Raw genomic sequence first — 72,089 nt, forward strand, 5'->3', positions numbered from 1 at the left:
TAACTAAGACATCCTGTCATTGTCTTCATGATGTATCTGACATAATTATAACATCTTGTTTTACCTTGACCAGGGTACCGACGATCTGTACCATCCTATGGTGATGGTAGCTACCCAAGACACTACCCGTACTACCCGACAGGATACCCGTACTACCCAAAATACCCCACACAGAAACACTATTAACCATAAGGTATTGAAAATATTAATACTATTATTATAATACATTGCACAATCCATTTAAATTGACCTTGCACTGTCGAGTGTTCTTCGGTCAATACCACATAAGTCAACATGTTCATGATGAGTTCATATATTTAGAAACCGATGTTTATTAACACTCGTTATTATTATCTAACAATTTTACAATACAATTTGCTGAATACAAATGTGGAACAGTTTGAAAGAAGTCAGTATTATTCCTACAACGGTTGCCATAAGTAGTTCATATAATCCTTTCCTAGGGGCGGGGGTTAGCCTCGTGGTTAAAGCGTTCGCTCGTCACTCCGAAGACCCGGGTTCGATTCCCCACATGGGTACAATGTGTGAAGCCCATTTCCGGTGTCCCCCGCCGTGATATTGCTGGAATATTGATAAAACCGGCGTTATACCATACTCACTCATATACTTTCCTTTGTATTACTCAATCCGTCATCTCAAGCTTACGTATCAAGAAACTGTTTGTGAATTTACAAGTCGGTAGAGTCTCCAGAGAGACAGAGGTAGTCTTATTTGGGTGAGTAGGTAAATTGTACCGCTGGTTCACGAAATGTCAGCTTAATGCTGGAAACTCAGTGACCAAGTGACCACAAAACACAAAGATGGACCAAGGAATATATTTGTTGCTAATTGGGTATTCGAAGTCACTACAGTTGATAGAGGTATGGATAGTGGATATGCAGAGTGAATCGCGAGGCCTTAGACCAATCCATTATCCTATCTCTCGTTACAATATGATAGCCGAGGACTTGAAATCTGACATATGACGTGACGACAAATAGTGTTATACTGGCATTTGGTGTGTTCATTTTGTAATAACCACGACTTGTGTATTTCAGCGATGGCGGGATACCACAGGCGGCCCAGAATCCGGCATCTGAATAATGCGATGTGCATGCATTACAAGAAATAAATGTTGTATATTTATGATGTAGTTTTGTTTTCTATAACATATTTAGCTGGCTCTGACAAATAGTTGCGCATATACGTACTTAAGTGTATGTGAGGTGAGGTTTGACGTCGTGTTCAAGATTATATAACGACGTGCATGCATTTGTGTGTGTGTGTGTGTGTGTGTGTGTGTGTGTGTGTGTGTGTGTGTGTGTGTGTGTGTGTGTGTGTGTGTGTGTGTGTATGCCTGCTTGAACTAGTCCGGACTAATGCCGATTTTATAGTGCTACCCCACTGAGATACCATGCTGCAGTTTACCATGAATACCCCACACAGTATACTGACTTCAAGCCGACCAGTCCTTGTTTTAGCATCTTAATGCCGGGCGCCAGGCAGGGTAACAACAAGTACCATCTTTTAACGTTGTTTGGTATGATGTGTCCAGGGATCGAACCCCGAACCTTCCGCTCTCCACTAGACCATGGAGGCGGTCTTAGTGAATGTCAAACACACACATCAGCTTGTAGTGCCTGTTGGAACTGTTATGATCGCGCAATGATATGCGGACCCAAAATAACAAGGATTTACAGTTTCAGAAAAGAACTTCAATTGAAAAGTTATAGAGTCAATTATATATTTTTCCAGGATAAATACAAATATGAATACATGTTTTTTCTAACATGTTACACGAAGGCACAAGTATTCCCTGCTACATATTTGTTTCTCAAATATTATTCATAATTATAATATTTCCGAAAAGTCTCGCCTCTGCTGTAAGCAAGGCGTTGTTCCTTCTCGGCGTGCACTCCGTGTGGGGTCACGTGGTGAATCTTTAAGTCTTCCAAGCCAGGTGACTAGACAAAGCTGCAAGGAAATAAATATTGCCTAAATCGCTCTTGTAATATTGCAATAATTATAGAATTTATTTACACCCAGTGGAAACTGTTCCGTCGGTAATCGAGACTGGTTAATGTTTGATATGTATGTGCACGTTTGATATTCTGTAGACATGTATCCATTATAACGTACGTAAGATAATCACATAAATCTCATGAATGCGTGGTCCTGAGTCGATGCGAGCATCCAACGTTAGTCCCGATATATATCCAGATAGTTAAAACTGACTTCATTTCACCACGCGTATGCATTTATGTTAAATCAAATTGAAAGTCGAGAAATTGGTTGGGTGCCTTCACGCTCATAGACACGCTCGATCTATTGATCGGTAGTAATACATTGCAAATGGATAAGCTCTGTTATATAATGTCTGTAGTAGCTCTGTGCATAACTAATATAGAATGCCAAGCGAAGTTTGATGCGTGTGACTATCTTGTTTGGTTTAATAAAGTGTGTGTAAATGTCTCTCATTTCTTCAATTCTGCATTGTCGTTGCAAATAGAATGACGTCTCGTGATTTTTTTATGAATGAAAAAAGTAGTTCCGGTGTGACAGAAGTCAAGGGTTATCCAATCAAAACGAATAAAACGAGGTCAACCTTGTACAATACACGTGTGAAGTACGAATTTAGTATCTTACCACCTGTATCTCAACCACGAGGGTAATAATCATTGTTATGACAATACAACACTGTGATTATTGAGCCAGACACGATTCCCCATATGGTTACAATGTAGGAAGTTTCTGGACATCAGCGTTGATTCTAAAGTATTTAAACTGAGAGGTAAAAGAAAGTATACCGATGTTGGTTTATTTTATGTAATTTGAAATTGAAGAACCGTTGTTAAATTTGATTAGTTTTGTTTAAGCATCACTCATTCCTGCAACATTTTGTAAAAAGTAATCTGTCGTTGGATAATTTTATTAAAATAGAATTGACCGGCGTAAGAAATGGATTGGCAACCACACGACCACATGTTTGAAATGTTGGAGAGAAAAAAGGGAAAATTTATTATGTTTATAAGATATTAAGGTACCCATCAGCAGTTGTGTATTTGGCGGATTTTGAATATATTTTTATAAATTTTAAATCAAATTATGTTCAAAGTACTCTTTGACAAGTACAGCACAGTTCATTTTATATAATATCGCTAACTTAAGATATGTTCAATTGAATATGAAAAGCAGATGAAAAAATCAACTGAGAGGTATAGTTCTTTTTGTCTCACAGTTTATATAACTATATTCGAAAGTAAAATTACCCTAAAACGCATTAGAATATACTTATACTATCAATTCCTAGTTAATTATATTCATTGAATGCTTTTATTCATGACTGAATCAATCACTAAGACTAATTAGCTTTACAGGCTTTGACAGAGTATCGCGTCCCAGGGCTTGAGTAGGTGTGGGCAACTTTGGTCAACCGAAGTCAATCAGTTAATATGATCCCGCATAAGTCAACCATGTTAACATAACCAAAAATTTCAACTCGCATTCACCAGGGTTGTCTAGGGTTTGGGAATCGAACGGGAGCACCTATAGCTACTAACTAATGACACACACATCGACAACGCATGGCGTTGGCTTACTATACGCCCCAGAGGCTTATCAAGGAACGTAAAAGATTAATCAGCACTATCAGGCCCCTGTTGTGATATCTACCGGGCTACTACTGTTGAAACAATATATTGTGAAAACAACATGATGGATGGATGGATGGATGGATGGATGGATGCCTGGATCCCAGATTCGCCTTGATGATGTTTCTGGTTTCATCACCACACCCGTGGTCATGGGTTTCACCAAAGATGTCAACTCCTCCTCCCAAATCAAGCTGCTACACTTTTTAATTATCAACAGGAAAGTAGGTGACAATGTTGGAATTGATTGACCAGGAAAGCTTTGTTTATCTCGTCCTTTACATGGCTTAACAGTGTAATTCATATTTACTTCACGAGTTTCTTAATTCGACAGTGATACATCAGTTTCTTAAAGAGAGAAAAACAGTTTGATAAATGTTGATGATTTTAATGTAGCGGAACTCGTCGCCATATTCGCGCGTCGAGCGTAAACTGGAAATCAGGTGCAGCATTCGGCTTGGGTGCATTTGATGCACTCATTTATCTGTGGTGGCCGAGGGAATTTACACACACAAAGTTGCACATGTGTCCCTTATTGGAAACTGTTGCAATTAATTGGAAATATCTTTCACACATATTGAATATCATCTGAAACTGAAATAATTGGGTCTGGACCAGACAATCCAGTGATTGACATCATGAGCATCGATCCACGCAATTGTGATACGATAACATGCATCAACCAAGTCAGCGAGCATGGCCACCCGATCCCGTCAGTCACCAAAACTAATAGTTAAAACAAAAGTCATAATAATTATAGCTCGAGTGAGTGAGTGAGTGCCAGCAATTAAAATAATCTAGTCTTGACCAGACAACCCAGTGATTGAAAGCATGTCAGTGACCTAAGATCCACGCAATCTGGTCATGGTGACACACACTCCGCCAATCTGTTTAATCGACAACATGCCACCTGTTAAGATCTGCAGTAGAATAGGTCTTCAGCAACCCATGCTTGCTGTAAAAGGCGACTTTGCTTGTCGTAAGAGGTGACTAACGGGATCGGGTGGTAAGGCTTGCTGACTTGGTTGATGCATGTCATCGTATCCCAATTGCGCGGATCGGTGCTCATGATGTCAGTCACTGCATTGTCTGATCCAAACTCTATTATTTCCAGACCGCCGTCATATAGCTGGCATATTGTTGAGTACGGCGTTAAACAACAAACAAACAAACAAACAAATAAACAAATCGACAGCATTGCACAGGTTCCGGGGGGCAATTCTATCAGGAATCCAACGGAAACAATACCATTGGATTAGAGTGAAGAAGTGAACAGGCTTTCTCGCAATCATATGTAGCAGCATCGATGTACAGAAAACGAAAGCTACCATCCCATGAGTGTTTTCTGTCATGTTTCACGTGAACAATTAAAAAAGAAATGACAGCTGAAAAAAATCAATGGCGGAAGACCTCACAAGTTATTACACCATCTTTTGTCCCTGTCGCTGGGCAGTCTACCGTGACATGACCAGCAAAATATTTTTTCAGCCTGTAGACGCATCATTTAGAATAATTTATGACAACATAATGCATCGAAAAAACGTCTCGTCGGTTCAACGTGTATATAAGACCCGTGTGACTTTTCAAGAACACTGACATCTTTCTCTTCAGACTGATTGCTGACTTTCTGGTGAGTCTTTTCTTCTTTCTACAACAAAGCCACCTTAAGAAGGTGTGGTTTCATTTAGATGTCTGCTTCTGAACTTCTGTATTCGGTTGCGGTCTTAACAATGAATATCATGTATTATGATCTACAATGTGTAGATGCTATCGAAGTTGTATATCGTCTTGTCAAAACATTTGAAAACAGCTAAAAATAATTCATCTCTTTCAGAATCTGAACCATGGCATCTATCTTGTCTGTTGCCCTGATATGCGCATGCGTGCTGGTGTGTTCCGGTGCTGTGTACGACCAGTATCCGTACCACGGTCAGAAACCGGGTTTGTATCCCGGAGGGAGCTACCCTGGATACCCCCACCAAAGTCAGTACTACCACGACGTACCCAGTTCAACACCATTCTGGTGAAACTGTATATATGAGAGATAGTAGAGTTTCTTTGTTTCTTTTTTTTATGCCTAACGCCGCTCTCAGCATTATTCCAGCTATATGACGGCAGCCTGGACCAGACAATCGATCATTTACAGACCGCCGTCATATAAATGGAATATTGCTGAGTGCGGTGTTAAACAAAAAACAAACAAACAGTGGCAGAACGTTTTGGGATGTCATTTGATTGTGACATCATGAAACAGATGATGTTACAAAGGTCTGCAAAGTATTGTTATGTAATGTCAGTCATGATCGAAGATATCTCCCAAGAAATATCTCCTGTGGAAGATCCTGTTTTGGATGGCAAATACAGTTATTATCAGCTATATATCGTTCGCCATGCCTTTAGACTGCCATCTTACCACTAGTGCATAGTCATGATGTTTTGATGGCTGAATGTATACGAACTAAAATATATACACCTGTCTGTATACTGTATATGATTTCTTCCAGATAAGTATGGAGGCTATTACGGAAGTGAGTAAATAATATTCCAAGTTCTCCTTCATATCATATCATAATAATATGAAGTTCGTGTGAATTCTAGTACACAAAGCCATTTAAAAAATGGTCAAATGTAACAAAAGGTATGTTTGGGATAACGTTTTCTAAGTAGAGTACAGATTCTATTACTTTCTGGGGTTGAGTCCCATCCGTGGCTTTCCTACCAGTTGTCGGACTTTCGTTTTTGTGGAAGCTACATTGTGTGCTAGTGATTAGGTGCCTCACTCTGGCAGTGTAGGTTCGAATCCTGTTTGGGACTCAACCCACAAAAGTACTAGAATCTGTACTTTACTGAAAAAGTGTTATCCCAAATATAACATTTGTTACATTATGGATTTCGGTCTTAAAAATTAATGTATCTTTTCGTAAATTTAAATACAATGTTTATTTATATTGCAATCATTTATATCACAAAAATATCTCTTGCAAACGGGATTACATTAAAGTAAGTAATCAGTGCCACATGTAACTTTTATAAAATAAACTTTCTATAATATTATATGGATTCAATTATGTCAATAGTGTCGATATAATATTTACGTCTCTTCCCAATGAATTATCTTATATCACAACACACACGTGTTTTAACTAAGACATCCTGTCATTGTCTTCATGATGTATCTGACATAATTATAACATCTTGTTTTACCTTGACCAGGGTACCGACGATCTGTACCATCCTATGGTGATGGTAGCTACCCAAGACACTACCCGTACTACCCGACAGGATACCCGTACTACCCAAAATACCCCACACAGAAACACTATTAACCATAAGGTATTGAAAATATTAATACTATTATTATAATACATTGCACAATCCATTTAAATTGACCTTGCACTGTCGAGTGTTCTTCGGTCAATACCACATAAGTCAACATGTTCATGATGAGTTCATATATTTAGAACCGATGTTTATTAACACTCATTATTATTATCTAACAATTTTACAATACAATTTGCTGAATACAAATGTGGAACAGTTTGAAAGAAGTCAGTATTATTCCTACAACGGTTGCCATAAGTAGTTCAAATAATCCTTTCCTAGGGGCGGGGGTTAGCCTAGTGGTTAAAGCGTTCGCTCGTCACTCCGAAGACCCGGGTTCGATTCCCCACATGGGTACAATGTGTGAAGCCCATTTCCGGTGTCCCCCGCCGTGATATTGCTGGAATATTGATAAAACCGGCGTTATACCATACTCACTCATATACTTTCCTTTGTATTACTCAATCCGTCATCTCAAGCTTACGTATCAAGAAACTGTTTGTGAATTTACAAGTCGGTAGAGTCTCCAGAGAGACAGAGGCAGTCTTATTTGGGTGAGTAGGTAAATTGTACCGCTGGTTCACGAAATGTCAGCTTAATGCTGGAAACTCAGTGACCAAGTGACCACAAATCACAAAGATGGACCAAGGAATATATTTGTTGCTAATTGGGTATTCGAAGTCACTACAGTTGATAGAGGTATGGATAGTGGATATGCAGAGTGAATCGCGAGGCCTTAGACCAATCCATTATCCTATCTCTCGTTACAATATGATAGCCGAGGACTTGAAATCTGACATATGACGTGACGACAAATAGTGTTATACTGGCATTTGGTGTGTTCATTTTGTAATAACCACGACTTGTGTATTTCAGCGATGGCGGGATACCACCGGCGGCCCAGAATCCGGCATCTGAATAATGCGATGTGCATGCATTACAAGAAATAAATGTTGTATATTTATGATGTAGTTTTGTTTTCTATAACATATTTAGGTGGCTCTGACAAATAGTTGCGCATATACGTACTTAAATGTATGTGAGGTGAGGTTTGACGTCGTGTTCAAGATCACTATACTTGAGGTGCATGCATTTGTGTGTGTGTGTGTGTGTGTGTGTGTGTGTGTGTGTGTGTGTGTGTGTGTGTGTGTGTGTGTGTGTATGCCTGCTTGAACTAGTCCGGACTAATGCCGATTTTATAGTGCTATCCCACTGAGATACCATGCTGCAGTTTACCATGAATACCCCACACAGTATACTGACTTCAAGCCGACCAGTCCTTGTTTTAGCGTCTTAATGCCGGGCGCCAGGCAGGGTAACAACAAGTACCATCTTTTAACGTTGTTTGGTATGATGTGTCCAGGGATCGAAACCCGAACCTTCCGCTCTCCACTAGACCATGGAGGCGGTCTTAGTGAATGTCAAACACACACATCAGCTTGTATTGCTTGTTGGAGCTGTTATAATCGTGCAATGACATGCGGACACATTATAGCAAAGATTTCCACTTTTAGAACAGAACATCAATTGAAAAGTTATAGAGTCAATTCTATATATTTTCAAGGATAAATACAGATATGAATACATGATTTTTGTAACATGTTAGACGAAGAACGCAAGTATTCCCTGCTACATATTTCTTTCTCAAATAATATCCATAATAACCATATTTGCGGACTGCAAGTGTCGCTTCTGCTGTAAGCAAGGCATTATTCCTTCTCGGCGTGCACTCCGTGTGGAGTCACCTGGTGAACATTTAAGTCTTCAAAGCCAGGCGCTAGGCATGGTAACAACAAGTACCATCTTTTAACGGGGTTTTTTATGACGCGTCCGGGGATCGAAACCCGGACCTTCCGCTCTCCGGGCGAACGCTCTTCCACTAGACCATGGAGGCGGTCTTAGTGAATGTCAAACACACACATCAGCTTGTAGTGCCTGTTGGAACTGTTATGATCGCGCAATGATACGCGGACCCAAAATAACAAGGATTTACAGTTTCAGAAAAGAACTTCAATTGAAAAGTTATAGAGTCAATTATATATTTTTCCAGGATAAATACAAATATGAATACATGTTTTTTCTAACATGTTACACGAAGGCACAAGTATTCCCTGCTACATATTTGTTTCTCAAATATTATTCATAATTATAATATTTCCGAAAAGTCTCGCCTCTGCTGTAAGCAAGGCGTTGTTCCTTCTCGGCGTGCACTCCGTGTGGGGTCACGTGGTGAATCTTTAAGTCTTCCAAGCCAGGTGACTAGACAAAGCTGCAAGGAAATAAATATTGCCAAAATCGCTCTTGTAATATTGCAATAATTATAGAATTTATTTACACCCAGTGGAAACTGTTACGTCGGATAATGGAGACTGGTTAATGTTTGATATGTATGTGCACGTTTGATATTCTGTAGACATGTATCCATTATAACGTACGTAAGATAATCACATAAATCTCATGAATACGTGGTCCTGAGTCGATGCGAACATCCAACGTTAGTCCCGATATATATCCAGATAGTTAAAACTGACTTCATTTCACCACGCGTATGCATTTATGTTAAATCAAATTGAAAGTCGAGAAATTGGTTGGGTGCCTTCACGCTCATAGACACGCTCGATCTATTGATCGGTAGTAATACATTGCAAATGGATAAGCTCTGTTATATAATGTCTGTAGTAGCTCTGTGCATAACTGGGGCGGTCGGGTAGCCTAGTGGTTAAAGCGTTCGCTCGTCACGCCGAAGACCCGGGTTCGATTCCCGACATGGGCACAATGTGTGATGCCCATTTCTGGTGTCCCCCGCCGTGATATTGCTGGAATATTGCTAAAAGCGGCGTAAAACCATACTCACTCACTCACTCACTCACTGTGCATAACTAATATAGAATGCCAAGCGAAGTTTGATGCGTGTGACTATCTTGTTTGGTTGAATAAAGTGTGTGTAAATGTCTCTCATTTCTTCAATTCTGCATTGTCGTTGCAAATAGAATGACGTCTCGTGATTTTTTTATGAATGAAAAAAGTAGTTCCGGTGTGACAGAAGTCAAGGGTTATCCAATCAAAACGAATAAAACGAGGTCAACCTTGTACAATACACGTGTGAAGTACGAATTTAGTATCTTACCACCTGTATCTCGAAGGTGATGCATGTTGATGCATGTCATCGTATCCCAATTGCGCGGATCGGTGCTCATGATGTCAGTCACTGCATTGTCTGATTCAAACTCTATTATTTCCAGACCGCCGTCATATAGCTGGCATATTGTTGAGTACGGCGTTAAACAACAAACAAACAAACAAACAAATAAACAAATCGACAGCATGGCACAGGTACCGGGGGGACAATTCTATCAGGAATCCAACGGAAACAATACCATTGGATTAGAGTTAAGAAGTGAACAGGCTTTCTCGCAATCATATGTAGCAGAACTGATGTACAGAAAACGAAAGCAACCATCCCATGAGTGTTTTCTGTAATGTTTCACGTGAGCAATTAAAAAAGAAATGACAGCTGAAAAAATTCAATGGCGGAAGACCTCACAAGTTATTACACCATCTTTTGTCCCTGTCGCTGGGCAGTCTACCGTGACATGACCAGCAAAATATTTTTTTCAGGCTGTAGACGCATGATTCCAAATAATTTATGACAACATAATGCATCCAAAAAACGTCTCGTCGATTCAACGTGTATATAACACCCGTGTGACTTTTCCAGAACACTGACATCTTTCTCTTCAGACTGATTGCTGACTTTCTGGTGAGTCTTTTCTTCTTTCCTTAGCAAACAACTTGGTGTATTGCTAGATGGTAATACTAGGAAATTTGTCAGAAAAAGCACCTTTATTTACGCTGTTCAAACTTTGAACCTTTTTATATATGTTGACATCCAAGTGCCAAAAGCAAATATAATGTTTGGGTAGGGGCTTTGTAAATGAACTTACCTATACAACAAAGCCACCTTAAGAAGGTGTGGTTTCATCTAGATGTCTGCTTCTGAACTTCTGTATTCGGTTGCGGTCTTAACAATGAATATCATGTATTATGATCTACAATGTGTAGATGCTATCGAAGTTGTATATGGTCTTGTCAAAACATTTGAAAACAGCTAAAAATAATTTATCTCTTTCAGAATCTGAACCATGGCATCTATCTTGTCTGTTGCCCTGATATGCGCATGCGTGCTGGTGTGTTCCGGTGCTGTGTACGACCAGTATCCGTACCACGGTCAGAAATCGGATGTGTATCCCGGAGGGAGCTACCCTGGATACCCCCACCAAGGTCAGTACTACCACGACGTACCCAGTTCAACACCATTCTGGTGAAACTGTATATATGAGAGATAGTAGAGTTTCTTTGTTTCTTTCTTTATGCCTAACGCCGCTCTCAGCATTATTCCAGCTATATGACGGCAGCCTGGACCAGACAATCCAGTGATTGACACCATGAGCATCGATCTACGACAATTGGATACACATATTTTCTGAATTCGACGAATTCGCACCAGTACCCGCTACTTTCTACTTTCCCACGACTCACGATTATTTACCGACCGCCGTCATATAAATGGAATATTGCTGAGTGCGGTGTTAAACAAAAAACAAACAAACAGTGGCAGAACGTTTTGGGATGTCATTTGATTGTGACATCATGAAACAGATGATGTTACAAAGGTCTGCAAAGTATTGTTATGTAATGTCAGTCATGATCGAAGATATCTCCCAAGAAATATCTCCTGTGGAAGATCCTGTTTTGGATGGCAAATACAGTTATTATCAGCTATATATCGTTCGCCATGCCTTTAGACTGCCATCTTTACACTAGTGCATAGTCAATGATGTTTTGATGGCTGAATGTATACGAACTAAAATATATACACCTGTCTCTATACTGTATATAATTTCTTCCAGATAAGTATGGAGGCTATTACGGAAGTGAGTAAATAATATTCCAAGTTCTTCTTCATATCATATCATAATATTATGAAGTTCGTGTGAATTCTAGTACACAATGCCATTTAAAAAATGGTCAAATGTAACAAAAGTTATGTTTGGGATAACGTTTTCTAAGTAGAGTACAGATTCTAGTACTTTTTGGGGTTGAGTCCCATCCGTGGCTTGCCTACCAGTTGTCGGACTTTCGTTTTTGTGGAAGCTACATTGTGTGCTAGTAATTAGGTGCCTCACTCTGGCAGTGTGGGTTCGAATCCTGTTTGGGACTCAACCCACAAAAGTACTAGAATCTGTACTTTACTGAAAAAGTGTTATCCCAAATATAACATTTGTTACATTATGGATTTCGGTCTTAAAAATCAATGTATCTTTTCGTAAATTTCAATACAATGTTTATTTATATTGCAATCATTTATATCACAAAAATATCTCTTGCAAACGGGATTACATTAAAGTAAGTAATCAGTGCCACATGTAACTTTTATAAAATAAACTTTCTATAATATTATATTGATTCAATTATGTCAATAGTGTCGATATAATATTTACGTCTCTTCCCAATGAATTATCTTTTATCACAACACACACGTGTTTTAACTAAGACATCCTGTCATTGTCTTCATGATGTATCTGACATAATTATAACATCTTGTTTTACCTTGACCAGGGTACCGACGATCTGTACCATCCTATGGTGATGGTAGCTACCCAAGCCACTACCCGTACTACCCGACAGGATACCCGTACTACCCAAAATACCCCACACAGAAACACTATTAACCATAAGGTATTGAAAATATTAATACTATTATTATAATACATTGCACAATCCATTTAAATTGACCTTGCACTGTCGAGTGTTCTTCGGTCAATACCACATAAGTCAACATGTTCATGATGAGTTCATATATTTAGAACCGATGTTTATTAACACTCGTTATTATTATCTAACAATTTTACAATACAATTTGCTGAATACAAATGTGGAACAGTTTGAAAGAAGTCAGTATTATTCCTACAACGGTTGCCATAAGTAGTTCATATAATCCTTTCTAGGGGCGGGGGTTAGCCTCGTGGTTAAAGCGTTCGCTCGTCACTCCGAAGACCCGGGTTCGATTCCCCACATGGGTACAATGTGTGAAGCCCATTTCCGGTGTCCCCCGCCGTGATATTGCTGGAATATTGATAAAACCGGCGTTATACCATACTCACTCATATACTTTCCTTTGTATTACTCAATCCGTCATCTCAAGCTTACGTATCAAGAAACTGTTTGTGAATGTACAAGTCGGTAGAGTCTCCAGAGAGACAGAGGTAGTCTTATTTGGGTGAGTAGGTAAATAGTACCGCTGGTTCACGAAATGTCAGCTTAATGCTGGAAACTCAGTGACCAAGTGACCACAAATCACAAAGATGGACCAAGGAATATATTTGTTGCTAATTGGGTATTCGAAGTCACTACAGTTGATAGAGGTATGGATAGTGGATATGCAGAGTGAATCGCGAGGCCTTAGACCAATCCATTATCCTATCTCTCGTTACAATATGATAGCCGAGGACTTGAAATCTGACATATGACGTGACGACAAATAGTGTTATACTGGCATTTGGTGTGTTCATTTTGTAATAACCTCGACTTGTGTATTTCAGCGATGGCGGGATACCACAGGCGGCCCAGAATCCGGCATCTGAATAATGCGATGTGCATGCATTACAAGAAATAAATGTTGTATATTTATGATGTAGTTTTGTTTTCTATAACATATTTAGCGGGCTCTGACAAATAGTTGCGCATATACGTACTTAAGTGTATGTGAGGTGAGGTTTGACGTCGTGTTCAAGATTACTATACTTATATAGTGTGTGTGTGTGTGTGTGTGTGTGTGTGTGTGTGTGTGTGTGTGTGTGTGTGTGTGTGTGTGTGTGTGTGTGTGTGTGTATGCCTGCTTGAACTAGTCCGGACTAATGCCGATTTTATAGTGCTACCCCACTGAGATACCATGCTGCAGTTTACCATGAATACCCCACACAGTATACTGACTTGCTTGTTGGAGCTGTTATAATCGTGCAATGACATGCGGACACATTATAGCAAAGATTTCCAGTTTCATAACAGAACATCAATTGAAAAGTTATAGAGTCAATTCTATTTTTTTTCAAGGATAAATACAGATATGAATACATGATTTTTGTAACATGTTAGACGAAGAACGCAAGTATTCCCTGCTACATATTTGTTTCTCAAATAATATCCATAATTACCATATTGTTCCTTCTCGACGTCAACTCCGTGTGGGGTCACCTGGTGAACATTTAAGCCTTCAAAGCTAGGTGACAAGACAAAGCTGCAAGGAAATAAATATTGCCAAAATCGCTCTTGTGATATTGCTTTATTTATATAATTTATTTACGCCCAGTGGAATCTGTTCCGTCGGATAATCGAGACTGGTTGATGTTTGATATGTATGTGCACGTTTGATATGCTGTAGACATGTATCCATGTCTGTTAAGATCCATGCAAAAGTCACTATGGTGTACCACAGGGTTCAGTCCTTGGACCTCTGCTATTCACAATTTACATCCTGCCAATTGGAGATATCATCCAGAAACATGCTCTTAACTTCCACCTCTATGCGGACGATAACCAGATCTACATTTCCTTTAAAACTTCGAACCTTCTCTGAACCTCGCCGCCCTTGAGCGCTGTATTGATGACATACGATCCTGGATGAGCTTCAATTATCTCAAACTCAGAGAGAAGAGAAGAGAAGACTGAGTTTTTAATCCTTGGTTCACGACGGCAAGTCAGAAAGCTTCACCCTGACTCTGTATACCTTCATATTATTCATACCACTGTGTACCCAACTGCCAGTGCCCGTAATCTGGGAATCACCTTTGATTCAACAATGGCCATGGACACTCATATTTCACTAACCAGCAGAGCATGCTACCATAGCATCTATAACATCATTTAAGTCCGCCACCTACTTGATACTCCAACAGTTAAATTGTTCTTGCAATGTCTTGTGACCTCCAAACTGGATTACTGCAATGCATTGTATGCTAATCTTCCCAAGAAAGCCATATCAAAGCTACAACGCATTCAGAACTCTGCGGTTAGATGCATCTCTAAAGTTCCAAGATCCACTCACATCAGTCCTGTCCTCAAAGAACTACACTGGCTTCCAGTCTCCTTTCGTATAAACTATAAGATCTGTATCATCACTCACGACTGCCTCAACAATAGCGACTATCAAGTCTATCTCAAAGATCTTATATCTCTGTACACTTCAGAGCGTGCTCTCCGATCCTCTGGTGGAACTCTACTGTATCAGCCCCTGTCTACTTCTGCTATGTCTGACCGTGCCTCCCCCTTTTGCAGTCCACAGTTATGGAACGCTTTGCCTTTGAATCTGAGAAAACTCTGCTTCTAAGGGAACATTTAAGTCTCTCCTCAAAACCCACTTCTTCACCTCAGCTTTTCAATAGATCTCCTGATTGTTGGCATATGTACATAGATATTACTTTTTAATCTTGTCTCAGCGCCAGTGAGCAACTGTCGATGGATATTAGGCGCTTTACAAATCAATTATTATTATTATTATTATAATTATCATTATTATTTTTATTATTATTATTATTATTGTCCATTATTACGTACGTAAGATAATCACATACATCTCATGAATGCGTGGTCCTGAGTCGATGATGTTGAAGACGGTCGAAAACGTGGTTGGGAGGATGGTAGAAGTAGTGATGAGGATGGTCGTGCAGGTGGGGATGTCTCCATATCTTCATCAACCAGGAGAGCAGCAGCCTCAGGGAAAGATGAATCATTGTTGATGGATTACTGATGGTGTAACCGCCACATGTACAGAGTGACCTCCCCTTGTTCATTTATCTGTAGCGGATTGAAATACCCCTCAATACATATACATAAATAGAGAATACTACACTCGTTCTCGTTGGAACATAAAACTTTCTTTCGTTGACAGATGTAACTGAAACCGGTTGCAAATCTGGTTGCGCATGACTAATGAAATATGGCCAAATATGGGCATTGTTGACATTTCTATACATACGCATTAACAACATGTTCCTGGTGTTGTGTGTGCAAACATGACAGCAACAACCCACAAGATCTTATTTTAAGAATTTATTCAACTTATGGAAATTCAAGGGCATTGTTGTTGGTACGCACGACACCTATAAGAAAATATAAAAAGTCAGTTAGCGCTGCGCTTTAAATATCGGACAAACAGTCGCTCACTCGCACCACCGGAGTTCCTGGCGGTGCAATCAAAATTTTGCGGTTTCCTTGATCTATCAGCTGAATTATATCCTGTCCTACCATTTTGGAAGAGGGAAATCAGAAAGACATTCATGTTAAATGTACTACCCGATACTGAAGACGTTAAAACCAGCAAACTCAAGTCCGTTTGCATGTCAATGACAGCTTCGAACGAAGGGCAAGGTCACCATCGGAATAAGAAAAGACAACCGTGATTTACGCTTGGACATGTTATTGTTTGCATTTGGGATGTTCTGGGCCACAAAATCAGAAGTCAGACACACTTTCAAGGAGTTGTCAAAGGATTTGTATCAGAACTGTTCACTTTGAGTGATCTGGTCGTGCAGTCGTGTATGAAACAGTGCCACAAACGTAAGTCCCGATATATATCCAGATAGTTTTGGTGACTTCATTTCACCACGCGTATGCATTTATGTTAAATCAAATTGAAAGTCGAGAAATTGGTTGGGGTCCTACACGCTCATAGGGACCCTCGATCTATCGATCGGGAGTAATACATTGCAAATGGATAAGCTCTGTTATATAATGTCTGTAGTAGCTCTGTGCATAACTAATATAGAATGCCAAGCGAAGTTGATTCGTGTGACTATCTTGTTGGTTTAATAAAGTGTGTGTAAATGTCTCTCATTTCTTCAATTCTGTATTGTAGTTGCAAAAAGAATGACGTTTCGTGATTTTTTTATGAATGAAAAAAGTAGTTCTGGTGTGACAGAGGTCAGAGGTTATCCAATCAAAACGAATAAAACGGAGTCAACCTTGTACGATACACGTGTGAAGTACGGATTTAGTATCTTACCACCTGTATCTCAATATAACACTACAACACTGATTATTGACCCAGACACGATTCCCCAAATGGTTACAATGTAGGAAGTTTCTGGACATCAACGTTGATTCTTAAGTATTTAAACAGAGAGAATAAAGAAAGTATACTGATGTTGGTTTATTTTATGTAATTTAAAATTAAAAGAACCGTTGCTAAATTTCTTTTCTTTTTTAAGCATCACTCATTCCTACAACATTTTGGAAAAAGTAATTTGTGGTTTGATAATTTTGTTAAAATGGAATTGACCAGGGTAAGAAATGGATTGGCAGTCACACGACCCCATATTTGAAATGTTGGAGAAAAAAGGGAAAATTTATTATGTTTATAAGATGTCTAAGATACCCATCAGCAGTTGTGTATTTGGCGGATTTTGAATATATTTTTATAAAATTTTAAATCAAATTATGTTCAAAGTACTCTTTGATTAGTACAGTACAGTTCATTTTATGTAATATCGCTAACTTAAGATATGTTCAATTAGGAGATAAATATTTCGTTTTGTAAGATTTGCGTGATGTTATGCTGAATGGATGTACGGAAATTTCATTAGAACACGACGCCGTAACATGAACGTTAATTAAAATCGATATTTAGGAGGAACTAATTTACTGAGCGCATGACACAACAAAGCTGCCGTTTGCAATACGTCTCCTCGTGCTCACCTTCTAAAAGATGCATGATATGGGGTGCCGCAAAATCGATCAATAGTTTCGAGGTACTCCAATAATGATGGTTCATTTTACGAAAGGGGTGGTCACATGTTCAAGCCCATTTCTCAGAAAATAAACAAACAACAGGAAATATCACAAATTCAATTCTTTATCACAGTTTCTAATCTTACTTGTAATTTGTAGTTATGCGTATCTATAAAATAAAAATAATCAAAATTAGAAAATACGTACATACTCTTTGGCCCCTATACAAGATAGTGTCAACTCGCCTGAAACTGAGGTGGTGACAGGAGACGTCAAACATGTGCGAGATTTAAGACATGCAGTGGAATTGCATATGTGAAAGAGACCATTGGAATTAGCAGAAGAATTAACCTGGAAGTTATTCACGTGAGCAGTGGACAGTGGCAGGATATTTGTATCTTGGACAGGTACCAAATTACGTTCGTTAGCGAGCTGCTGCTGTCCCTGAAGAATGTTCGAATAATGTCGTTTTTTAGCCGAGCTCGAGTCAATGGAATACGACTTCAACGATTCATCAGTTTTGTGGTCGGTAATTTTGCAAATCTCGCGATTTTCAATACCTGCGTTTGACAGCAAAGTTACGGCAGTTGCCCGAAGACAATGGTTTGTATACACTTTGAGACCAGCGTTGGCATTTACACCAACTGGCCTCGTGGTGTACCATTCGGTGTCGTCGACGTGGACTCGTCTCTAGGGAGCCTGGTAAAAAGCACCATTGTTGGGATTGAGGAGAGACATGTATTTTTTCAATGAATTGGTCTGATTTTGCATAAATGCGTTTGTTGGGCCCATTTGAGTCTTTGAGGTCCCCCCTGTGATTTTTAGTGACTTCGGAGTGTGTCATTTCAATAAACTCGAACCCCTGTTCATCAGTGGATACACGAAAGGAAGATGCAGTTAATTCCCTTTGGTTTTCTTTACCACGACGAGCGAAACCGAATGTAAGGTCGAACCACACTTTACGAAGCAAGCCGGAAGGAGTTACCGTATCCAAACTTTCACGAATTTTTTTTAAATCATTCTCGGGAATAGCAGCATAATGTGCTGTCGGGTAAAGGCCATCGCGCTTAAGTTTTTTTACCATGGACAGAAAAACATTGTTTGCAGTGTGAAATTCCCGGTCTTGGATAATGTTTATGCTGCGCTCAAATGGCGGTCCCCTGATGTGCCTGTGTATGGCAGCACGCAACCCAACAAAACTCGATTTTGAGTAAAGATCTCCCTCAGCATTTCTGACTTCGGCATAAAAGAACCTCAGTCTCTCATTCAGTTGAGAAGCAGGAAGCTCTTCGAACTTGGGTTCAAAACCTCGAAAACCAAGCTATTCTGGAAGTGAAAAAGATTGCCTTGTTCAGGGTCCAAATGTTACAGTAAGTGGGAGTAATTTGTTATTATTACGGCGTTGTATTTAATGAAATTTCCGTTTATCCATTCAGCATAACATATCTCAATTCTTACAAAACGAAATATGTAATTTATGTAAAAATTTTGGTCAATCTCCTTATATTATTTCCATTTTTTGCGATGACACATTGTTCATGCTTCACATTGCTATCATGGCAATGGTGTAAGGGAGGTAACTCTCGCTGATGTTGATCGAATCTGCGTCGGAATTTTTGGTATGTGTTTATGTATTTTTTTATGTTTCAATGGCTTACGTCGAAATATTTTAACTCCCCAGGAGGTATTACGCCCAGTAAATTTGGAGAGGTTCCCATCCACGATGTCCTGTTCTGCTTTTGCATCAAGGGAGGGGAAGCGGTCACTGGACGCTTGAACTTTGGGCTCTACGGAAACGCTGGCTGTATTTCCTAGTTCAGGGGCCATCTCAGAGAGGTTTTCAGATTCAACAGCTGTTGTGAGTAATAATAATAACAAAATTAGGAAGGTGTATGAAAGTCATAACTGTTATAGAGTTACAATAAATGTTTTTTACTCTGTTAAAAATTGATTTTGTTTTGTTTTTTCTTTTGGCCAAGCCCAAGAAAATTACATCAATTATGATTATGATTGTGTAATTAATGGAAAAAAGGTAAATTTCATTTACCTTCAAATTCTTGAATTATCTCAGAAAATGTCTCGTCGTCCCATTCACTCAATATTTCATCAAAATCTCCGATGTGAAAATTTCCATCTGTTCCTTCATGTTGATGATTTCAAAAATAGTTCCATTAATTCATGTTTACAAACACGGTGATGAGACCCAAAAAATTCAGTGATGTTATGCTCATTCGACAACACTTTTTAACCAATCAGATCAGGGAACATACCTACTTTTATGTTACAATTGAATATAAAAAGCAGATGAAAAAAATCAACTGAGAGGTATATAGTTCTTTTTGTCTCACAGTTTATATAACTATATTCGAAAGAAAAATTATCCTAACACACATTAGAATACATTTAAACTATTAATGCCTATTTAATTATATTCGTTGCATGCTTTTATTCATGACTGAATCAATCACGAAGACTAATTAGCTTTGACAGCTTTGGCTTTGACAGAGTATCGCATCCCAGGGCTTGAGTAGGTGTGGGCAACTTTGGTCAACCGAAGTCAATCAGTTAATATGATCCCGCATTGGTCAACCAAGTTAACGTAGGTACCCAAAAATGGTCAAGTCGCATTCTCCAGGGTTGTCCGGGGTTTGGGAATCGAACGGGAGCACCTATAGCTACTAACTAATGACACACACATCGACAACGCATGGCGTTGGCTTACTATACGCCCCAGAGGCTTATCAAGGAACGTAAAAGATTAATCAGTATTATCAGGCCCCTGCTGTGATATCTACCGGGCCACTACTGTGGTAACAATATATTGTGAAAACAACATGATGGATGGATGGATGGATGGATGGATGCATGGATCCCAGATTCGCCTTGATGATGTTTCTGGTTTCATCACCACACCCCTGGTGATGGGTTCCACCAAAGATGTCAACTCCTAAGACCTGGATCACTTCCTCCCAAATCAAGCTGACACACCGAGATATGACTGAAATACTGTCCATTGTGACGTTAAACCAAATTCACTTATTTGTCATGCAATATGTAACAAATTAATACAGTAATCTTCTTACTGTAAACACTATCAGTTGCACAGCAGGCTTCAATAACAACGTCTAGCCCTCAGCTCCAGATTGTGAGGCGTGGTCCCTCGTTACCGATTGTATGTGGTACGTCATGGCACGCTGTTTTGGACCCAATCATGCAAAAAACATCAATGACATCGAGCTTTTATTCGTTACCTTAAATTATCACCAGGAAAGACTGTGACAATGTTGGAATTGATGGACCAGGAAAGCTTTGCTTATCTCGTCCTTTACATGGCCAAACAGTGCAATTCATATTTATTTCATGAGCTTCCTAATTCGACAGTGATACAACAGTTTCTACATTAGAGAAAAACCTTTTGATAAATGTTGATGATTTTAATGTAGCGGAACTCGCCGCCATATTCGAGCGTACATAGTGAACTCATAGTCAGGTGCAGCATTCGGCTGAGCTGCATTAAATGCACTCATTTATGTGTGGTGGTGAAGGGAATTGACATATACGAAGATGCAAATGTGTCCTTTATTGTGAAAACTGTTGTCATTAATTGGAAATGTACTTCATACACATACTGAATATCATCTCTTATGGATTTCTATAAATAAAAACAATAGCAATAGTTTGTTTGTTGTTTTACGCTGCACTCAGCAATATGCCAGCTATATGAGGGCCGTCTGGAAATAATCGAGTCTGGACCAGACAATCCAGTGATTGACATCATGAGCATCGATCCACGCAATTGGGATCGATAACATGCATCAACCAAGTCAGCGAGCCTGACCACCCAATCCCATCAGTCGCCTCTTACGACAAGCAAAGTCGCCTTTTATAGCATGCATTGGTTGCTAAAGATCTAAATACGCGGCACTCAGCAATATTCTGAATATTCTCAGACTCGAATATTTCCAGACAGCCGTCATATAGCTGGCATATTGCTGAGTATGGCGTTAAACAACAAACAATCAAAGAAATAAACAAATCGACAGCATGCACAGGTACCGGGGGTCAGTTCTATCAGGAATCCAACGGAACAATACTATGAGATGAGAGTGAAGAAGTCAACAGGATTTTTTGCAATCATATTGTCGTAACTGCTTTCGGGCGTCCAGTGCGACCCTACTACAGTCACTAAATGTATTGCCGTTCCTGGTCATCATGGTCATTTACCCAATGACATTGCAACTCGCCGTGTCCGCAGCGGCTCGGTTACGTCAAGGAGTGATTGGTCTAACAACACTTACTCCAAGTTGTCTCTATCAGCATTCATACTCGCATAATAAAGAAACGCAACACCAGCTTTATGCTCACATAGTTTTACTTACTGAGAGCCCATCTATCAACACGGGACAGGATCAGACCAGCCAGACTAGTCACTAACTGGGGAAAACTTAGAACGATCGGGATTCGACTCGATCGATTGCAAACCGCCCTCTCCTCTCCTAATGTTGAAGGTATCATTCTATAGGGTTCGGGCCTGGCCTGTCTTTGTCACATGTCACAATAATTCATTCTGATTCGTTAAAAGTTAGATCTGACCATGAACTCATGTGTGTCGTAATGGGAAAAATACAGAAGCCTACGTGCCAGATTGCTCACCTCTCTTTTGATTTTGTGACTCGCATCCGGAAGCTCCAAAGGAAATATACCTTGAAACTCTCTATTTGTTTCATTAACTAATGGACGAGAACCAGGAACCAATCCAATGATAATCATGAAATGTTCAGAATACACTTATGATAAATGTGAAATGTCTTTTATATATTGATTCCTTTCGAACTAAAAGCTCTGTCACAAACTGTATCTAATGCAACTCCTCATTGCAGCTATAACGGTTTTATTTCTTACCATTTTCTAATGTGTTTTAGATGCATTTTTAACCTTATAACAATATGTAGAAGAACCGATGTACAGAAAACGAAAGCTACCATCCCATGAGTGTTTCCTTAAAGTGTTGTCATGTTTCACGTAAGCAATTAAAAAAGAAATGACGGCTGACAAAATCCATCGCAGAAGACCTCACAACCTATTGCACCATCTGTTGTACCTGTCGCCGGGCAGTCTACCGTGACATGACCAGCAAAATATTTTTTTCAGGCTGTAGACGCATAATTCCAAATAATTTATGACAACGTAATGCATCGAAAAAACGTCTCGTCGATTCAACGTGTATATAAGACCCGTGTGCCTTTTCCAGAACACTGACATCTTTCTCTTCAGACTGATTGCTGACTTTCTGGTGAGTCTTTTCTTCTTTCCTTAGCAATTAACTTCGACATTGCTAGATGGTAATACTAGGAAATTTGTCAGAAACAAGCACCTTTATTTACGCTGTTCAAACTTTACTGAAGCTTTTTATATATGTTGACATCCAAGTGCTAGATAAATGCAAATGTAATCTGTTTGGGTGTGGGGCTTTGTAAATGAACTTACCTATATAGCAAAGCCACCTTAAGAAGGTGTGGTTTCATCTAGATGTCTGCTTTTGAACTTCTGTATTCGGTTGCGGTCTTAACAAAGAATAGCTTGTATTTTGATCTACAATATGAAGATGCTATCGAAGATGTATATCGTCTTGTCAAAACATTTGAAAACAGCTAAAGATAATTTATCTCTTTCAGAATCTGAACCATGGCATCCATCTTGTCTGTTGCCCTGATATGCGCATGCGTGCTGGTGTGTTCCGGTGCTGGGTACGACCAGTATCCGTACCACGGTCAGAAACCGGGTTTGTATCCCGGAGGGAGCTACCCTGGATACCCCCACCAAGGTCAGTACTACCACGACGTACCCAGTTCAACACCATTCTGGTGAAACTGTATATATGAGAGATAGTAGAGTTTCTTTGTTTCTTTCTTTGTTGCCTAACGCCGCTCTCAGCATTATTCCAGCTATATGACGGCAGCCTGGACCAGACAATCCAGTGATTGACACCATGAGCATCGATCTACGACAATTGGATACACATATTTTCTGAATTCGACGAAACTCGCACCAGTACCCGCTACTTTCTACTTTCCCACGACTCACGATTATTTACAGACCGCCGTCATATAAATGGAATATTGCTGAGTGCGGTGTTAAACAAAAAACAAACAAACAGTGGCAGAACGTTTTGGGATGCCATTTGATTGTGACATCATGAAACAGATGATGTTACAAAGGTCTGCAAAGTATTGTTATGTAATGTCAGTCATGATCGAAGATATCTCCCAAGAAATATCTCCTGTGGAACATCCTGTTTTGGATGGCAAATACAGTTATTATCAGCTATATATCGTTCGCCATGCCTTTAGACTGCCATCTTACCACTAGTGCATAGTCAATGATGTTTTGATGGCTGAATGTATACGAACTAAAATATATACACCTGTCTCTATACTGTATATGATTTCTTCCAGATAAGTATGGAGGCTATTACGGAAGTGAGTAAATAATATTCCAAGTTCTTCTTCATATCATATCATAATATTATGAAGTTCGTGTGAATACTAGCACACAATACAATTGAAAAAAATGGTCAAATGTAACAAAAGTTATGTTTGGGATAACGTTTTCTAAGTAGAGTACAGATTCTAGTACTTTCTGGGGTTGAGTCCCATCCGTGGCTTGCCTACCAGTTGTCGGACTTTCGTTTTTGTGGAAGCTACATTGTGTGCTAGTGATTAGGTGCCTCACTCTGGCAGTGTGGGTTCGAATCCTGTTTGGGACTCAACCCACAAAAGTACTAGAATCTGTACTTTACTGAAAAAGTGTTATCCCAAATATAACATTTGTTACATTATGGATTTCGGTCTTAAAAATCAATGTATCTTTTCGTAAATTTCAATACAATGTTTATTTATATTGCAATCATTTATATCAAAAAAAATATCTCTTGCAAACGGGATTACATTAAAGTAAGTAATCAGTGCCACATGTAACTTTTATAAAATAAACTTTCTATAATATTATATGGATTAAATTATGTCAATAGTGTCGATATAATATTTACGTCTCTTCCCAATGAATTATCTTATATCACAACACACACGTGTTTTAACTAAGACATCCTGTCATTGTCCTCATGATGTATCTGACATAATTATAACATCTTGTTTTACCTTGACCAGGGTACCGACGATCTGTACCATCCTATGGTGATGGTAGCTACCCAAGACACTACCCGTACTACCCGACAGGATACCCGTACTACCCAAAATACCCCACACAGAAACACTATTAACCATAAGGTATTGAAAATATTAATAATATTATTATAATACATTGCACAATCCATTTAAATTGACCTTGCACTGTCGAGTGTTCTTCGGTCAATACCACATAAGTCAACATGTTCATGATGAGTTCATATATTTAGAACCGATGTTTATTAACTCTCGTTATTATTATCTAACAATTTTACAATACAATTTGCTGAATACAAATGTGGAACAGTTTGAAAGAAGTCAGTATTATTCCTACAACGGTTGCCATAAGTAGTTCAAATAATCCTTTCTAGGGGCGGGGGTTAGCCTCGTGGTTAAAGCGTTCGCTCGTCACTCCGAAGACCCGGGTTCGATTCCCCACATGGGTACAATGTGTGAAGCCCATTTCCGGTGTCCCCCGCCGTGATATTGCTGGAATATTGATAAAACCGGCGTTATACCATACTCACTCATATACTTTCCTTTGTATTACTCAATCCGTCATCTCAAGCTTACGTATCAAGAAACTGTTTGTGAATTTACAAGTCGGTAGAGTCTCCAGAGAGACAGAGGTAGTCTTATTTGGGTGAGTAGGTAAATTGTACCGCTGGTTCACGAAATGTTAGCTTAATGCTGGAAACTCAGTGACCAAGTGACCACAAATCACAAAGATGGACCAAGGAATATATTTGTTGCTAATTGGGTATTCGAAGTCACTACAGTTGATAGAGGTATGGATAGTGGATATGCAGAGTGAATCGCGAGGCCTTAGACCAATCCATTATCCTATCTCTCGTTACAATATGATAGCCGAGGACTTGAAATCTGACATATGACGTGACGACAAATAGTGTTATACTGGCATTTGGTGTGTTCATTTTGTAATAACCACGACTTGTGTATTTCAGCGATGGCGGGATACCACAGGCGGCCCAGAATCCGGCATCTGAATAATGCGATGTGCATGCATTACAAGAAATAAATGTTGTATATTTATGATGTAGTTTTGTTTTCTATAACATATTTAGGTGGCTCTGACAAATAGTTGCACATATACGTACTTAAGTGTATGTGAGGTGAGGTTTGACGTCGTGTTCAAGATTACTATACTTATATAACGAGGTGCATGCATTTGTGTGTGTGTGTGTGTGTGTGTGTGTGTGTGTGTGTGTGTGTGTGTGTGTGTGTGTGCCTGCTTGAACTGGTCCGGACTAATGCCGATTTTATAGTGCTATCCCACTGAGATACCATGCTGCAGTTTACCATGAATACCCCACACAGTATACTGACTTCAAGCCGACCAGTCCTTGTTTTAGCGTCTTAATGCCGGGCGCCAGGCAGGGTAACAACAAGTACCATCTTTTAACGTTGTTTGGTATGATGTGTCCAGGGATCGAACCCCGACCTTCCGCTCTCCACTAGACCATGGAGGCGGTCTAAGTGAATGTCAAACGCACACATCAGCTTGCATGTATTGCTTGTTGGAGCTGTTATAATCGTGCAATGACATGCGGACACATTATAGCAAAGATTTCCAGTTTTAGAACAGAACATCAATTGAAAAGTTATAGAGTCAATTCTATATTTTTTCAAGGATAAATACAGATATGAATACATGATTTTTGTAACATGTTAGACGAAGAACGCAGGTATTCCCTGCTACATATTTCTTTCTCAAATAATATCCATAATTACCATATTTGCGGACCGCAAGTGTCGCTTCTGCTGTAAGCAAGGCATTGTTCCTTCTCGGCGTGCACTCCGTGTGGAGTCACCTGGTGAACATTTAAGTCTTCAAAGCCAGGCGCTAGGCAAGGTAACAACAAGTACCATCTTTTAACGGGTTTTTTTATGACGCGTCCGGGGATCGAAACCCGGACCTTCCGCTCTCCGGGCGGACGCTCTTCAACTACACCATGGAGGCGGTCTTAGTGAATGTCAAACACACACATCAGCTTGTAGCACCTGTTGGAACTGTTATGATCGCGCAATTATATGCGGACCCAAAATAACAAGGATTTACAGTTTCAGAAAAGAACTTCAATTGAAAAGTTATAGAGTCAATTATATATTTTTTCAGGATAAATACAAATATGAATACATGTTTTTTCTAACATGTTACACGAAGGCACAAGTATTCCCTGCTACATATTTGTTTCTCAAATATTATTCATAATTATAATATTTCCGAAAAGTCTCGCCTCTGCTGTAAGCAAGGCGTTGTTCCTTCTCGGCGTGCACTCCGTGTGGGGTCACGTGGTGAATCTTTAAGTCTTCCAAGCCAGGTGACTAGACAAAGCTGCAAGGAAATAAATATTGCCTAAATCGCTCTTGTAATATTGCAATATTTATAGAATTTGTTTACACCCAGTGGAAACTGTTCCGTCGGTAATCGAGACTGGATAATGGTTGATATGTATGTGCACGTTTGATATTCTGTAGACATGTATCCATTATTACGTACGTAAGATAATCACATAAATCTCATGAATGCGTGGTCCTGAGTCGATGCGAGCATCCAACGTTAGTCCCGATATATATCCAGATAGTTAAAACTGACTTCATTTCACCACGCGTATGCATTTATGTTAAATCAAATTGAAAGTCGAGAAATTGGTTGGGTGCCTTCACGCTCATAGACACGCTCGATCTATTGATCGGTAGTAATACATTGCAAATGGATAAGCTCTGTTATATAATGTCTGTAGTAGCTCTGTGCATAACTAATATAGAATGCCAAGCGAAGTTTGATGCGTGTGACTATCTTGTTTGGTTTAATAAAGTGTGTGTAAATGTCTCTCATTTCTTCAATTCTGCATTGTCGTTGCAAATAGAATGACGTCTCGTGATTTTTTTATGAATGAAAAAAGTAGTTCCGGTGTGACAGAAGTCAAGGGTTATCCAATCAAAACGAATAAAACGAGGTCAACCTTGTACAATACACGTGTGAAGTACGAATTTAGTATCTTACCACCTGTATCTCAACCACGAGGGTAATAATCATTGTTATGACAATACAACACTGTGATGATTGAGCCAGACACGATTCCCCATATGGTTACAATGTAGGAAGTTTCTGGACATCAGCATTGATTCTAAAGTATTTAAACTGAGAGGTAAAAGAAAGTATACCGATGTTGGTTTATTTTATGTAATTTGAAATTGAAGAACCGTTGTTAAATTTGATTAGTTTTGTTTAAGCATCACTCATTCCTGCAACATTTTGTAAAAAGTAATCTGTCGTTGGATAATTTTATTAAAATAGAATTGACCGGCGTAAGAAATGGATTGGCAACCACACGACCACATGTTTGAAATGTTGGAGAGAAAAAAGGGAAAATTTATTATGTTTATAAGATATTAAGGTACCCATCAGCAGTTGTGTATTTGGCGGATTTTGAATATATTTTTATAAATTTTAAATAAAATTATGTTCAAAGTACTCTTTGACAAGTACAGCACAGTTCATTTTATATAATATCGCCAACTTAAGATATGTTCAATTGAATATGAAAAGCAGATGAAAAAATCAACTGAGAGGTATAGTTCTTTTTGTCTCACAGTTTATATAACTATATTCGAAAGTAAAATTACCCTAAAACACATTAGAATATACTTATACTATCAATTCCTAGTTAATTATATTCATTGAATGCTTTTATTCATGACTGAATCAATCACTAAGACTAATTAGCTTTACAGGCTTTGACAGAGTATCGCATCCCAGGGCTTGAGTAGGTGTGGGCAACTTTGGTCAACCGAAGTCAATCAGTTAATATGATCCCGCATAAGTCAACCATGTTAACGTAACCAAAAATTTCAAGTCGCATTCACCAGGGTTGTCTAGGGTTTGGGAATCGAACGGGAGCACCTATAGCTACTAACTAATGACACACACATCGACAACGCATGGCGTTGGCTTACTATACGCCCCAGAGGCTTATCAAGGAACGTAAAAGATTAATCAGCACTATCAGGCCCCTGTTGTGATATCTACCGGGCTACTACTGTTGAAACAATATATTGTGAAAACAACATGACGGATGGATGGATGGATGGATGGATGCATGGATCCCAGATTCGCCTTGATGATGTTTCTGGTTTCATCACCACACCCGTGGTCATGGGTTTCACCAAAGATGTCAACTCCTCCTCCCAAATCAAGCTGCTACACTTTTAAATTATCAACAGGAAAGTAGGTGACAATGTTGGAATTGATTGACCAGGAAAGCTTTGTTTATCTCGTCCTTTACATGGCTAAACAGTGTAATTCATATTTACTTCACGAGTTTCCTAATTCGACAGTGATACATCAGTTTCTTAAAGAGAGAAAAACAGTTTGATAAATGTTAATGATTTTAATGTAGCGGAACTCGTTGCCATATTCGCGCGTCGAGCGTAAACTGGAAATCAGGTGCAGCATTCGGCTTGGCTGCATTTGATGCACTCATTTATCTGTGGTGGCCGAGGGAATTTACACACACAAAGTTGCACATGTGTCCCTTATTGGAAACTGTTGCAATTAATTGGAAATATCTTTCACACATATTGAATATCATCTGAAACTGAAATAATTGGGTCTGGACCAGGCAATCCAGTGATTGACATCATGAGCATCGATCCACGCAATTGTGATACGATAACATGCATCAACCAAGTCAGCGAGCATGGCCACCCGATGCCGTCAGTCACCAAAACTAATAGTTAAAACAAAAGTCATAATAATTATAGCTCGAGTGAGTGAGTGAGTGCCAGCAATTAAAATAATCTAGTCTTGACCAGACAACCCAGTGATTGAAAGCATGTCAGTGACCTAAGATCCACGCAATCTGGTCATGGTGACACACACTCCGCCAATCTGTTTAATCGACAACATGCCACCTGTTGAGATCTGGAGTAGAATAGGTCTTCAGCAACCCATGCTTGCTGTAAAAGGCGGCTTTGCTTGTCGAAAGAGGTGACTAACGGGATCGGGTGGTAAGGCTTGCTGACTTGGTTGATGCATTTCATCGTATCCCAATTGCGCGGATCGGTGCTCATGATGTCAGTCACTGCATTGTCTGATCCAAACTCTATTATTTCCAGACCGCCGTCATATAGCTGGCATATTGTTCAGTACGGCGTTAAACAACAAACAAACAAATAAACAAATCGACAGCATGGCACAGGTACCGGGGGGCAATTCTATCAGGAATCCAACGGAAACAATACCATTGGATTAGAGTGAAGAAGTGAACAGGCTTTCTCGCAATCATATGTAGCAGAACCGATGTACAGAAAACGAAAGCAACCATCCCATGAGTGTTTTCTGTCATGTTTCACGTGAGCAATTAAAAAAGAAATGACAGCTGAAAAAAATCAATGGCGTAAGACCTCACAAGTTATTACACCATCTTTTGTCCCTGTCGCTGGGCAGTCTACCGTGACATGACCAGCAAAATATATTTTCAGCCTGTAGACGCATCATTTAGAATAATTTATGACAACATAATGCATCCAAAAAACGTCTCGTCGGTTCAACGTGTATATAAGACCCGTGTGACTTTTCCAGAACACTGACATCTTTCTCTTCAGACTGATTGCTGACTTTCTGGTGAGTCTTTTCTTCTTTCTACAACAAAGCCACCTTAAGAAGGTGTGGTTTCATCTAGATGTCTGCTTCTGACCTTCTGTATTCGGTTGCGGTCTTAACAATGAATAGCTTGTATTATGATCTGTCATGTGTAGATGCTATTGAAGTTGTATGTCGTCTTGTCAAAACATTTGAAAACAGCTAAAGATAATTCATATCTTTCAGAATCTGAACCATGGCATCTATCTTATCTGTTGCCCTGATATGCGCATGCGTGCTGGTGTGTTCCGGTGCTGTGTACGACCAGTATCCGTACCACGGTCAGAAACCGGGTTTGTATCCCGGAGGGAGCTACCCTGGATACCCCCACCAAGGTCAGTACTACCACGACGTACCCAGTTCAACACCATTCTGGTGAAACTGTATATATGAGAGATAGTAGAGTTTCTTTGTTTCTTTCTTTGTTGCCTAACGCCGCTCTCAGCATTATTCCAGCTATATGACGGCAGCCTGGACCAGATAATCCAGTGCATAGTGCAAAGTCAATGATGTTTTGATGGCTGAATGTATACGAACTAAAATATATACACCTGTCTCTATACTGTATATGATTTCTTCCAGATAAGTATGGAGGCTATTACGGAAGTGAGTAAATAATATTCCAAGTTCTTCTTCATATCATATCATAATATTATGAAGTTCGTGTGAATTCTAGTACACAACGCTATTTAAAAAATGGTCAAATGTAACAAAAGTTATGTTTGGGATAACGTTTTCTAAGTAGAGTACAGATTCTATTACTTTCTGGGGTTGAGTCCCATCCGTGGCTTGCCTACCAGTTGTCGGACTTTCGTTTTTGTGGAAGCTACATTGTGTGCTAGTGATTAGGTGCCTCACTCTGGCAGTGTAGGTTCGAATCCTGTTTGGGACTCAACCCACAAAAGTACTAGAATCTGTACTTTACTGAAAAAGTGTTATCCCAAATATAACATTTGTTACATTATGGATTTCGGTCTTAAAAATCAATGTATCTTTTCGTAAATTTAAATACAATGTTTATTTATATTGCAATCATTTATATCACAAATATATCTCTTGCAAACGGGATTACATTAAAGTAAGTAATCAGTGCCACATGTAACTTTTATAAAATAAACTTTCTATAATATTATATGGATTCAATTATGTCAATAGTGTCGATATAATATTTACGTCTCTTCCCAATGAATTATCTTATATCACAACACACACGTGTTTTAACTAAGACATCCTGTCATTGTCTTCATGATGTATCTGACATAATTATAACATCTTGTTTTACCTTGACCAGGGTACCGACGATCTGTACCATCCTATGGTGATGGTAGCTACCCAAGACACTACCCGTACTACCCGACAGGATACCCGTACTACCTAAAATACCCCACACAGAAACACTATTAACCATAAGGTATTGAAAATATTAATACTATTATTATAATACATTGCACAATCCATTTAAATTGACCTTGCACTGTCGAGTGTTCTTCGGTCAATACCACATAAGTCAACATGTTCATGATGAGTTCATATATTTAGAAACCGATGTTTATTAACACTCGTTATTATTATCTAACAATTTTACAATACAATTTGCTGAATACAAATGTGGAACAGTTTGAAAGAAGTCAGTATTATTCCTACAACGGTTGCCATAAGTAGTTCATATAATCCTTTCCTAGGGGCGGGAGTTAGCCTCGTGGTTAAAGCGTTCGCTCGTCACTCCGAAGACCCGGGTTCGATTCCCCACATGGGTACAATGTGTGAAGCCCATTTCCGGTGTCCCCCGCCGTGATATTGCTGGAATATTGATAAAACCGGCGTTATACCATACTCACTCATATACTTTCCTTTGTATTACTCAATCCGTCATCTCAAGCTTACGTATCAAGAAACTGTTTGTGAATTTACAAGTCGGTAGAGTCTCCAGAGAGACAGAGGTAGTCTTATTTGGGTGAGTAGGTAAATTGTACCGCTGGTTCACGAAATGTCAGCTTAATGCTGGAAACTCAGTGACCAAGTGACCACAAATCACAAAGATGGACCAAGGAATATGTTTGTTGCTAATTGGGTATTCGAAGTCACTACAGTTGATAGAGGTATGGATAGCGGATTTGCAGAGTGACTCGCGAGGCCTTAGACCAATCCATTATCCTATCTCTCGTTACAATATGATAGCCGAGGACTTGAAATCTGACATATGACGTGACGACAAATAGTGTTATACTGGCATTTGGTGTGTTCATTTTGAAATAACCACGACTTGTGTATTTCAGCGATGGCGGGATACCACAGGCGGCCCAGAATCCGGCATCTGAATAATGCGATGTGCATGCATTACAAGAAATAAATGTTGTATATTTATGATGTAGTTTTGTTTTCTATAACATATTTAAGTGGCTCTGACAAATAGTTGCACATATACGTACTTAAGTGTATGTGAGGTGAGGTTTGACGTCGTGTTCAAGATCACTATACTTGAGGTGCATGCATTTGTGTGTGTGTGTGTGTGTGTGTGTGTGTGTGTGTGTGTGTGTGTGTGTGTGTGTGTGTGTGTGTGTGTGTGTGTGTGTGTGTGTGTGTGTGTGTGTGTGTGTGTATGCCTGCTTGAACTAGTCCGGACTAATGCCGATTTTATAGTGCTATCCCACTGAGATACCATGCTGCAGTTTACCATGAATACCCCACACAGTATACTGACTTCAAGCCGACCAGTCCTTGTTTTAGCGTCTTAATGCCGGGCGCCAGGCAGGGTAACAACAAGTACCATCTTTTAACGTTGTTTGGTATGATGTGTCCAGGGATCGAACCCCGAACCTTCCGCTCTCCACTAGACCATGGAGGCGGTCTTAGTGAATGTCAAACGCACACATCAGCTTGTATTGCTTGTTGGAGCTGTTATAATCGTGCAATGACATGCGGACACATTATAGCAAAGATTTCCAGTTTTAGAACAGAACATCAATTGAAAAGTTATAGAGTCAATTCTATATTTTTTCAAGGATAAATACAGATATGAATACATGATTTTTGTAACATGTTAGACGAAGAACGCAGGTATTCCCTGCTACATATTTCTTTCTCAAATAATATCCATAATTACCATATTTGCGGACCGCAAGTGTCGCTTCTGCTGTAAGCAAGGCATTGTTCCTTCTCGGCGTGCACTCCGTGTGGAGTCACCTGGTGAACATTTAAGTCTTCAAAGCCAGGCGCTAGGCATGGTAACAACAAGTACCATCTTTTAACGGGTTTTTTTATGACGCGTCCGGGGATCGAAACCCGGACCTTCCGCTCTCCGGGCGGACGCTCTTCCACTAGACCATGGAGGCGGTCTTAGTGAATGTCAAACACACACATCAGCTTGTAGTGCCTGTTGGAACTGTTATGATCGCGCAATGATATGCGGACCCAAAATAACAAGGATTTACAGTTTCAGAAAAGAACTTCAATTGAAAAGTTATAGAGTCAATTATATATTTTTCCAGGATAAATACAAATATGAATACATGTTTTTTCTAACATGTTACACGATGGCACAAGTATTCTCTGCTACATATTTGTTTCTCAAATATTATTCATAATTATAATATTTCCGAAAAGTCTCGCCTCTGCTGTAAGCAAGGCGTTGTTCCTTCTCGGCGTGCACTCCGTGTGGGGTCACGTGGTGAATCTTTAAGTCTTCCAAGCCAGGTGACTAGACAAAGCTGCAAGGAAATAAATATTGCCTAAATCGCTCTTGTAATATTGCAATATTTATAGAATTTGTTTACACCCAGTGGAAACTGTTCCGTCGGTAATCGAGATTGGTTAATGGTTGATATGTATGTGCACGTTTGATATTCTGTAGACATGTATCCATTATTACGTACGTAAGATAATCACATAAATCTCATGAATGCGTTGTCCTGAGTCGATGCGAGCATCCAACGTTAGTCCCGATATATATCCAGATAGTTAAAACTGACTTCATTTCACCACGCGTATGCATTTATGTTAAATCAAATTGAAAGTCGAGAAATTGGTTGGGTGCCTTCACGCTCATAGACATGCTCGATCTATTGATCGATAGTAATACATTGCAAATGGATAAGCTCTGTTATATAATGTCTGTAGTAGCTCTGTGCATAACTAATATAGAATGCCAAGCGAAGTTTGATGCGTGTGACTATCTTGTTTGGTTTAATAAAGTGTGTGTAAATGTCTCTCATTTCTTCAATTCTGCATTGTCGTTGCAAATAGAATGACGTCTCGTGATTTTTTTATGAATGAAAAAAGTAGTTCCGGTGTGACAGAAGTCAAGGGTTATCCAATCAAAACGAATAAAACGAGGTCAACCTTGTACAATACACGTGTGAAGTACGAATTTAGTATCTTACCACCTGTATCTCAACCACGAGGGTAATAATCATTGTTATGACACTACAACACTGTGATTATTGAGCCAGACACGATTCGCCATATGGTTACAATGTAGGAAGTTTCTGGACATCAGCGTTGATTCTAAAGTATTTAAACTGAGAGGTAAAAGAAAGTATACCGATGTTGGTTTATTTTATGTAATTTGAAATTGAAGAACCGTTGTTAAATTTGATTAGTTTTGTTTAAGCATCACTCATTCCTGCAACATTTTGTAAAAAGTAATCTGTCGTTGGATAATTGTATTAAAATAGAATTGACCGGCGTAAGAAATGGATTGGCAACCACACGACCACATGTTTGAAATGTTGGAGAGAAAAAAGGGAAAATTTATTATGTTTATAAGATATTAAGGTACCCATCAGCAGTTGTGTATTTGGCGGATTTTGAATATATTTTTATAAATTTTAAATCAAATTATGTTCAAAGTACTCTTTGACAAGTACAGCACAGTTCATTTTATATAATATCGCTAACTTAAGATATGTTCAATTGAATATGAAAAGCAGATGAAAAAATCAACTGAGAGGTATAGTTCTTTTTGTCTCACAGTTTATATAACTATATTCGAAAGTAAAATTACCCTAAAACACATTAGAATATACTTATACTATCAATTCCTAGTTAATTATATTCATTGAATGCTTTTATTCATGACTGAATCAATCACTAAGACTAATTAGCTTTACAGGCTTTGACAGAGTATCGCATCCCAGGGCTTGAGTAGGTGTGGGCAACTTTGGTCAACCGAAGTCAATCAGTTAATATGATCCCGCATAAGTCAACCATGTTAACGTAACCAAAAATTTCAAGTCGCATTCACCAGGGTTGTCTAGGGTTTGGGAATCGAACGGGAGCACCTATAGCTACTAACTAATGACACACACATCGACAACGCATGGCGTTGGCTTACTATACGCCCCAGAGGCTTATCAAGGAACGTAAAAGATTAATCAGCACTATCAGGCCCCTGTTGTGATATCTACCGGGCTACTACTGTTGAAACAATATATTGTGAAAACAACATGACGGATGGATGGATGGATGGATGGATGGATGCATGGATCCCAGATTCGCCTTGATGATGTTTCTGGTTTCATCACCACACCCGTGGTCATGGGTTTCACCAAAGATGTCAACTCCTCCTCCCAAATCAACCTGCTACACTTTTAAATTATCAATAGAAAGGAGGTGACAATGTTGGAATTGATTGACCAGGAAAGCTTTGTTTATCTCGTCCTTTACATGGCTAAACAGTGTAATTCATATTTACTTCACGAGTTTCCTAATTCGACAGTGATACATCAGTTTCTTAAAGAGAGAAAAACAGTTTGATAAATGTTGATGATTTTAATGTAGCGGAACTCGTCGCCATATTCGCGCGTCGAGCGTAAACTGGAAATCAGGTGCAGCATTCGGCTTGGCTGCATTTGATGCACTCATTTATCTGTGGTGGCCGAGGGAATTTACACACACAAAGTTGCACATGTGTCCCTTATTGGAAACTGTTGCAATTAATTGGAAATATCTTTCACACATATTGAATATCATCTGAAACTGAAATAATTGGGTCTGGACCAGGCAATCCAGTGATTGACATCATGAGCATCGATCCACGCAATTGTGATACGATAACATGCATCAACCAAGTCAGCGAGCATGGCCACCCGATCCCGTCAGTCACCAAAACTAATAGTTAAAACAAAAGTCATAATAATTATAGCTCGAGTGAGTGAGTGGGTGCCAGCAATTAAAATAATCTAGTCTTGACCAGACAACCCAGTGATTGAAAGCATGTCAGTGACCTAAGATCCACGCAATCTGGTCATGGTGACACACACTCCGCCAATCTGTTTAATCGACAACATGCCACCTGTTAAGATCTGGAGTAGAATAGGCCTTCAGCAACCCATGCTTGCTGTAAAAGGCGACTTTGCTTGTCATAAGAGGTGGCTAACGGGATCGGGTGGTAAGGCTTGCTGACTTGGTTGATGCATGTCATCGTATCCCAATTGCGCGGATCGGTGCTCATGATGTCAGTCACTGCATTGTCTGATTCAAACTCTATTATTTCCAGACCGCCGTCATATAGCTGGTATATTGTTCAGTACGGCGTTAAACAACAAACAAACAAACAAACAAATAAACAAATCGACAGCATGGCACAGGTACCGGGGGGACAATTCTATCAGGAATCCAACAGAAACAATACCATTGGATTAGAGTGAAGAAGTGAACAGGCTTTCTCGCAATCATATGTAGCAGAACCGATGTACAGAAAACGAAAGCAACCATCCCATGAGTGTTTTCTGTCATGTTTCACGTGAGCAATTAAAAAAGAAATGACAGCTGTAAAAATTCAATGGCGGAAGACCTCACAAGTTATTACACCATCTTTTGTCCCTGTCGCTGGGCAGTCTACCGTGACATGACCAGCAAAATATTTTTTCAGGCTGTAGACGCATGATTCCAAATAATTTTTGACAATATAATGCATCCAAAAAACGTCTCGTCGATTCAACGTGTATATAAGACCCGTGTGACTTTTCCAGAACGCTGACATCTTTCTCTTCAGACTGATTGCTGACTTTCTGGTGAGTCTTTTCTTCTTTCCTTAGCAAACAACTTGGTGTATTGCTAGATGGTAATACTAGGAAATTTGTCAGAAAAAGCACCTTTATTTACGCTGTTCAAACTTTGAACCTTTTTATATATGTTGACATCCAAGTGCCAAAAGCAAATATAATGTTTGGGTAGGGGCTTTGTAAATGAACTTACCTATACAACAAAGCCACCTTAAGAAGGTGTGGTTTCATCTAGATGTCTGCTTCTGAACTTCCGTATTCCGTTGCGGTCTTAACAATGAATATCATGTATTATGATCTACAATGTGTAGATGCTATCGAAGTTGTATATCGTCTTGTCAAAACATTTGAAAACAGCTAAAGATAATTCATCTCTTTCAGAATCTGAACCATGGCATCTATCTTGTCTGTTGCCCTGATATGCGCATGCGTGCTGGTGTGTTCCGGTGCTGTGTACGACCAGTATCCGTACCACGGTCAGAAATCGGATGTGTATCCCGGAGGGAGCTACCCTGGATACCCCCACCAAGGTCAGTACTACCACGACGTACCCAGTTCAACACCATTCTGGTGAAACTGTATATATTAGAGATAGTAGAGTTTCTTTGTTTCTTTCTTTGTTGCCTAACGCCGCTCTCAGCATTATTCCAGCTATATGACGGCAGCCTGGACCAGACAATCCAGTGATTGACACCATGAGCATCGATCTACGACAATTGGATACACATATTTTCTGAATTCGACGAAACTCGCACCAGTACCCGCTACTTTCTACTTTCCCACGACTCACGATTATTTACAGACCGCCGTCATATAAATGGAATATTGCTGAGTGCGGTGTTAAACAAAAAACAAACAAACAGTGGCAGAACGTTTTGGGATGTCATTTGATTGTGACATCATGAAACAGATGATGTTACAAAGGTCTGCAAAGTATTGTTATGTAATGTCAGTCATCCTCGGAGATATCTCCCAAGAAATATCTCCTGTGGAAGATCCTGTTTTGGATGGCAAATACAGTTATTATCAGCTATATATCGTTCGCCATGCCTTTAGACTGCCATCTTACCACTAGTGCATAGTCCATGATGTTTTGATGGCTGAATGTATACGAACTAAAATATATACACCTGTCTCTATACTGTATATGATTTCTTCCAGATAAGCATGGAGGCTATTACGGAAGTGAGTAAATAATATTCCAAGTTCTTCTTCATATCATATCATAATATTATGAAGTTCGTGTGAATTCTAGTACACAATGCCATTTAAAAAATGGTCAAATGTAACAAAAGTTATGTTTTGGATAACGTTTTCTAAGTAGAGTACAGATTCTAGTTCTTTCTGGGGTTGAGTCCCATCCGTGGCTTGCCTACCAGTTGTCGGACTTTCGTTTTTGTGGAAGCTACATTGTGTGCTAGTGATTAGGTGCCTCACTCTGGCAGTGTGGGTTCGAATCCTGTTTGGGACTCAACCCACAAAAGTACTAGAATCTGTACTTTACTGAAAAAGTGTTATCCCAAATATAACATTTGTTACATTATGGATTTCGGTCTTAAAAATCAATGTATCTTTTCGTAAATTTAAATACAATGTTTATTTATATTGCAATCATTTATATCACAAAAATATCTCTTGCAAACGGGATTACATTAAAGTAAGTAATCAGTGCCACATGTAACTTTTATAAAATAAACTTTCTATAATATTATATGGATTAAATTATGTCAATAGTGTCGATATAATATTTACGTCTCTTCCCAATGAATTATCTTATATCACAACACACACGTGTTTTAACTAAGACATCCTGTCATTGTCTTCATGATGTATCTGACATAATTATAACATCTTGTTTTACCTTGACCAGGGTACCGACGATCTGTACCATCCTATGGTGATGGTAGCTACCCAAGCCACTACCCGTACTACCCGACAGGATACCCGTACTACCTAAAATACCCCACACAGAAACACTATTAACCATAAGGTATTGAAAATATTAATAATATTATTATAATACATTGCACAATCCATTTAAATTGACCTTGCACTGTCGAGTGTTCTTCGGTCAATACCACATAAGTCAACATGTTCATGATGAGTTCATATATTTAGAAACCGATGTTTATTAACACTCGTTATTATTATCTAACAATTTTACAATACAATTTGCTGAATACAAATGTGGAACAGTTTGAAAGAAGTCAGTATTATTCCTACAACGGTTGCCATAAGTAGTTCATACAATCCTTTCCTAGGGGCGGGAGTTAGCCTCGTGGTTAAAGCGTTCGCTCGTCACTCCGAAGACCCGGGTTCGATTCCCCACATGGGTACAATGTGTGAAGCCCATTTCCGGTGTCCCCCGCCGTGATATTGCTGGAATATTGATAAAACCGGCGTTATACCATACTCACTCATATACTTTCCTTTGTATTACTCAATCCGTCATCTCAAGCTTACGTATCAAGAAACTGTTTGTGAATTTACAAGTCGGTAGAGTCTCCAGAGAGACAGAGGTAGTCTTATTTGGGTGAGTAGGTAAATTGTACCGCTGGTTCACGAAATGTCAGCTTAATGCTGGAAACTCAGTGACCAAGTGACCACAAATCACAAAGATGGACCAAGGAATATGTTTGTTGCTAATTGGGTATTCGAAGTCACTACAGTTGATAGAGGTATGGATAGTGGATATGCAGAGTGAATCGCGAGGCCTTAGACCAATACATTATCCTATCTCTCGTTACAATATGATAGCCGAGGACTTGAAATCTGACATATGACGTGACGTCAAATAGTGTTATACTGGCATTTGGTGTGTTCATTTTGTAATAACCACGACTTGTGTATTTCAGCGATGGCGGGATACCACAGGCGGCCCAGAATCCGGCATCTGAATAATGCGATGTGCATGCATTACAAGAAATAAATGTTGTATATTTATGATGTAGTTTTGTTTTCTATAACATATTTAAGTGGCTCTGACAAATAGTTGCACATATACGTACTTAAGTGTATGTGAGGTGAGGTTTGACGTCGTGTTCAAGATCACTATACTTGAGGTGCATGCATTTGTGTGTGTGTGTGTGTGTGTGTGTGTGTGTGTGTGTGTGTGTGTGTGTGTGTGTATGCCTGCTTGAACTAGTACGGACTAATGCCGATTTTATAGTGCTATCCCACTGAGATACCATGCTGCAGTTTACCATGAATACCCCACACAGTATACTGACTTCAAGCCGACCAGTCCTTGTTTTAGCGTCTTAATGCCGGGCGCCAGGCAGGGTAACAACAAGTACCATCTTTTAACGTTGTTTGGTATGATATGTCCAGGGATCGAACCCCGAACCTTCCGCTCTCCACTAGACCATGGAGGCGGTCTTAGTGAATGTCAAACGCACACATCAGCTTGTATTGCTTGTTGGAGCTGTTATAATCGTGCAATGACATGCGGACACATTATAGCAAAGATTTCCAGTTTTAGAACAGAACATCAATTGAAAAGTTATAGAGTCAATTCTATATTTTTTCAAGGATAAATACAGATATGAATACATGATTTTTGTAACATGTTAGACGAAGAACGCAGGTATTCCCTGCTACATATTTCTTTCTCAAATAATATCCATAATTACCATATTTGCGGACCGCAAGTGTCGCTTCTGCTGTAAGCAAGGCATTGTTCCTTCTCGGCGTGCACTCCGTGTGGAGTCACCTGGTGAACATTTAAGTCTTCAAAGCCAGGCGCTAGGCATGGTAACAACAAGTACCATCTTTTAACGGGTTTTTTTATGACGCGTCCGGGGATCGAAACCCGGACCTTCCGCTCTCCGGGCGGACGCTCTTCCACTAGACCATGGAGGCGGTCTTAGTGAATGTCAAACACACACATCAGCTTGTAGTGCCTGTTGGAACTGTTATGATCGCGCAATGATATGCGGACCCAAAATAACAAGGATTTACAGTTTCAGAAAAGAACTTCAATTGAAAAGTTATAGAGTCAATTATATATTTTTCCAGGATAAATACAAATATGAATACATGTTTTTTCTAACATGTTACACGAAGGCACAAGTATTCCCTGCTACATATTTGTTTCTCAAATATTATTCATAATTATAATATTTCCGAAAAGTCTCGCCTCTGCTGTAAGCAAGGCGTTGTTCCTTCTCGGCGTGCACTCCGTGTGGGGTCACGTGGTGAATCTTTAAGTCTTCCAAGCCAGGTGACTAGACAAAGCTGCAAGGAAATAAATATTGCCAAAATCGCTCTTGTAATATTGCAATAATTATAGAATTTATTTACACCCAGTGGAAACTGTTCCGTCGGTAATCGAGACTGGTTAATGTTTGATATGTATGTGCACGTTTGATATTCTGTAGACATGTATCCATTATTACGTACGTAAGATAATCACATAAATCTCATGAATGCGTGGTCCTGAGTCGATGCGAGCATCCAACGTTAGTCCCGATATATATCCAGATAGTTAAAACTGACTTCATTTCACCACGCGTATGCATTTATGTTAAATCAAATTGAAAGTCGAGAAATTGGTTGGGTGCCTTCACGCTCATAGACACGCTCGATCTATTGATCGGTAGTAATACATTGCAAATGGATAAGCTCTGTTATCTAATGTCTGTAGTAGCTCTGTGCATAACTAATATAGAATGCCAGGCGAAGTTTGATGCGTGTGACTATCTTGTTTGGTTTAATAAAGTGTGTGTAAATGTCTCTCATTTCTTCAATTCTGCATTGTCGTTGCAAATAGAATGACGTCTCGTGATTTTTTTATGAATGAAAAAAGTAGTTCCGGTGTGACAGAAGTCAAGGGTTATCCAATCAAAACGAAGAAAACGAGGTCAACCTTGTACAATACACGTGTGAAGTACGAATTTAGTATCTTACCACCTGTATCTCAACCACGAGGGTAATAATCATTGTTATGACAATACAACACTGTGATTATTGAGCCAGACACGATTCCCCATATGGTTACAATGTAGGAAGTTTCTGGACATCAGCGTTGATTCTAAAGTATTTAAACTGAGAGGTAAAAGAAAGTATACCGATGTTGGTTTATTTTATGTAACTTGAAATTGAAGAACCGTTGTTAAATTTGATGAGTTTTGTTTAAGCATCACTCATTCCTGCAACATTTTGTAAAAAGTAATCTGTCGTTGGATAATTGTATTAAAATAGAATTGACCGGCGTAAGAAATGGATTGGCAACCACACGACCACATGTTTGAAATGTTGGAGAGAAAAAAGGGAAAATTTATTATGTTTATAAGATATTAAGGTACCCATCAGCAGTTGTGTATTTGGCGGATTTTGAATATATTTTTATAAATTTTAAATCAAATTATGTTCAAAGTACTCTTTGACAAGTACAGCACAGTTCATTTTATATAATATCGCTAACTTAAGATATGTTCAATTGAATATGAAAAGCAGATGAAAAAATCAACTGAGAGGTATAGTTCTTTTTGTCTCACAGTTTATATAACTATATTCGAAAGTAAAATTACCCTAAAACACATTAGAATATACTTATACTATCAATTCCTAGTTAATTATATTCATTGAATGCTTTTATTCATGACTGAATCAATCACTAAGACTAATTAGCTTTACAGGCTTTGACAGAGTATCGCATCCCAGGGCTTGAGTAGGTGTGGGCAACTTTGGTCAACCGAAGTCAATCAGTAAATATGATCCCGCATAAGTCAACCATGTTAACGTAACCAAAAATTTCAAGTCGCATTCACCAGGGTTGTCTAGGGTTTGGGAATCGAACGGGAGCACCTATAGCTACTAACTAATGTCACACACATCGACAACGCATGGCGTTGGCTTACTATACGCCCCAGAGGCTTATCAAGGAACGTAAAAGATTAATCAGCACTATCAGGCCCCTGTTGTGATATCTACCGGGCTACTACTGTTGAAACAATATATTGTGAAAACAACATGACGGATGGATGGATGGATGGATGGATGGATGCATGGATCCCAGATTCGCCTTGATGATGTTTCTGGTTTCATCACCACACCCGTGGTCATGGGTTTCACCAAAGATGTCAACTCCTCCTCCCAAATCAAGCTGCTACACTTTTTAATTATCAACAGGAAAGTAGGTGACAATGTTGGAATTGATTGACCAGGAAAGCTTTGTTTATCTCGTCCTTTACATGGCTTAACAGTGTAATTCATATTTACTTCACGAGTTTCCTAATTCGACAGTGATATATCAGTTTCTTAAAGAGAGAAAAACAGTTTGATAAATGTTGATGATTTTAATGTAGCGGAACTCGTTGCCATATTCGCGCGTCGAGCGTAAACTGGAAATCAGGTGCAGCATTCGGCTTGGCTGCATTTGATGCACTCATTTATCTGTGGTGGCCGAGGGAATTTACACACACAAAGTTGCACATGTGTCCCTTATTGGAAACTGTTGCAATTAATTGGAAATATCTTTCACACATATTGAATATCATCTGAAACTGAAATAATTGGGTCTGGACCAGACAATCCAGTGATTGACATCATGAGCATCGATCCACGCAATTGTGATACGATAACATGCATCAACCAAGTCAGCGAGCATGGCCACCCGATCCCGTCAGTCACCAAAACTAATAGTTAAAACAAAATTATAGCTCGAGTGAGTGAGTGAGTGTCAGCAATTAAAATAATCTAGTCTTGACCAGACAACCCAGTGATTGAAAGCATGTCAGTGACCTAAGATCCACGCAATCTTGTCATGGTGACACACACTCCGCCAATCTGTTTAATCGACAACATGCCACCTGTTAAGATCTGGAGTAGAATAGGTCTTCAGCAACCCATGCTTGCTGTAAGAGGCGACTTTCCTTGTCGTAAGAGGTGACTAACGGGATCGGGTGGTAAGGCTTGCTGACTTGGTTGATGCATGTCATCGTATCCCAATTGCGCGGATCGGTACTCATGATGTCAGTCACTGCATTGTCTGATCCAAACTCTATTATTTCCAGACCGCCGTCATATAGCTGGCATATTGTTCAGTACGGCGTTAAACAACAAACAAACAAACAAACAAACAAATAAACAAATCGACAGCATGGCACAGGTACCGGGGGGCAATTCTATCAGGAATCCAACGGAAACAATACCATTGGATTAGAGTGAAGAAGTGAACAGGCTTTCTCTCAATCATATGTAGCAGAACCGATGTACAGAAAACGAAAGCTACCATCGCATGAGTGTTTTCTGTCATGTTTCACGTGAGCAATTAAAAAAGAAATGACAGCTGAAAAAAATCAATGGCGGAAGACCTCACAAGTTATTACACCATCTTTTGTCCCTGTCGCTGGGCAGTCTACCGTGACATGACCAGCAAAATATATTTTCAGCCTGTAGACGCATCATTTAGAATAATTTATGACAACATAATGCATCCAAAAAACGTCTCGTCGGTTCAACGTGTATATAAGACCCGTGTGACTTTTCCAGAACACTGACATCTTTCTCTTCAGACTGATTGCTGACTTTCTGGTGAGTCTTTTCTTCTTTCTACAACAAAGCCACCTTAAGAAGGTGTGGTTTCATCTAGATGTCTGCTTCTGAACTTCTGTATTCGGTTGCGGTCTTAACAATGAATATCATGTATTATGATCTACAATGTGTAGATGCTATCGAAGTTGTATATCGTCTTGTCAAAACATTTGAAAACAGCTAAAAATAATTCATCTCTTTCAGAATCTGAACCATGGCATCCATCTTGTCTGTTGCCCTGATATGCGCATGCGTGCTGGTGTGTTCCGGTGCTGTGTACGACCAGTATCCGTACCACGGTCAGAAATCGGATGTGTATCCCGGAGGGAGCTACCCTGGATACCCCCAACAAAGTCAGTACTACCACGACGTACCCAGTTCAACACCATTCTGGTGAAACTGTATATTTGAGAGATAGTAGAGTTTCTTTGTTTCTTTCTTTATGTCTAACGCCGCTCTCAGCATTATTCCAGCTATATGACGGCAGCCTGGACCAGACAATCCAGTGATTGACACCATGAGCATCGATCTACGACAATTGGATACACATATTTTCTGAATTCGACGAATTCGCACCAGTACCCGCTACTTTCTACTTTCCCACGACTCACGATTATTTACAGACCGCCGTCATATAAATGGAATATTGCTGAGTGAGGTGTTAAACAAAAAACAAACAAACAGTGGCAGAACGTTTTGGGATGTCATTTGATTGTGACATCATGAAACAGATGATGTTACAAAGGTCTGCAAAGTATTGTTATGTAATGTCAGTCATCCTCGGAGATATCTCCCAAGAAATATCTCCTGTGGAAGATCCTGTTTTGGATGGCAAATACAGTTATTATCAGCTATATATCGTTCGCCATGCCTTTAGACTGCCATCTTACCACTAGTGCATAGTCAATGATGTTTTGATGGCTGAATGTATACGAACTAAAATATATACACCTGTCTCTATACTGTATATGATTTCTTCCAGATAAGTATGGAGGCTATTACGGAAGTGAGTAAATAATATTCCAAGTTCTTCTTCATATCATATCATAATATTATGAAGTTCGTGTGAATTCTAGTACACAATGCCATTTAAAAAATGGTCAAATGTAACAAAAGTTATGTTTGGGATAACGTTTTCTAAGTAGAGTACAGATTCTAGTACTTTCTGGGGTTGAGTCCCATCCGTGGCTTGCCTACCAGTTGTCGGACTTTCGTTTTTGTGGAAGCTACATTGTGTGCTAGTGATTAGGTGCCTCACTCTGGCAGTGTGGGTTCGAATCCTGTTTGGGACTCAACCCACAAAAGTACTAGAATCTGTACTTTACTGAAAAAGTGTTATCCCAAATATAACATTTGTTACATTATGGATTTCGGTCTTAAAAATCAATGTATCTTTTCGTAAATTTCAATACAATGTTTATTTATATTGCAATCATTTATATCACAAAAATATCTCTTGCAAACGGGATTACATTAAAGTAAGTAATCAGTGCCACATGTAACTTTTATAAAATAAACTTTCTATAATATTATATGGATTCAATTATGTCAATAGTGTCGATATAATATTTACGTCTCTTCCCAATGAATTATCTTATATCACAACACACACGTGTTTTAACTAAGACATCCTGTCATTGTCTTCATGATGTATCCGACAAAATTATAACATCTTGTTTTACCTTGACCAGGGTACCGACGATCTGTACCATCCTATGGTGATGGTAGATACCCAAGCCACTACCCGTACTACCCGACAGGATACCCGTACTACCCAAAATACCCCACACAGAAACACTATTAACCATAAGGTATTGAAAATATTAATAATATTATTATAATACATTGCACAATCCATTTAAATTGACCTTGCACTGTCGAGTGTTCTTCGGTCAATACCACATAAGTCAACATGTTCATGATGAGTTCATATATTTAGAACCGATGTTTATTAACACTCGTTATTATTATCTAACAATTTTACAATACAATTTGCTGAATACAAATGTGGAACAGTTTGAAAGAAGTCAGTATTATTCCTACAACGGTTGCCATAAGTAGTTCAAATAATCCTTTCCTAGGGGCGGGAGTTAGCCTCGTGGTTAAAGCGTTCGCTCGTCACTCCGAAGACCCAGCTTCGATTCCCCACATGGGTACAATGTGTGAAGCCCATTTCCGGTGTCCCCCGCCGTGATATTGCTGGAATATTGATAAAACCGGCGTTATACCATACTCACTCATATACTTTCCTTTGTATTACTCAATCCGTCATCTCAAGCTTACGTATCAAGAAACTGTTTGTGAATGTACAAGTCGGTAGAGTCTCCAGAGAGACAGAGGTAGTCTTATTTGGGTGAGTAGGTAAATTGTACCGCTGGTTCACGAAATGTCAGCTTAATGCTGGAAACTCAGTGACCAAGTGACCACAAATCACAAAGATGGACCAAGGAATATATTTGTTGCTAATTGGGTATTCGAAGTCACTACAGTTGATAGAGGTATGGATAGTGGATATGCAGAGTGAATCGCGAGGCCTTAGACCAATCCATTATCCTATCTCTCGTTACAATATGATAGCCGAGGACTTGAAATCTGACATATGACGTGACGACAAATAGTGTTATACTGGCATTTGGTGTGTTCATTTTGTAATAACCACGACTTGTGTATTTCAGCGATGGCGGGATACCACAGGCGGCCCAGAATCCGGCATCTGAATAATGCGATGTGCATGCATTACAAGAAATAAATGTTGTATATTTATGATGTAGTTTTATTTTCTATAACATATTTAGGTGGCTCTGACAAATAGTTGCGCATATACGTACTTAAGTGTATGTGAGGTGAGGTTTGACGTCGTGTTCAAGATCACTATACTTGAGGTGCATGCATTTGTGTGTGTGTGTGTGTGTGTGTGTGTGTGTGTATGCCTGCTTGAACTAGTCCGGACTAATGCCGATTTTATAGTGCTATCCCACTGAGATACCATGCTGCAGTTTACCATGAATACCCCACACAGTATACTGACTTCAAGCCGACCAGTCCTTGTTTTAGCGTCTTAATGCCGGGCGCCAGGCAGGGTAACAACAAGTACCATCTTTTAACGTTGTTTGGTATGATGTGTCCAGGGATCGAACCCCGAACCTTCCGCTCTCCACTAGACCATGGAGGCGGTCTTAGTGAATGTCAAACGCACACATCAGCTTGTATTGCTTGTTGGAGCTGTTATAATCGTGCAATGACATGCGGACACATTATAGCAAAGATTTCCAGTTTTAGAACAGAACATCAATTGAAAAGTTATAGAGTCAATTCTATATTTTCTCAAGGATAAATACAGATATGAATACATGATTTTTGTAACATGTTAGACGAAGAACGCAGGTATTCCCTGCTACATATTTCTTTCTCAAATAATATCCATAATTACCATATTTGCGGACCGCAAGTGTCGCTTCTGCTGTAAGCAAGGCATTGTTCCTTCTCGGCGTGCACTCCGTGTGGAGTCACCTGGTGAACATTTAAGTCTTCAAAGACAGGCGCTAGGCATGGTAACAACAAGTACCATCTTTTAACGGGGGTTTTTATGACGCGTCCGGGGATCGAAACCCGGACCTTCCGCTCTCCGGGCGGACGCTCTTCCACTACACCATGGAGGCGGTCTTAGTGAATGTCAAACACACACATCAGCTTGTAGTGCCTGTTGGAACTGTTATGATCGCGCAATGATATGCGGACCCAAAATAACAAGGATTTACAGTTTCAGAAAAGAACTTCAATTGAAAAGTTATAGAGTCAATTATATATTTTTCCAGGATAAATACAAATATGAATACATGTTTTTTCTAACATGTTACACGAAGGCACAAGTATTCCCTGCTACATATTTGTTTCTCAAATATTATTCATAATTATAATATTTCCGAAACGTCTCGCCTCTGCTGTAAGCAAGGCGTTGTTCCTTCTCGGCGTGCACTCCGTGTGGGGTCACGTGGTGAATCTTTAAGTCTTCCAAGCCAGGTGACTAGACAAAGCTGCAAGGAAATAAATATTGCCAAAATCGCTCTTGTAATATTGCAATAATTATAGAATTTATTTACACCCAGTGGAAACTGTTCCGTCGGTAATCGAGACTGGTTAATGTTTGATATGTATGTGCACGTTTGATATTCTGTAGACATGTATCCATTATTACGTACGTAAGATAATCACATAAATCTCATGAATGCGTGGTCCTGAGTCGATGCGAGCATCCAACGTTAGTCCCGATATATATCCAGATAGTTAAAACTGACTTCATTTCACCACGCGTATGCATTTATGTTAAATCAAATTGAAAGTCGAGAAATTGGTTGGGTGCCTTCACTCTCATAGACACGCTCGATCTGTTGATCGGTAGTAATACATTGCAAATGGATAAGCTCTGTTATATAATGTCTGTAGTAGCTCTGTGCATAACTAATATAGAATGCAAAGCGAAGTTTGATGCGTGTGACTATCTTGTTTGGTTTAATAAAGTGTGTAAATGTCTCTCATTTCTTCAATTCTGCATTGTCGTTGCAAATAGAATGACGTCTCGTGTTTTTTTTATGAATGAAAAAAGTAGTTCCGGTGTGACAGAAGTCAAGGGTTATCCAATCAAAACGAAGAAAACGTGGTCAACCTTGTACAATACACGTGTGAAGTACGAATTTAGTATCTTACCACCTGTATCTCAACCACGAGGGTAATAATCATTGTTATGACACTACAACACTGTGATTATTGAGCCAGACACGATTCCCCATATGGTTACAATGTAGGAAGTTTCTGGACATCAGCGTTGATTCTAAAGTATTTAAACTGAGAGGTAAAAGAAAGTATACCGATGTTGGTTTATTTTATGTAATTTGAAATTGAAGAACCGTTGTTAAATTTGATGAGTTTTGTTTAAGCATCACTCATTCCTGCAACATTTTTTAAAAAGTAATCTGTCGTTGGATAATTGTATTAAAATAGAATTGACCGGCGTAAGAAATGGATTGGCAACAACACGACCACATGTTTGAAATGTTGGAGAGAAAATAGGGAAAATTTATTATGTTTATAAGATATTAAGGTACCCATCAGCAGTTGTGTATTTGGCGGATTTTGAATATATTTTTATAAATTTTAAATCAAATTATGTTCAAAGTACTCTTTGACAAGTACAGCACAGTTCATTTTATATAATATCGCTAACTTAAGATATGTTCAATTGAATATGAAAAGCAGATGAAAAAATCAACTGAGAGGTATAGTTCTTTTTGTCTCACAGTTTATATAACTATATTCGAAAGTAAAATTACCCTAAAACACATTAGAATATACTTATACTATCAATTCCTAGTTAATTATATTCATTGAATGCTTTTATTCATGACTGAATCAATCACTAAGACTAATTAGCTTTACAGGCTTTGACAGAGTATCGCGTCCCAGGGCTTGAGTAGGTGTGGGCAACTTTGGTCAACCGAAGTCAATCAGTTAATATGATCCCGAATAAGTCAACCATGTTAACGTAACCAAAAATTTCAAGTCGCATTCACCAGGGTTGTCTAGGGTTTGGGAATCGAACGGGAGCACCTATAGCTACTAACTAATGACACACACATCGACAACGCATGGCGTTGGCTTACTATACGCCCCAGAGGCTTATCAAGGAACGTAAAAGATTAATCAGCACTATCAGGCCCCTGTTGTGATATCTACCGGGCTACTACTGTTGAAACAATATATTGTGAAAACAACATGACGGATGGATGGATGGATGGATGGATGCATGGATCCCAGAATTCGCCTTGATGATGTTTCTGGTTTCATCACCACACCCGTGGTCATGGGTTTCACCAAAGATGTCAACTCCTCCTCCCAAATCAAGCTGCCACACTTTTAAATTATCAACAGGAAAGTAGGTGACAATGTTGGAATTGATTGACCAGGAAAGCTTTGTTTATCTCGTCCTTTACATGGCTAAACAGTGTAATTCATATTTACTTCACGAGTTTCCTAATTCGACAGTGATACATCAGTTTCTTAAAGAGAGAAAAACAGTTTGATAAATGTTGATGATTTTAATGTAGCGGAACTCGTCGCCATATTCGCGCGTCGAGCGTAAACTGGAAATCAGGTGCAGCATTCGGCTTGGCTGCATTTGATGCACTCATTTATCTGTGGTGGCCGAGGGAATTTACACACACAAAGTTGCACATGTGTCCCTTATTGGAAACTGTTGCAATTAATTGGAAATATCTTTCACACATATTGAATATCATCTGAAACTGAAATAATTGGGTCTGGACCAGACAATCCAGTGATTGACATCATGAGCATCGATCCACGCAATTGTGATACGATAACATGCATCAACCAAGTCAGCGAGCATGGCCACCCGATCCCGTCAGTCACCAAAACTAATAGTTAAAACAAAAGTCATAATAATTATAGCTCGAGTGAGTGAGTGAGTGCCAGCAATTAAAATACTCTAGTCTTGATTTCAAAAATAGTTCCATTAATTAATGTATACAAACACGGTGATGAGACCCAAAAAATTCAGTGATGTTATGCTCGTTCGACAACATTTTTTAACCAATCAGATCAGGGAACATACCTACTTTTATGTTACAATTGAATATAAAAAGCAGATGAAAAAAATCAACTGAGGGATATATAGTTCTTTTTGTCTCACAGTTAATATAACTATATTCGAAAGAAAAATTATCCTAACACACATTAGAATACATTTAAACTATTAATGCCTATTTAATTATATTCGTTGCATGCTTTTTTCATGACTGAATCAATCACGAAGACTAATTAGCTTTGACAGCTTTGGCTTTGACAGAGTATCGCATCCCAGGGCTTGAGTAGGTGAGGGCAACTTTTGTCAACCGAAGTCAATCAGTTTATATGATCCCGCATTGGTCAACCAAGTTAACGTAGGTACCCAAAAATTGTCAATTCGCATTCACCAGGGTTGTCCGGGGTTTGGGAATCGAACGGGAACACCTATAGCTACTAACTAATGACACACACATCGACAACGCATGGCGTTGGCTTACTATACGCCCCAGAGGCTTATCAAGGAACGTAAAAGATTAATCAGTATTATCAGGCCCCTGCTGTGATATCAACCGGGCCACTACTGTGGTAACAATATATTGTGAAAACAACATGATGGATGGATGGATGGATGGATGGATGCCAGATTCGCCTTGATGATGTTTCTGGTTTCATCACCACACCCCTGGTGATGGGTTCCACCAAAGATGTCAACTCCTAAGACCTGGATCACTTCCTCCCAAATCAAGCTGACACACCGAGATATGACTGAAATACTGTCCATTGTGACGTTAAACCAAATTCACCTATTTGTCATGCAATATGTAACAAGTTAATACAGTAATCTTCTTACTGTAAACACTATCAGTTGCACAGCAGGCTTCAATAACAACGTCTAGCCCTCAGCTCCAGATTGTGAGGCGTGGTCCCTCGTTACCGATTTTATGTGGTACGTCATGGCACGCTGTTTTGGACCCAATCATGCAAAAAACATCAATTACATCGAGCTCTTATTCGTTACCTTAAATTATCACCAGGAAAGACTGTGACAATGTTGGAATTGATGGACCAGGAAAGCTTTGCTTATCTCGTCCTTTACATGGCCAAACAGTGCAATTCATATTTATTTCACGAGCTTCCTAATTCGACAGTGATACAACAGTTTCTACATTAGAGAAAAACCTTTTGATAAATGTTGATGATTTCAATGTAGCGGAACTCGCCGCCATATTCGAGCGTACATAGTGAACTCATAGTCAGGTGCAGCATTCGGCTGAGCTGCATTTAATGCACTCATTTATGTGTGGTGGTGAAGGGAATTGACATATACGAAGATGCAAATGTGTCCTTTATTGTGAAAACTGTTGTCATTAATTGGAAATGTACTTCATACACATACTGAATATCATCTCTTATGGATTTCTATAAATAAAAACAATAGCAATAGTTTGTTTGTTGTTTTACGCTGCACTCAGCAATATGCCAGCTATATGAGGGCCGTCTGGAAATAATCGAGTCTGGACCAGACAATCCAGTGATTGACATCATGAGCATCGATCCACGCAATTGGGATCGATAACATGCATCAACCAAGTCAGCGAGCCTGACCACCCAATCCCATCAGTCGCCTCTTACGACAAGCAAAGTCGCCTTTTATAGCATGCATTGGTTGCTAAAGATCTATTTACGCGGCACTCAGCAATATTCTGAATATTCTCAGACTCGAATATTTCCAGACAGCCGTCATATAGCTGGCATATTGCTGAGTATGGCGTTAAACAACAAACAATCAAACAAATAAACAAATCGACGGCATGCACAGGTACCGGGGGTCAGTTCTATCAGGAATCCAACGGAACAATACTATGAGATGAGAGTGAAGAAGTCAACAGGATTTTTTGCAATCATATTGTCGTAACTGCTTTCGGGCGTCCAGTGCGACCCTACTACAGTCACTAAATGTATTGCCGTTCCTGGTCATCATGGTCATTTACCCCATGACATTGCAACTCGCCGTGTCCGCAGCGGCTCGGTTACGTCAAGGAGTGATTGGTCTAACAACACTTACTCCAAGTTGTCTCTATCAGCATTCATACTCGCATAATAAAGAAACGCAACACCAGCTTTATGCTCACATAGTTTTACTTACTGAGAGCCCATCTATCAACACGGGACAGGATCAGACCAGCCAGACTAGTCACTAACTGGGGAAAACTTAGAACGATCGGGATTCGACTCGATCGATTGCAAACCGCCCTCTCCTCTCCTAATGTTGAAGGTATCATTCTATAGGGTTCGGGCCTGGCCTGTCTTTGTCACATGTCACAATAATTCATTCTGATTCGTTAAAAGTTAGATCTGACCATGAACTCATGTGTGTCGTAATGGGAAAAATACAGAAGCCTACGTGCCAGATTGCTCACCTCTCTTTTGATTTTGTGACTCGCATCCGGAAGCTCCAAAGGAAATATACCTTGAAACTCTCTATTTGTTTCATTAACTAATGGACGAGAACCAGGAACCAATCCAATGATAATCATGAAATGTTCAGAATACACTTGTGATAAATGTGAAATGTCTTTTATATATTGATTCCTTTCGAACTAAAAGCTCTGTCACAAACTGTATCTAATGCAACTCCTCATTGCAGCTATAACGGTTTTATTTCTTACCATTTTCTAAAGTGTTTTAGATGCATTTTTAACCTTATAACAATATGTAGAAGAACCGATGTACAGAAAACGAAAGCTACCATCCCATGAGTGTTTCCTTAAAGTGTTGTCATGTTTCACGTAAGCAATTAAAAAAGAAATGACAGCTGACAAAATCCATCGCAGAAGACCTCACAACCTATTGCACCATCTGTTGTACCTGTCGCCGGGCAGTCTACCGTGACATGACCAGCAAAATATTTTTTTCAGGCTGTAGACGCATAATTCCAAATAATTTATGACAACGTAATGCATCGAAAAAACGTCTCGTCGATTCAACGTGTATATAAGACCCGTGTGCCTTTTCCAGAACACTGACATCTTTCTCTTCAGACTGATTGCTGACTTTCTGGTGAGTCTTTTCTTCTTTCCTTAGCAATCAACTTCGACATTGCTAGATGGTAATACTAGGAAATTTGTCAGAAACAAGCACCTTTATTTACGCTGTTCAAACTTTACTGAAGCTTTTTATATATGTTGACATCCAAGTGCTAGATAAATGCAAATGTAATCTGTTTGGGTGTGGGGCTTTGTAAATGAACTTACCTATATAGCAAAGCCACCTTAAGAAGGTGTGGTTTCATCTAGATGTCTGCTTTTGAACTTCTGTATTCCGTTGCGGTCTCAACAAAGAATAGCTTGTATTTTGATCTACAATATGAAGATGCTGTCGAAGATGTATATCGTCTTGTCAAAACATTTGAAAACAGCTAAAGATAATTTATCTCTTTCAGAATCTGAACCATGGCATCCATCTTGTCTGTTGCCCTGATATGCGCATGCGTGCTGGTGTGTTCCGGTGCTGTGTACGACCAGTATCCGTACCACGGTCAGAAACCGGGTTTGTATCCCGGAGGGAGCTACCCTGGATACCCCCACCAAGGTCAGTACTACCACGACGTACCCAGTTCAACACCATTCTGGTGAAACTGTATATATGAGAGATAGTAGAGTTTCTTTGTTTCTTTCTTTGTTGCCTAACGCCGCTCTCAGCATTATTCCAGCTATATGACGGCAGCCTGGACCAGACAATCCAGTGATTGACACCATGAGCATCGATCTACGACAATTGGATACACATATTTTCTGAATTCGACGAAACTCGCACCAGTACCCGCTACTTTCTACTTTCCCACGACTCACGATTATTTACAGACCGCCGTCATATAAATGGAATATTGCTGAGTGCGGTGTTAAACAAAAAACAAACAAACAGTGGCAGAACGTTTTGGGATGTCATTTGATTGTGACATCATGAAACAGATGATGTTACAAAGGTCTGCAAAGTATTGTTATGTAATGTCAGTCATGATCGAAGATATCTCCCAAGAAATATCTCCTGTGGAAGATCCTGTTTTGGATGGCAAATACAGTTATTATCAGCTATATATCGTTCGCCATGCCTTTAGACTGCCATCTTACCACTAGTGCATAGTCAATGATGTTTTGATGGCTGAATGTATACGAACTAAAATATATACACCTGTCTCTATACTGTATATGATTTCTTCCAGATAAGTATGGAGGCTATTACGGAAGTGAGTAAATAATATTCCAAGTTCTTCTTCATATCATATCATAATATTATGAAGTTCGTGTGAATACTAGCACACAATACAATTGAAAAAAATGGTCAAATGTAACAAAAGTTATGTTTGGGATAACGTTTTCTAAGTAGAGTACAGATTCTAGTACTTTCTGGGGTTGAGTCCCATCCGTGGCTTGCCTACCAGTTGTCGGACTTTCGTTTTTGTGGAAGCTACATTGTGTGCTAGTGATTAGGTGCCTCACTCTGGCAGTGTGGGTTCGAATCCTGTTTGGGACTCAACCCACAAAAGTACTAGAATCTGTACTTTACTGAAAAAGTGTTATCCCAAATATAACATTTGTTACATTATGGATTTCGGTCTTAAAAATCAATGTATCTTTTCGTAAATTTAAATACAATGTTTATTTATATTGCAATCATTTATATCAAAAAAAATATCTCTTGCAAACGGGATTACATTAAAGTAAGTAATCAGTGCCACATGTAACTTTTATAAAATAAACTTTCTATAATATTATATGGATTCAATTATGTCAATAGTGTCGATATAATATTTACGTCTCTTCCCAATGAATTATCTTATATCACAACACACACGTGTTTTAACTAAGAATTCCTGTCATTGTCCTCATGATGTATCTGACATAATTATAACATCTTGTTTTACCTTGACCAGGGTACCGACGATCTGTACCATCCTATGGTGATGGTAGCTACCCAAGACACTACCCGTACTACCCGACAGGATACCCGTACTACCCAAAATACCCCACACAGAAACACTATTAACCATAAGGTATTGAAAATATTAATAATATTATTATAATACATTGCACAATCCATTTAAATTGACCTTGCACTGTCGAGTGTTCTTCGGTCAATACCACATAAGTCAACATGTTCATGATGAGTTCATATATTTAGAACCGATGTTTATTAACACTCGTTATTATTATCTAACAATTTTACAATACAATTTGCTGAATACAAATGTGGAACAGTTTGAAAGAAGTCAGTATTATTCCTACAACGGTTGCCATAAGTAGTTCAAATAATCCTTTCCTAGGGGCGGGGGTTAGCCTCGTGGTTAAAGCGTTCGCTCGTCACTCCGAAGACCCGGGTTCGATTCCCCACATGGGTACAATGTGTGAAGCCCATTTCCGGTGTCCCCCGCCGTGATATTGCTGGAATATTGATAAAACCGGCGTTATACCATACTCACTCATATACTTTCCTTTGTATTACTCAATCCGTCATCTCAAGCTTACGTATCAAGAAACTGTTTGTGAATTTACAAGTCGGTAGAGTCTCCAGAGAGACAGAGGTAGTCTTATTTGGGTGAGTAGGTAAATTGTACCGCTGGTTCACGAAATGTCAGCTTAATGCTGGAAACTCAGTGACCAAGTGACTACAAATCACAAAGATGGACCAAGGAATATATTTGTTGCTAATTGGGTATTCGAAGTCACTACAGTTGATAGAGGTATGGATAGTGGATATGCAGAGTGAATCGCGAGGCCTTAGACCAATCCATTATCCTATCTCTCGTTACAATATGATAGCCGAGGACTTGAAATCTGACATATGACGTGACGACAAATAGTGTTATACTGGCATTTGGTGTGTTCATTTTGTAATAACCACGACTTGTGTATTTCAGCGATGGCGGGATACCACAGGCGGCCCAGAATCCGGCATCTGAATAATGCGATGTGCATGCATTACAAGAAATAAATGTTGTATATTTATGATGTAGTTTTGTTTTCTATAACATATTTAGGTGGCTCTGACAAATAGTTGCGCATATACGTACTTAAGTGTATGTGAGGTGAGGTTTGACGTCGTGTTCAAGATCACTATACTTGAGGTGTATGCATTTGTGTGTGTGTGTGTGTGTGTGTGTGTGTGTGTGTGTGTGTGTGTGTGTGTGTGTGTGTGTGTGTGTGTGTGTGTGTGTGTGTGTATGCCTGCTTGAACTAGTACGGACTAATGCCGATTTTATAGTGCTATCCCACTGAGATACCATGCTGCAGTTTACCATGAATACCCCACACAGTATACTGACTTCAAGCCGACCAGTCCTTGTTTTAGCGTCTTAATGCCGGGCGCCAGGCAGGGTAACAACAAGTACCATCTTTTATCGTTGTTTGGTATGATGTGTCCAGGGATCGAACCCCGAACCTTCCGCTCTCCACTAGACCATGGAGGCGGTCTTAGTGAATGTCAAACGCACACATCAGCTTGTATTGCTTGTTGGAGCTGTTATAATCGTGCAATGACATGCGGACACATTATAGCAAAGATTTCCAGTTTTAGAACAGAACATCAATTGAAAAGTTATAGAGTCAATTATATATTTTTTCAAGGATAAATACAGATATGAATACATGATTTTTGTAACATGTTAGACGAAGAACGCAGGTATTCCCTGCTACATATTTCTTTCTCAAATAATATCCATAATTACCATATTTGCGGACCGCAAGTGTCGCTTCTGCTGTAAGCAAGGCATTGTTCCTTCTCGGCGTGCACTCCGTGTCGAGTCACCTGGTGAACATTTAAGTCTTCAAAGCCAGGCGCTAGGCAAGGTAACAACAAGTACCATCTTTTAACGGGGGTTTTTATGACGCGTCCGGGGATCGAAACCCGGACCTTCCGCTCTCCGGGCGGACGCTCTTCCACTACACCATGGAGGCGGTCTTAGTGAATGTCAAACACACACATCAGCTTGTAGTGCCTGTTGGAACTGTTATGACCCAAAATAACAAGGATTTACAGTTTCAGAAAAGAACTTCAATTGAAAAGTTATAGAGTCAATTATATATTTTTCCAGGATAAATACAAATATGAATACATGTTTTTTCTAACATGTTACACGAAGGCACAAGTATTCCCTGCTACATATTTGTTTCTCAAATATTATTCATAATTATAATATTTCCGAAAAGTCTCGCCTCTGCTGTAAGCAAGGCGTTGTTCCTTCTCGGCGTGCACTCCGTGTGGGGTCACGTGGTGAATCTTTAAGTCTTCCAAGCCAGGTGACTAGACAAAGCTGCAAGGAAATAAATATTGCCAAAATCGCTCTTGTAATATTGCAATAATTATAGAATTTATTTACACCCAGTGGAAACTGTTCCGTCGGTAATCGAGACTGGTTAATGTTTGATATGTATGTGCACGTTTGATATTCTGTAGACATGTATCCATTATTACGTACGTAAGATAATCACATAAATCTCATGAATGCGTGGTCCTGAGTCGATGCGAGCATCCAACGTTAGTCCCGATATATATCCAGATAGTTAAAACTGACTTCATTTCACCACGCGTATGCATTTATGTTAAATCAAATTGAAAGTCGAGAAATTGGTTGGGTGCCTTCACTCTCATAGACACGCTCGATCTATTGATCGGTAGTAATACATTGCAAATGGATAAGCTCTGTTATATAATGTCTGTAGTAGCTCTGTGCATAACTAATATAGAATGCAAAGCGAAGTTTGATGCGTGTGACTATCTTGTTTGGTTTAATAAAGTGTGTGTAAATGTCTCTCATTTCTTCAATTCTGCATTGTCGTTGCAAATAGAATGACGTCTCGTGATTTTTTTATGAATGAAAAAAGTAGTTCCGGTGTGACAGAAGTCAAGGGTTATCCAATCAAAACGAAGAAAACGAGGTCAACCTTGTACAATACACGTGTGAAGTACGAATTTAGTATCTTACCACCTGTATCTCAACCACGAGGGTAATAATCATTGTTATGACACAACAACACTGTGATTATTGAGCCAGACACGATTCCCCATATGGTTACAATGTAGGAAGTTTCTGGACATCAGCGTTGATTCTGAAGTATTTAAACTGAGAGGTAAATGAAAGTATACCGATGTTGGTTTATTTTATGTAATTTGAAATTGAAGAACCGTTGTTAAATTTGATTAGTTTTGTTTAAGCATCACTCATTCCTGCAACATTTTTTAAAAAGTAATCTGTCGTTGGATAATTGTATTAAAATAGAATTGACCGGCGTAAGAAATGGATTGGCAACCACACGACCACATGTTTGAAATGTTGGAGAGAAAAAAGGGAAAATTTATTATGTTTATAAGATATTAAGGTACCAATCAGCAGTTGTGTATTTGGCGGATTTTGAATATATTTTTATAAATTTTAAATCAAATTATGTTCAAAGTACTCTTTGACAAGTACAGCACAGTTCATTTTATATAATATCGCTAACTTAAGATATGTTCAATTGAATATGAAAAGCAGATGAAAAAATCAACTGAGAGGTATAGTTCTTTTTGTCTCACAGTTTATATAACTATATTCGAAAGTAAAATTATCCTAACACACATTAGAATATACTTATACTTATACATGGCTAAACAGTGTAATTCATATTTACTTCACGAGTTTCCTAATTCGAGAGTGATACATTAGTTTCTAAAAGAGAGAAAAACAGTTTGATAAATGTTGATGATTTTAATGTAGCGGAACTCGTTGCCATATTCGCGCGTCGAGCGTAAACTGGAAATCAGGTGCAGCATTCGGCTTGGCTGCATTTGATGCACTCATTTATCTGTGGTGGCCGAGGGAATTTACACACACAAAGTTGCACATGTGTCCCTTATTAGAACTGTTGCAATTAATTGGAAATATCTTTCACACATATTGAATATCATCTGAAACTGAAATAATTGGGTCTGGACCAGACAATCCAGTGATTGACATCATGAGCATCGATCCACGCAATTGTGATACGATAACATGCATCAACCAAGTCAGCGAGCATGGCCACCCGATCCCGTCAGTCACCAAAACTAATAGTTAAAAGAAAATTATAGCTCGAGTGAGTGAGTGAGTGTCAGCAATTAAAATAATCTAGTCTTGACCAGACAACCCGGTGATTGAAAGCATGTCAGTGACCTAAGATCCACGCAATCTGGTCATGGTGACACACACTCCGCCAATCTGTTTAATCGACAACATGCCACCTGTTAAGATCTGGAGTAGAATAGGTCTTCAGCAACCCATGCTTGCTGTAAAAGGCGACTTTGCTTGTCGTAAGAGGTGACTAACGGGATCGGGTGGTAAGGCTTGCTGACTTGGTTGATGCATGTCATCGTATCCCAATTGCGCGGATCGGTGCTCATGATGTCAGTCACTGCATTGTCTGATCCAAACTCTATTATTTCCAGACCGCCGTCATATAGCTGGCATATTGTTGAGTACGGCGTTAAACAACAAACAAACAAACAAACAAATAAACAAATCGATAGCATGGCACAGGTACCGGGGGGCAATTCTATCAGGAATCCAACGGAAACAATACCATTAGGTTAGAGTGAAGAAGTGAACAGGCTTTCTCGCAATCATATGTAGCAGAACCGATGTACAGAAAACGAAAGCTACCATCGCATGAGTGTTTTCTGTCATGTTTCACGTGAGCAATTAAAAAAGAAATGACAGCTGAAAAAAATCAATGGCGGAAGACCTCACAAGTTATTACACCATCTTTTGTCCCTGTCGCTGGGCAGTCTACCGTGACATGACCAGCAAAATATTTTTTCAGCCTGTAGACGCATGATTCAGAATAATTTATGACAACATAATGCATCCAAAAAACGTCTCGTCGGTTCAACGTGTATATAAGACCCGTGTGACTTTTCCAGAACACTGACATCTTTCTCTTCAGACTGATTGCTGACTTTCTGGTGAGTCTTTTCTTCTTTCTACAACAAAGCCACCTTAAGAAGGTGTGGTTTCATCTAGATGTCTGCTTCTGAACTTCTGTATTCGGTTGCGGTCTTAACAATGAATATCATGTATTATGATCTACAATGTGTAGATGCTATCGAAGTTGTATATCGTCTTGTCAAAACATTTGAAAACAGCTAAAAATAATTCATCTCTTTCAGAATCTGAACCATGGCATCTATCTTGTCTGTTGCCCTGATATGCGCATGCGTGCTGGTGTGTTCCGGTGCTGTGTACGACCAGTATCCGTACCACGGTCAGAAATCGGATGTGTATCCCGGAGGGAGATACCCTGGATACCCCCACCAAAGTCAGTAGTACCACGTCGTACCCAGTTCAACACCCTTCTGGTGAAACTGTATATATGAGAGATAGTAGAGTTTCTTTGTTTCTTTCTTTATGCCTAACGCCGCTCTCAGCATTATTCCAGCTATATGACGGCAGCCTGGACCAGACAATCCAGTAATTGACACCATGAGCATCGATCTACGACAATTGGATACACATATTTTCTGAATTCGACGAATTCGCACCAGTACCCGCTACTTTCTACTTTCCCACGACTCACGATTATTTACAGACCGCCGTCATATAAATGGAATATTGCTGAGTGCGGTGTTAAACAAAAAACAAACAAACAGTGGCAGAACGTTTTGGGATGTCATTTGATTGTGACATCATGAAACAGATGATGTTACAAAGGTCTGCAAAGTATTGTTATGTAATGTCAGTCATGATCGAAGATATCTCCCAAGAAATATCTCCTGTGGAAGATCCTGTTTTGGATGGCAAATACAGTTATTATCAGCTATATATCGTTCGCCATGCCTTTAGACTGCCATCTTACCACTAGTGCATAGTCAATGATGTTTTGATGGCTGAATGTATACGAACTAAAATATATACACCTGTCTCTATACTGTATATGATTTTTTCCAGATAAGTATGGAGGCTATTACGGAAGTGAGTAAATAATATTCCAAGTTCTTCTTCATATCATTTCATAATATTATGAAGTTCGTGTGAATACTAGTACACAATGCCATTTAAAAAATGGTCAAATGTAACAAAAGTTATGTTTGGGATAACGTTTTCTAAGTAGAGTACAGATTCTAGTACTTTCTGGGGTTGAGTCCCATCCGTGGCTTGCCTACCAGTTGTCGGACTTTCGTTTTTGTGGAAGCTACATTGTGTGCTAGTGATTAGGTGCCTCACTCTGGCAGTGTGGGTTCGAATCCTGTTTGGGACTCAACCCACAAAAGTACTAGAATCTGTACTTTACTGAAAAAGTGTTATCCCAAATATAACATTTGTTACATTATGGATTTCGGTCTTAAAAATCAATGTATCTTTTCGTAAATTTAAATACAATGTTTATTTATATTGCAATCATTTATATCACAAAAATATCTCTTGCAAACGGGATTACATTAAAGTAAGTAATCAGTGCCACATGTAACTTTTATAAAATAAACTTTCTATAATATTATATGGATTCAATTATGTCAATAGTGTCGATATAATATTTACGTCTCTTCCCAATGAATTATCTTATATCACAACACACACGTGTTTTAACTTAGACATCCTGTCATTGTCTTCATGATGTATCTGACATAATTATAACATCTTGTTTTACCTTGACCAGGGTACCGACGATCTGTACCATCCTATGATGATGGTAGCTACCCAAGCCACTACCCGTACTACCCGACAGGATACCCGTACTACCCAAAATACCCAACACGGAAATACTATTAACCATAAGGTATTGAAAATATTAATAATATTATTATAATACATTGCACAATCCATTTAAATTGACCTTGCACTGTCGAGTGTTCTTCGGTCAATACCACATAAGTCAACATGTTCATGATGAGTTCATATATTTAGAACCGATGTTTATTAACACTCGTTATTATTATCTAACAATTTTACAATACAATTTGCTGAATACAAATGTGGAACAGTTTGAAAGAAGTCAGTATTATTCCTACAACGGTTGCCATAAGTAGTTCAAATAATCCTTTCCTAGGGGCGGGGGTTAGCCTCGTGGTTAAAGCGTTCGCTCGTCACTCCGAAGACCCGGGTTCGATTCCCCACATGGGTACAATGTGTGAAGCCCATTTCCGGTGTCCCCCGCCGTGATATTGCTGGAATATTGATAAAACCGGCGTTATACCATACTCACTCATATACTTTCCTTTGTATTACTCAATCCGTCATCTCAAGCTTACGTATCAAGAAACTGTTTGTGAATGTACAAGTCGGTAGAGTCTCCAGAGAGACAGAGGTAGTCTTATTTGGGTGAGTAGGTAAATTGTACCGCTGGTTCACGAAATGTCAGCTTAATGCTGGAAACTCAGTGACCAAGTGACCACAAATCACAAAGATGGACCAAGGAATATATTTGTTGCTAATTGGGTATTCGAAGTCACTACAGTTGATAGAGGTATGGATAGTGGATATGCAGAGTGAATCGCGAGGCCTTAGACCAATCCATTATCCTATCTCTCGTTACAATATGATAGCCGAGGACTTGAAATCTGACATATGACGTGGCGACAAATAGTGTTATACTGGCATTTGGTGTGTTCATTTTGTAATAACCACGACTTGTGTATTTCAGCGATGGCGGGATACCACAGGCGGCCCAGAATCCGGCATCTGAATAATGCGATGTGCATGCATTACAAGAAATAAATGTTGTATATTTATGATGTAGTTTTGTTTTCTATAACATATTTAGGTGGCTCTGACAAATAGTTGCGCATATACGTACTTAAGTGTATGTGAGGTGAGGTTTGACGTCGTGTTCAAGATCACTATACTTGAGGTGCATGCATTTGTGTGTGTGTGTGTGTGTGTGTGTGTGTGTGTGTGTGTGTGTGTGTGTGTGTGTGTGTGTGTGTGTGTGTGTGTGTGTGTGTGTGTGTGTGTGTGTGTGTGTGTGTGTGTGTGTGTGTGTGTGTGTGTGTGTGTGTGTGTATGCCTGCTTGAACTAGTCCGGACTAATGCCGATTTTATAGTGCTATCCCACTTAGATACCATGCTGCAGTTTACCATGAATACCCCACACAGTATACTGACTTCAAGCCGACCAGTCCTTGTTTTAGCGTCTTAATGCCGGGCGCCAGGCAGGGTAACAACAAGTACCATCTTTTAACGTTGTTTGGTATGATGTGTCCAGGGATCGAACCCCGAACCTTCCGCTCTCCACTAGACCATGGAGGCGGTCTTAGTGAATGTCAAACGCACACATCAGCTTGTATTGCTTGTTGGAGCTGTTATTATCGTGCAATGACATGCGGACACATTATAGCAAAGATTTCCAGTTTTAGAACAGAACATCAATTGAAAAGTTATAGAGTCAATTATATATTTTTTCAAGGATAAATACAGATATGAATACATGATTTTTGTAACATGTTGGACGAAGAACGCAAGTATTCCCTGCTACATATTTGTTTCTCAAATAATATTCATAATTACAATATTTCCGAAAAGTCTCGCCTCGGCTGTAAGCAAGGCGTTGTTCCTTCTCGGCGTGCACTCCGTGTGGGGTCACGTGGTGAACATTTAAGTCTTCCAAGCCAAGTGACAAGACAAAGCTGCAAGGAAATAAATATTGCCATATTCGCTCTTGTAATATTGCAATATTTATATAATTTATTTACACCCACTGGAAACTGTTCCGTCGGATAATCGTGACTGGTTGATGTTTGATATGTATGTGCACGTTTGATATGCTGTAGACATGTATCCATTATTACGTACGTAAGATAATCACATACATCTCATGAATGCGTGGTCCTGAGTCGATGCGAGCATCCAACGTAAGTCACGATATATATCCAGATAGATAAAACTGACTTCGTTTCACCACGCGTATCTCTTTATGCTAAATCAAATTGAAAGTCGAGAAATTGGTTGGGTGCCTTCACGCTCATAGACACGCTCGATCTATTGATCGGGAGTAATACATTGCAAATGGATAAGCTCTATTATCTAATGTGTGTAGTAGCTCTGTGCATATCTAATATAGAATGCAAAGCGAAGTTGATGCGTGTGACTATCTTGTTTGGTTTAATAAAGTGGGTGTAAATGTCTCTCATTTCTTCAATTCTGCATTGTAGTTGCAAATAGAATGACGTCTCGTGATTTTTTTTATGAATGAAAAAAGTAGTTCCGGTGTGACAGAGGTCAGGGGTTATCCAATCAAAACGAATTAAACGAGGTTAACCTTGTACAATACACGTGTGAAGTACGAATTTAGTATCTTACCACCTGTATCTCAACCACGAGGGTAATAATCATTGTTATAACACTACAACACTATGATTACTGACCCAGACACGATATCCCATATGGTTACAATGTAGGAAGTTTCTGGACATCAGCGTTAATTCTAAAATATTTAAACTGAGACGTAAAAGAAAGTATACCGATGTTGGTTTATTTTATGTAATTTGAAATTGAAGAACCGTTGTTAAATTTGATTAGTTTTGTTTAAGCATCACTCATTCCTGCAACAGTTTGTAAAAAGTAATCTGAGGTTGGATAACTTTGTTAAAATAGAATTGACCGGCGTAAGAAATGGATTGGCAACAACACGACCCCAGGTTTGAAATGTTGGAGAGAAAAAAAGGGAAAATATGTTATGTTTATAAGATACTAAGGTACCAATCAGCAGTTGTGTATTTGGCGGATTTTGAATATATTTTTATAAGTCTTAAATCAAATTATGTTCAAAGTACTCTTTGACAAGTAGAGTACAGTTCATTTTATATAATATTGCTAAAGATATGTTCAATTGGATATAAAAAACAGATGAAAAAATCAACTGAGAGGTATAGTTCTTTTTGTCTCACAGTTTACATAACTATATTCGAAAGTAAAATTACCCTAACACACATTAGAATATACTTATACTATCAATTCCTAGTTGATTATATTCATTGAATGCTTTTATTCATGACTGAATCAATCACTAAGATTAATTAGCTTTGAAGAGGCTTTGACAGAGTATCGCATCCCAGGGCTTGAGTAGGTTGTGGCAATTTTGGTCAACCGAAGTCAATCAGTTAATATGATCCCGAATAAGTCAACCATGTTAACGTTACCAAAAATTTCAAGTCGCATTCACCAGGCCTTTCCGGGGTTTGGGAATCGAACGGGAGCACCTATAGCTACTAACTAATGACACACACATCGACAACGCATGGCGTTGGCTTACTATACGCCCAGAGGCTTACAAGGAACGTAAAAGATTAATAAGTACTATCAGGCCCCTGCTGTGATATCTACCGGGGCCACTACTGCGATAACAATATATTGTGAAAACAACATGATGGATGGATGGATGGATGGATGGATGGATGGATGGATGCCAGATTCGCCTTGATGATGTTTCTGGTTTCATCACCACACCCCTGGTGATGGGTTCCACCAAAGATGTCAACTCCTCCTCCCAAATCAAGCTGCCACACTTTTAAGACCTGGATCACTTCCTCCCAAATCAAGCTGATACACCGAGATATGACTGAAATACTGTTCAATGTGACGTTAAACAAAATTCACTTATTTTTCATGCAATATGTAACAAGTAAATACAGTAATCTTCTTCTTCTTCTCTGAAGAAACACTAACAGTTGCACAGCTGGCTGCAATAACAACGTCTAGCCCTCAGCTCCAGATTGTGAGGCGTGTTCCCACATTAACGATTTTTTTTGTGGTACGTCATGGCACGCTGTTTTGGACCCAATCATGCAAAAAACATCAATTACATCGGGCTTTTATTCGTCACCTTAAGGTATAACCAGGAAAGACTGTGACAATGTTGGAATTGATGGACCAGGAAAGCTTTGCTTATCTCGTCCTTTACATGGCAAAACACTGCAATTTATATTTATTTCATGAGCTTGCTAATTTGACGGTGATACAGCTGTTTCTACATTAGAGAAAAACATTTTGATAAATGTTGATGATTTGAATGTAGCGGAACTCGCCGCCATATTCGAGCGTACATGGTGAACTCAAAGTCAGGTGCAGCATTCGGCTGAGCTGCATTAAATGCACTCATTTATGTGTGGTGGTGAAGGGAACTGACATATACGAAGTTGCAAATGTGTCCTTTATTGTGAAAACTGTTGCCATTAATTGGAAATGTACTTCATACACATACTGAATATCATCTGTTATGGATTTCTATAAATAATAACAATAGCAATAGACTGTTTGTTGTTTTACGCTGCACTCAGCAATATGCCAGCTATATGAGGGCCGTCTGGAAATAATTGAGTCTGGACCAGGCAATCCAGTGATCGACATCATGAGCATCGATCTACGCAATTGGGATCGATAACATGCATCAACCAAGTCAGCGAGCCTGACCACCCAATCCCATCAGTCGCCTCTTACGACAAGCAAAGTCGCCTTTTAGAGCATACATGGGTTCCTAAAGATATATTTACGCCGCAGTATTCTGAATATTCAAGACTCGTATATTTCCAGTCGGCCGTCATATAGCTGACATATCGCTAAGTACGGCGTTAAACAACAAACAATCAAACAAATAAACAATTCGACAGCATGCACAGATACCGGGGGTCAATTCTTTCAGGAATCCAACGGAAACAATACTATTGGATGAGTGAATGAATGAGTGCGGTTTTACGCCGCTTTTAGCAATATTCCAGCAATATCACGGCGGGGGACACCAGAAATGGGCTTCACACATTGTACCCATGTCGGGAATCGAACCCGGGTCTTCGGCGTGACGAGCGAACGCTTTAACCACTAGGCTACCCGACCGCCCCACTATTGGATGAGAGTGAAGAAGTGAACAGGATTTTTCACAATCATATGTAGAAGCACCGATGTACAGAAAACGAAAGCTACCATCCCATGAGTGTTTCCTTATAGTGTTGTCATGTTTCACGTAAGCAATTAAAAAAGAAATGACAGCTAACAAAATCCATCGAGGAAGACCTCATAACTTATTGCACCATCTTTTGTCCCTGTCGCTGGGCAGTCTACCGTGACATGACCAGCGAAATATTTTTACAGGCTGTAGGCGCATGATTCCAAATAATTTATGATAAGATAATGCATCCAAAAAACTTCTGGTCGGTTCAACGTGTATATAAGACCCGTGTGCCTTTTCCAGACCACTGACATCTTTCTCTTCATACTGATTGCTGACTTTCTGGTGAGTCTTTTCTTCTTTCCTTAGCAAACAACTTCGACATTGGTGTTTTGCTAGATGGTTATACTAGGAAATTTGTCAGAAACAAGCACCTTTATTTACGCTGTTCAAATTTTGAAGCTTTTTATATATGTTGACATCCAAGTGCTAGATAAATGCAAATAGAATCTGTTTGGGTTTGGGGCTTTGTAAATGAACTTACCTATATACCAAAGCCACCTTAAGAAGGTGTGGTTTCATCTAGATGTCTGCTTTTGAACTTCTGTATTAGGTTACGGTCTTAACAAAGAATATCTTGTATTATAATCTACAATGTGAAGATGCTATCTAAGATGCATATCGTCTTGTTAAAACATTTGAAAACAGCTAAAGATAATTCATCTCTTTCAGAATCTGAACCATGGCATCTATCTTGTCTGTTGCCCTGATATGCGCATGCGTGCTGGTGTGTTCCGGTGATGTGTACGACCAGTATCCGTACCACGGTCAGAAATCGGATGTGTACCCCGGAGGCCAGTACCAGCCCGGCAGCTACCCCCACCAAAGTCAGTACTACCACGACGTACCCAGTTCAACACCATTCTGGTGAAACTGTATATATGAGAGATAGTAGAGTTTGTTTGTTTCTTTCTTTGTTGTCTAACGCCGCTCTCGGGTGGTCAGGCTCGCTGACTTGGTTGTTGCATGTCTTTGTATCCAATTGTCGTAGATCGATGCTCATAATGTCAATCATTGGACTGTCTGGTCCAGACTCGATTATTTTCAGACCGCCGTCATATACCTGGAATATTGCTGAGTGCGGTGTTAAACAACAAACAAACAAACAGTGGCAGAACGTTTTGGGATGCCATTTGATTGTGGCATCATGAAACATAAGACGTCACAAAGGTCTGCAAAGCAATGTTATGTAATTTCAGTCATCCTCGGAGATATCTCCCAAGAAATATCTCCTGTGGAAGATCCTGTTTTGGATGGCAAATACAGTTATTATCAGCTATCGTTCGCCATGCCTTTACACTGCCATCTTACCACTAGTGCATAGTCAATAATGTTTTGATGGCTGAATGTGTACGAACTGAAATATATACACCTGTCTGTATACTGTATATGATTTCTTCCAGATAAGTATGGAGGATATTACGGAAGTGAGTAATAAATATATCAAGTTTTTCTTCATATCATATCATAATAGTATGGAGTTCGTGTGAATACTAGTACACAATGCCATTTAAAAAATTGTCAAATGTAACAAATGTTATGTTTGGGATAACACTTTCTAAGTAGAGTACAGATTCTAGTACCTTTTGGGGTTGAGTCCCATCCGTGGCTTGCCTACCAGTTGTCGGACTTTCGTTTTTGTGGAAGCTGACATTGTGTGCTGGTGATTAGGTGCTTCCCTCTGGCAGTGTGGGTTCGAATCCTGGATGGGACTCAACCCACAACAGTACTAGAATCTGTACTTTACTGAAAAAGTGTCATCCCAAATATAACATTTGTTACATTATGGAATTCGGTCTTAAAAAGCATGTATCTTTTTGTAATTTTAAATACAATGTTTATTTATAATGCAATCATTTATATCACAAACATTATCTCTTGCAAACGGGTTTACATGAAAGTAAGTAATCAGTGCCACATGTGGCTTTTATAAAATAAACTTTCTATAATATTATATGGATACAATTATGTCAATAGTGTCGATGTAATATTTACGTCTCTTCCCAATGAATTATCTAATATCACAACACACACGTGTTTTAACTAAGACATCCTGTCATTGTCTTCATGATGTATCTGACATAATTATAACATCGTGTTTTACCTTGACCAGGGTACCGACGATCTGTACCATCCTATGATGATGGTAGCTACCCAAGACACTACCCATACTACCCGACAGGATACCCGTACTACCCAAAATACCCCACACAGAAGAAGTATTAACCATAAGGTATTGAAAATATTAATGACATTATTATAATGCATTGCACATTCCATTTATATTGACCTTGAACTGTCGAGTGTTCCTCGGTCAATACAACATAAGTCAACATGTTCATGATGAGTTCATATATATAGAACCGATGTTTATTAACATTCGTTATTATTATCTAACAATTTTACAATACAATTAGCTGAATACAAATGTGGAACAGTTTGAAAGAAGTCAGTATTATTCCTACAACGGTTGCCATAAGTAGTTCAAATTATCCTTTCCTTGGGGCGGGAGTTAGCCTCGTGGTTAAAGCGCTCACTCGTCTCGCCAAAGACCCGGGTTCGATTCCCCACATGGGTACAATGTGTGAAGCCCATTTTCGGTGTCCCCCGCCGTGATTGCTGGAATATTAATAAAAGCGGCGTAAAACCATACTCACTTATACTTCCCTTTGTATTACTCAATCCGTCATATCGAGTTTTCGTATTAAGAAACTGTTTGTGAATTTACAAGTCGGTAGAGTCTCCAGAGAGACAGAGGTAGTCTTATTTGGGTGAGTAGGTAAATTGTACCGCTGGTTCACGAAATGTCAGTTTAATGCTGGAAACTCAGTGACCAAGTGACCACAAAGCACGAAGATGGACCAAGGAACATATTCCTTGCTAATTGGGTATTCGCAGTCACTACAGTGGATAGAGGTATGGATAGTGGATATGTAGGGGCATGGATAGAGGACATGCAGAGGCATGGATAGTGGACATGCAGAGGCATGGATAGTGGACATGCAGAGGCATGGATAGTTGATATGCAGAGTGAATCGCGAGGCCTTAGACCAATCCATTATCCTATCTCTCGTTACAATATGATAGTCGAGGACTTGAAATCTGACATATGCTGTGATGACAAATAGTGTTATACTGGCATTTGGTGTGTTCATTTTGTAATAACCACGACCTTGTGTATTTCAGCGATGGCGGGGTACCACAGGCGGCCCAGAATCCGGCATCTGAATTATGCAATATGCATGCATTACAATAAATAAACGATGTATGTTTATGAAATAGTTTTGTTTTGTTTAACATATTTAGGTGGCTCTTACAAATAGTTGCGTATATACGTACTTAAGTGTATGTGAGGTGAGGTTTAACGTCGTGTTCAAGATTATTATACTTATATACCGACGTGCATGCATTTG

General features: G+C 39.2%; 6 long non-coding RNA genes across 6 annotated transcripts in view; all 6 read left to right on the plus strand.

Moving 5' to 3' along the window:
- The window catches only part of LOC124111464, a 2,640-nt gene extending 1,494 nt beyond the window's left edge, over nucleotides 1-1,146 (plus strand). The window contains exons 4-5 of the long non-coding RNA XR_006857444.2: nucleotides 74-193; nucleotides 1,059-1,146. This is a non-coding gene — a long non-coding RNA (uncharacterized LOC124111464). The remainder of the gene's footprint in view (nucleotides 1-73; nucleotides 194-1,058) is intronic.
- Nucleotides 1,147-5,196: 4,050 nt separating this feature from the next.
- Nucleotides 5,197-7,935, plus strand: LOC124111485. The gene is made up of 5 exons (XR_006857448.2): nucleotides 5,197-5,280; nucleotides 5,485-5,633; nucleotides 6,155-6,178; nucleotides 6,864-6,983; nucleotides 7,848-7,935. It is a non-coding gene; the product is annotated as an uncharacterized LOC124111485 (long non-coding RNA).
- A 15,021-nt stretch (nucleotides 7,936-22,956) lies between these two features.
- Nucleotides 22,957-25,993, plus strand: LOC125382891. The gene is made up of 5 exons (XR_007222551.1): nucleotides 22,957-23,049; nucleotides 23,432-23,580; nucleotides 24,212-24,235; nucleotides 24,923-25,042; nucleotides 25,906-25,993. It is a non-coding gene; the product is annotated as an uncharacterized LOC125382891 (long non-coding RNA).
- Nucleotides 25,994-30,575: 4,582 nt separating this feature from the next.
- On the plus strand, nucleotides 30,576-32,972 carry LOC125382892. Its single transcript, XR_007222552.1, has 5 exons — nucleotides 30,576-30,590; nucleotides 30,795-30,943; nucleotides 31,191-31,214; nucleotides 31,900-32,019; nucleotides 32,885-32,972. It is a non-coding gene; the product is annotated as an uncharacterized LOC125382892 (long non-coding RNA).
- A 6,595-nt stretch (nucleotides 32,973-39,567) lies between these two features.
- LOC125382893 lies at nucleotides 39,568-40,555 on the plus strand. The gene is made up of 2 exons (XR_007222553.1): nucleotides 39,568-39,602; nucleotides 40,468-40,555. It is a non-coding gene; the product is annotated as an uncharacterized LOC125382893 (long non-coding RNA).
- Nucleotides 40,556-54,686: 14,131 nt separating this feature from the next.
- Nucleotides 54,687-57,735, plus strand: LOC125382894. Its single transcript, XR_007222554.1, has 5 exons — nucleotides 54,687-54,790; nucleotides 55,173-55,321; nucleotides 55,953-55,976; nucleotides 56,664-56,783; nucleotides 57,648-57,735. It is a non-coding gene; the product is annotated as an uncharacterized LOC125382894 (long non-coding RNA).
- Nucleotides 57,736-72,089: the final 14,354 nt, after the last annotated feature.

The sequence above is a fragment of the Haliotis rufescens genome, unplaced genomic scaffold (genome assembly GCF_023055435.1).
Source record: "Haliotis rufescens isolate VD_foot unplaced genomic scaffold, xgHalRufe1.0.p SCAF_21, whole genome shotgun sequence".
Lineage (NCBI taxonomy): Eukaryota > Metazoa > Mollusca > Gastropoda > Lepetellida > Haliotidae > Haliotis > Haliotis rufescens.